Here is a 72,089-nt window from a genome sequence, read left to right on the forward strand (position 1 = left end):
TAGTGCAGAGGAATGAATTAGTAACATGGAAGATAGAATAATGGAAATAACCCAACCAGGATATCAGAAAGAAAATCAAAGGAAAAAAAAAACATGAAAGCAATATAAGACACCTATGGAATAGTATAAATCAGACCAATCTACTAATAATAGGAAATCCAGAAGGAAAAGTAAAAATAAGGTGAAAAAATGTAATTGTAATGTATACATGTAAGGATAACTTGATCCCCTTGCTGTACAGTGGGAAAATAATAAAAAATAAATAAAAAAAAATAAAAATCCCCTTAAATGTCAATGTGGTAAATGCTCCAATCAAAAGACACAGAGTGGCAGATTGGATTACAAAATCAAAAGCCTTCAATCTGCTGCCTGTAAAAGACTCACCATAGGCCAAAGGACACACATAGATTGAAAATGAGGGGATGGGAAAAGAGATTTCATGCCAATGGACAAGAGAGGAAAGCAAGAGTTGCAATACTCATATAGACAAAATAGACTTTAAAATGAAAGCCATAAAGAAAGATAAAGAAGGACACTATTTAATGGTGAAAGGATCCATTCAAGAAGAGGATATTATAATCATCAATACATATGCCCCTAACATATGAGCACCCAGATACCTACAACAAATACTAACAGACAAAAGGAGAAATTAATGGGAATACTATCATAGCAAGAGATTTTTAACACCCAACTCACATCAATGGACATATTCTATAGACAGAAAATCAATAAGGCAACAGAGATCCTAAATTACACAATGGAAAATTTAACATTTTCAGGGCATTATATCCAAAAACATCATAATATATATTCTTCTCAAGTGAACATGGAACATTCTCAAGAATTGATCACATCCTAGGACACAAAGCTAACTTCAACAAAGAGTATAGAAATAATTTCAAGTATCTTCTCTGACCACAATGGCTTGAAACTAGAAATCAACCAGAGGGAAAAACAATGAGAAAAACCTATTACATGGAGATGAAACAACATGCTACTAAAAAACCAATGGGTTAATGGGAAAATCAAGAAGTAAATTAGAAAAATACCTCGAGACAAATGATAATGAAGACACAACCACAAAATCTATGGGATGCAGCAAAAACAGGACACAGAGGGAAATTCATAGCAATAAAGGCCTTCCTTGAAAAAGAAGAAAAATCTCAAATCAGCAACTTAACCCACCACATAAATGAAATAAACAAAGAACAAACAAAACCTAAAGTCATCAGAAAGAAGGAAATCATAAAGATCAAAGAGGAAATCAATAAAATAGAGTTTAAAAAAAAACCAATAGAAAAAAATCTGTAAAACCAAGAGCTGGTTCTTTGAAAAGTTAAAAAAAAATGATAAATCTCTGGCAAGTCTCACCAAAAAGAGGAGAGAAAAAACCCAAATAAAATTAGAAATTAAAAAGGAGAAGTCAAAACGGATACTAAAGAAATACAAAAAAACATAAGAGAATACTATGAACAATTACATGCCAACAATATGAAAACCTAGGAGGAATGGACAACTTTCTAGAGACTAACAGCCTGCAAAATTGAATCAAGAAGAAATAGATCAACTGAACAGAACAATCACTAGAAATGAAATTGAATATGTCATAAAAACACTCACTATAAATAAAAGTCCAGGGCCAGATGGCTTCACATACCAATTCTACCAAACATTTGAAGAGGAAATGATGCCCATTATCCTTAAACTTTTTCAAAAGGTTGAAGTAGAAGGAACACTCCCAACGACATTCTATGATGCTGCCCTCACCTTAAATCCAAAACCAGACAAAGATACCACCAAAAGAGAAAACTATCGGCCAATATCTTTGATGAATATAGACACAAAAATTCTCAACAAAATTCTAGCCAACCGAATCCAACAACATATCAAAAAGATCATACACCATGACCAGGTTGGATGCAACCCAGGTGCACAAGGATGGTTCAGCATATGCAAATCATTCAACATCATACACCACATTAACAAAAGAAAAGTCAAAAAACACATGATCATCTCAACAGATGCAGAAAAGGCATTTGACAAGTCCAACATCCATTCATGACAAAAACTTATACCAAAGTGGGTATAGAAGGAACATACCTTAACATAATCAGAGGCATTTATGACAAACACACAGCATATATAATACTCAATAGATAAAAGCAGAAAGCCTTCCCACTAAAATCTGGAACAAGACAAGGATGCCCACTCTCCCCACTGTTATCCAACAGAGTATTGGGAGTCCTAGCCACAGCAATTAGAGAAACAAAAGAAATAAAAAGCATCCAAATAGGAAGAGAAGAGGTAAAACTGTCACTGTATGCAGATGACATGATTCTATATATAGAAAACCCTAAGGACTCAAAAACCACTTGAACTGATCAACAAATCATTAACATTCACAAATCAGTTGCATTTCTGTATGCTAAAAATGAAATATTAGAAAAGGAATACAAAAATACAATACCTTTTAAAATTGCATGCCAAAAAATCAAATACCTGGGAATCCACCTGACCAAGGAGGTAAAGGACTTATATGACAAGAACTATTGAACATTAATCAAGAAAATTAAAGAAGATGTAAAGAAATGGAAAGATAGTCCATGTTCCTGGACTGGAAAATTAATATTAAAAAATGTACAAACTACCCAAAGCAATCTACAGATTCAATGCAATCCCTATCGATTTACCCAGGACATTTTTCACAGAACCAGAACAAACAATCCAAACATTTACATGGAACCACAAAAGACCCAGAATTGGCAAAACAATCCTGACAAACAAAAACCAAGCAGGAGGCATAAACTCTTCCAGACTTCAGGCAGTATTACAAAGCCACAGTCATCAAGATGGTGTGGTGCTGGTATCAAAACAGACAGCCTGACCAATGGAACAGAATAGAGGACCCAGAAATAAACCCAGACACCTATGGTCAACTAATCTTTGACAAAGCAGGCAAGAGATTAAAATGGGAAAAAGACAGCCCTTTAAGAAAGTATTCCTGGGAAACTTGGACAGCTGCAAATAAATCAGTGTAACAAGAACACACCCTCACATCATGCATGAAAATAAACTAGAAATGTCTGAAAGACTTAAATAGAAGACAAGACACCATCAAACTCCTAGAAGAGAACACAGGCAAAACATTCTCTGACATCAACCTTACAAATATTTTCTCAGGTCAGTCTCCCAAAGCAACAGAAATAAAAGCAAAAATAAACCAATGGGACCTAATCAAACTGACATGCTTTTGCACAGAAAAGGAAACCAAAAAGAAAACAAAAAGATAACTTACAGAATGGGAGAAAATAGTTTCAAACAATACAACTGACAAAGGTTGAATCTCTATAATATACAAGCAACTTATACAACTCAACAGCAAAAAAAGCCAACCCCCCAATGGAAAAATGGGCAAAAGGCCTGAATAGACATTTCTCCAAGGAAGATGTGCAGATGGCCAACAAGCACATGAAAAAATGCTCAACATGTCTGGTTATTAGAGAAGGCAAATCAAAACAAGCATGAGATACCACCTCACACCAGTCAAAATGGCCATCATTAATGTGTCCACAAATAACAAGTGCTGGAAGGGGTGAGGGTAAAAGGGAACCCTCCTGCACTGTTGGTGGGAATGTAAGCTGGTACAACCACTATGGAGAACACTATGGAGGTACCTTAGAAATCTATACATAGAACTAGCATATGATCCAGCAATCCCACTCTTGGGCATATATCAGGACAAAACTTTCCTTAAAAAAGACACATGCACCCGCACGTTCATTGCAGCACTAGTCACAATAGACAAGGCATGGAAACAACCCAAATGTCCATCGACAGATGATTGGACGAGGCAGGTGTGGTATATATACACAATGGAATACTACTCAGCCATAAAAAAGAATGACATAATGCCATTTGCAGCAACATGCATGGAACGAGTGTCTCTCATCCTCAGTGACGTTAGTCAGAGAGAAAGAAAAACACCATATGATATAACTTGTATCTGGAATCTAATATACTACAAAATGAGCCTTTCCACAGGAAAGAGAATCATGGACTTGGAGAATAGACTGTGGTTGCCAACGGGGAGGGGAAGGGAGTAGAGTGGAAGGGGAGCTTGTGGTTATAGATGCAAACTATTGCCTTTGGAATGGATTAGCAATGAGATCCTGCTGTGTAGTGGTGGGAACTATGTCTAGTGACTTATGATGGAGCATGATGATGTGAGAAAATAGAATGTGTACATTTATGTGTAACTGGGTCACCATGCTGTACAATAGAAAAAAAATTGTATTGGGGAAATAACAATTAATAAAAAACTGAAAAAAAGAGAATTAGTCAATATTTATAATGTAATATTTTAATTTTTTCACTATATATTTTGAGTTATTGCTTTAATGGCTGCTCTAGTGATTACCACATATACATTAAAATATTAGAAACAAATATGTTTGTACTAACTTAATTCCAGTGGGATATAGAAATATTACTTCAATATAGGTCTATTTCCTCTTCTCTGCAATTCAAATAACCATTATATTTATTATATCTATGTGTGTTATAATAATAATATATAGCTATAATTAGTACTTTATAATTTTATTTCTTTTACAGAATCTAAAGCAGAAGAAGTATGTATTTAGATAATTTAATTTACTAACCTTTAATTACCTTTTCTGGTTCTTTTCCTTTGTTCTTGTGGTGTCAGTGTACTATCTGTTGTAATTATTTTTACACTAATACTGCTTATAGCCACTCACCTCAATTATGCTTTTATTGTCAAATATGTGATATTTTTATATGTTATAGGCTCACAATACAATTATATATATATATTACTTTATATAATTAGTTTTTAAAATTGGTGATGACAAGGAATATGCATTTATACTGCTTTTTATAATATTATTAATCTTACTTTTGATTTTTCTATTTGTCTGCAGATTTGTATTATTATCAGGAGTTACTCTCAGCCTAGAGAACTTTCTTTAATATTTCCTATTAGGCAGGTCTTTCAGCAGCAAATTCTCTGTTTTTATTTATCTAGAAATGCCTTTCTTTTGCATTCATTCTTGAAACATACTTTCACTGAGCTTCGAGGTTTTGGGCTGCCAGTTTTCTTCTTTCAGGACTTTACTATGATATCTAATGATCTGCTGACTGCCAAAGTTTCTTCGGAGAAGTCAACATTTGGTCTTTTGGGGATCCACTTTTATGTGATATCATCTTTCTCTTGCTGTTTTCAATATTTTCTCTTTTTCTTTGGCATTCAACACTTTTGTAATGGTGTGTTTGTAGAACTCTTTGTTTTTTTCTACCTGTTTTAGCTCCTTAGGTGTGTACAGTAATGCTTTTCATCAAATTATCAAGCATTCAGCCACTATTTCTTTTACTATTTTTTATATTTCTTTCTATCTCTTTGTTATTTCTAGTATTCTCATTTTACATAAGTTTTTATACTTAATGGTGTCCCAGATTTCTCTGGTGTCCTGTTGTTTTTTCTTTTTTTTTTTATTCTCTGCTCTTTATATTGCATAATCTCAATTTGGTCTAATTTCAAGTTCACCGATTCTTTCTTCTGCCAGTACAAATCTACCTTTTAGCTTCTCTAGTGAATTACTAATTTCACTTTAATGTTGTTTTAAATTCCATAATTTCCCTTATTTCCCTTTAAAGAAGTCCATATCTTTATACATGATTTCTATTTAATGTGGCATTATTATTATACCTATCTTCTTTAAACATGTTTTACTATAGTTCCTTGTACATATTTATGATAGCTACTTTGCAAACTTTTAAAGTCTGGACTATTTTCTTTCTCATGGGCAGTTTTGTTTTTGGTTTTATATTTTTGGGTTTTATTTAACCTTATGTGAAAATCTTTTGATTTTTATGAAAACCAGACATTTAGGTAATGTATTAAAACAAGCCTTTTGGTTGTCTCTTTCCCTGATCTCCCTATTAAACTATGTGCCTCATTTTATATCGCACCTAGCTAATAAGTGCCACAAATTTCAAGCTAGTTGTTCTATTGTTTTTGATAGTGCCCTGGGGCACAAATTTCACTACAAACTTATCATATTAAGTTCATGCCTCTTCCTGGGGCACAGTTTTAGGTCAGTCTTTAAAGTCTGTCCTAACTCTAGATGTGCTCTTCTTAAATATCTCTTTCCCTGGTCTTGCTGATATACTAATTAGTTCTCATTGAGCTACTCACCTCCTCTTAATTACTTACCACCAACTGCTTCATTATTTTCTAGAGCACCTTTAGGCTTGAAATTCCACATGTGAGTTCTAAGTCAGTTCCCCTTTGAGAGAGTTTTTGACTTCTTTGTTCTTATGAACTCTCTCTCTTCCCTGGGGAGTGTTTCTGTTCTACTGCTTCACAACTGGATGTAAATATCGTCATCAACTTATCTCTGATTGATATGCCTGCTTTACAAGCAAGGTACAGGTCTTGGGAAGCAAGCTGTCATGTTAGTTTGTTTCTCCCAATAAATAAACCTCTTCCTTATAAATATGCTAGGGCAAGGGGAAAAAAGGCCTCAGTATTTTGTGCCTGTTGTAACTATGGTAGATTTTATGCCTTTAGAGGAGGATTTGGGTGAAAGAAGGGAGCCCAAAATCATGAGGCTGAACTTCCTACCCCATTGTCTAATTGTGCTGAGAATATTAATCCATTTTTTTGTGTGCCATCCATTTGACATCACCAATCTCAATTCTCAATAGCCCCTCCTAGTTCCTATATTCCTCATCTTCCAAACTTGAGAACTTCCATCTTCAATCTCCCTTGTCCAACTCCTATCATTTATTGAATGTCATTTTTAAAACTCTTATGTACCCTTTAATATAATATTTTTGTGTCCTTTTAACTTTTTTTAGCCCTTTCCACACTTCCTTCAATTTACATTTCTCCCTCAACTAAAATTTTTTCTAAGGTGGATTATTATTATTATTTTTTGGCTTCACCTTCAGCATGTGGAAGTTTTCAGACCAGGGATTGAATCCAAACCACAGCAGCAACAATGCTGGATCCTTAACCTACTAAGCCACCAGGGAACTCCAAAAATGGCCTTTATCTTAGTCTACAGACCTATACCTGTTTAAGGCTCTCCATCTTTCAACCCTAATTCATACATCTTTTCCTTTGGGTTTCCCATTTTCCATAGCCCTAACATTTATTTCATTTTAGCCTCATCTATAGTGTAACTTCTCTCTATAATACACTTACAAGAATCTATCAGTTGATACTCTATTCCCTACTTCCTGTTTATTTCTGCATATTTCCTTGATCAAAAATTTTCCTCATTTTGAAGTCCCTTTTTTTCCTCTAAAGTGTGCATTATAAGTCCAGCTGAGCTTTAATGTTTTTCTCTTTTTCCTCCTCCCTGTTAGTCTTAGCCCCTGCAAACTTGGATCAGCAGAGCAAAACCTAGTTCTCTTCCCAACCCCAAAGTTGCTAGTCACTATTCTACAACTTTTGAGAGTAGCTTTTTCTTCAGAGGCCATTGCCCTATTCAACCTTCATATTCGTCTCTTTTTTTCTTACCCACTCATGTCCGTTGAGAATTAATTTAAACAAAACAACAAGTTGATTCACATAAAGTGTTATTTGGATATGGCAAACACCTAGGGGATTAATGAAATTAATTGAAATTTGGCAAAATGTTGTTCTTAATGTGCCTAACACAGTGTTATGTACAGAGCAGGGACTCAGTAAAGTTGATTCATTTTTCTTCTAGATATTATGCTTGATAATTAAGTACATTAAGATTACATGGCTATAATTAGGAATTTAAATCCTCACATTATAGTTGTCCTCTTCTCTATAAAGTTGAAGGATTTTCAGGGTGCTTCTTTATTGTATCTCTTTTCAGGAAAGAAGAGATGCAACATAAATAAGAAAAGAATATTAATGAGAAGAAAATGAACATGTATTACTTGTGAATTTAAATTGCTAGACAAACCTTTTCCCAGAAATTTGAAAACCAATATAGGTGAGAAATGCAGAGAATGGAAATTCGTGGAAAGGGAATTATGAAATGGAGATCCTTTTGTGCTTTTATCTTTAGAGTGAATAAAAGTGAATCTGATAAATGTTCCTTAATATTCAATTTGTTCTAATGTAGTACACTTAGAAAAGCTGTGCTCTTGTTTACATTTATTTAAATATGTAATCTATAATTTTCTAAATGTGTTTGAGGTATACAGAAAGTGATCTCAAAATACAAATAAGAACAAATCCTCTGTCATAGCCTTCAATGATAACTAAAACGGTCCGTTATAGCCTTCTTTTTTTTTTTACCTTGTATCTATGACTTTTAAAGTTAGTGATTATTCATTTTCCTCTCCTCCTTCATGCATCGAAGATTTCCCAGATGGTTTACCCTTATTAAAACACCTATCTATGCCTCTGAATTACATTCAAGTTAATGATTTTGACATTAGGTCATATTATCTCTTCCTGTCTCTGTTGATTTTTCTTGCCTTCTTTTCTAGTTTCAAACTGTCTTAAATCAGGTTCAGTCAAAAAAAAAAAACAGACTCTCAAGTGGAGGCTTATGTTTAGGAAGGGTTTTTTTTTGGTTGTTTTTTTTTTGTTTTGTTTTTTATTTTTTTTTCAGTGGTAGAGTGAGATACTGACAACGTGCAAGAAAGTGAAGGGAACAGGATTAGAGGCAGAGTACAAATGTGAAGTAGTTAAAAGAAAGAATTCAGACAATTTCAGGGAAGCTCTGGAACTGAGATAGCACCTCACAGATATCCTAAAATGAGGCACACACTTTTGTTCCTCCTATTGGCCAGTAATGAGACATGAACTGGCATTGGGGAGGGAGTGTAACTTTGGGATAGGCAGCTCCTTTGTAATTACTAGGGAGGGACACCACAGTGAGTATAAATACACACTTCTAGGGCTTTCATCTCCAAACTTTGATGCAAGAACAAACCAAAAAGCAGAGACTCCTATACTCTCAGCCCTTTTATTTCTATTGATTAAAATGAGTCTTTTCAGATTGTTTTTATGTATGTCAAATCACATTAGGCACTAAACAGTCCCATTGAAAGTGTGAATAAAATGAAATATTATTTAAGAATTCAATTTTGTTGTAATTTTAGAAGAGTCCCTGAAATATTTTAATGCCTTCAATTTAACTTTTAAAGAGTCTTGCATAAATTAGAATAAAGTTATTACCACACGTGATGCAGTTTGATTCTTTCAAAAACCTGGAATTTTTCTGATTAAATATGCCTAAGACATAACTTACAGATAACCAACACACTGATGACAGATAAATAATATGAGGAAAATAGAAAATTTTATCACAAGATACACTTTTGAATTAAGTATAAAAATATACTCTTAAACTCTAACTAGTCAAAATCTGAGAACATCAAAATAAGAAAAGGCTACCATCTTCAGGGTTCTATAAACTTAAAGGTTATTTATTTTAAAATGTATCTTTCATTATGTTCATTACATAATTTGCTGGTCTTGATGATGTTAATGCAATATATTATGGATGCTAGTTATCATGTGTGTGTATATATATAGATAGATAGATAGATGTGTGTGAAGTAATGACAGTATCTTGTATATAATATGTTCTGTATGGGAAATCTGAAAATTACTAATGCAAAATCATATAGGAAAACAATATATGCTTATTCCTATAAATTTGAAAATAAGTATAACTGTGAGATGTTGAATTGGTTTGTAAATTGTTGAATATTAAAAAATCTTAAACCTTAAAATGTACTACTCATCCATCTTTTTCTAGGTAAAAGCTTGCCTTCTTTCTCTACAGAAATTGAGATTCAAGTGGGCTGCTAGAGAAATAGGTGTCTAGAATTTTTTATTTTAGTTTTTTCTGATTTCCCAAATGTGAATAATATCTTGTTTAACTACTTTATCCTGTGTTTAAATTATACTTTCAAATTTTGTGATGGTTTGCCAGTTAAAGTGTGGATTCTGTGGATGGTAATATGATAGTGATAAAAACAACTTTTTAAAAATACAATTAATATTTTCTTATTTTATCCTCAGGAAAAATGAAGAACAAAATATTTTTTCTATTTTATTTTATTTTATTTTATTTTATTTATTTATTTATTTATTTTTTGTCTTTGCTATTTCTTTGGGCCGCTCCCGCGGCATATGGAGGTTCCCAGGCTAGGGGTCGAATTGGAGCTGTAGCCACTGGCCTACACCAGAGCCACAGCAACGTGGGATCCGAGCCGCGTCTGCAACCTACACCACAGCTCAGGCAACGCCGGACCCTTAACCCACTGAGCAAGGCCATGCACCGAACCCGTAACCTCATGGTTCCCGCCGTGACGGGAACTCCTATTTTATTTTTATTGATATCTACCTGATTGCTTATCTTTTTGTAAACTATATTTTATATCTCATTTGCCTTAATGATATTAAAATTAAAATGGCACATTATTTTTTAAAATAAACATTTGATTCGGTTGCTTAAATTTTTGTAATCGGTTTAATTTTTTTACTCTGATTGATGACACTAAATAATTGTATCTGGAAGGAGCAAATTTTCCTTCAGATAAACAAATTTGGCCTGTCTTAAATATCACATAAATATCCTCTGCTTAATGACAGTTTAGAATGTATGTATATCTATATATTGAATAAATTTAATGTTATATCATACATCATACTTATTTAGTAAGTCATAATATGCAAAAAGTCTCCCATTAAAGTAAATTCCAACTCTATTACATTTATTATATGACAACTACAGTATGCACTTATTAAATGTGTGACCTGGAAAAGTCACACAATTTCTTGGAAATCCTTTCTATGCATTTAAATAGGCCATCAAAATATATACATGCAAGACTATTGTTAAAACTAACTAAGGCATGGAATAATCCTTGCATAGTGCTTAACACATAATGGGTACCAATAAATAAGAGTTAATTTGGCAGTGTAATTATGGAGTCTATCTTTATTCATTATAAATACATAGGTCAAAGGTAATAAAGAGGTACAGATGTTTGAAATGCAAATACCAAGATAGAGAACTCCTTAAATATGTGTGGATATTAGTGCATATAAGTATACCTCATTTTGTTGTACTTCATTTTATTGCACTTCTCAGTTACTGCATTTTTTTATAAATTGAACATCTGTAGCAACTTTGTATTAAGCAAGTCTATCAGTGCAATTTTTCGAATAGCTTTTGTTTACTTCTTGTTTCTGTGTCACATTTTGGTACTTTTTAAAATATTTCAAAATTTATTATTATATTTGTTATAGTGATCTGTGATCAATGATCTTTGATGTTGCTATTGTAATTGTTTGGGGGGGGGTCTCACAAACTGTCCCCACATAAGCTGGCAAAACTAATCAACAAATGTGGGTGTTCTGACTACTCCACTGACTAGCTCATCCCCATCTCACTCCTTCTCCTCAGGCATCCCTCTTCCCTGAGACATAGCAATATTGAAATTAGGCCAGTTAATAGCCAATCTAAGGAAATGTAACATATCTCTCACTTTAAATCAAAATCTGGAAAGTATTAAACTTAGTGAAGAAGGTATATCAAAAGTCAAAATTAGCTGATAATTAGGCCTTTTACAGTGAACACTTAGTTATGAATGCAAAGAAAAAGTTCTTGAAGGAAATTAACAGCACTACTTCAGTTAACATGTGAAAAATAAGAAAGCATAACAGTCTTATTGTTGATGTGGAGAAATTTTTAATGGTCTGGATAAAGCCAGTCATAATATTTCCTTAAGTCAAAGTCTACTCCAATGAATTATCTCCAATTCTATGAAAGCTAAGAGAAGTGAGGAAACTGCAGGAAAAAAAATGTTTGAAGCTATAAAGTGTTGGTTCATGAGGTTTAAGCCATGAAACTGTCTCCATAACATCAAAGTACACAGAAAAGTAGCAAGAGCTGATGTAGAAGATGCAGCAAGGAATTCAGAGATCTAGCAAAGATAATTAATGAAGGTGGCTACACTAAACAAGTGATGTTCAATGTAGATGAAAAAGCCTTATATTGAAAGAACATATCATTTAGACTTTCATAGCTAGAGAGGAGAGAAGTCAATCCCTAGCTTAAAACTTCAAAGGACAGGCTTATTTTCTTGTTAGGGGCTAATGCAGCTAGTAACCAAGATAAAGCCAATGGTCATTTAACATTCTGAAAATCTAGGGCCCTTATATATTATGCTACATCTACTCTACCTGTGCTGTATATAAAAGGAGAAATAAAGACTGGATGATAGCACATCTCTTTATAACATGGTATACTGACATTTTAAGCCCATTGTTGAGACCAATTTCTCAAAAAAGATGTGTAATTGACAATGCAATTAGTCACCCTTGAACTCTGATGGAAATGGACAATGAGATTAAATGTGTTTTCTCACCAGCTAACACAATATCCACTCTTCAGCCCTTGGATCAAGAAGTAATTTCAGGAGTTCCTGTCGTGGCTTAGCCGAAATGAGTATGACTAGCATCCATAAGGACACAGGTTCAATCCATGGACTTGCTCAGTGGGTTAAGGTTCCGATGTTGCTGTGAGATGTGGTGTAGTTTGGAGAAGTTGCTTGGATCCTGTGTTGCTGTGGCTGTGGCATAGGCCAGCAGTTACAGCTCTGATTCCACCCCTAGCCTGGGAAACTTCATATGCCACAGGAGCGGCCTTAAAAAGAAAAAAAAAAAAAAAAGAATTTCAACTTTCAAGTTTTTTTAAGAAATACATTTTGTAAAGCTATGGCTGCCATAGATTGTAATTCCCCTGATAGATCTCGACAAAAAAAACATTCTAGATAACATGAAGAACTTGTGTGATTCATGGGAAGAGGTCAATATATCAATACTAAGAGGAGTTTGAAAGAAGTTGATTCCAAACCTCATGGATGACATTGAAGGATTCAAGACTTCAATGGATGAACTCACTGCAGATGTGGTGGAATTAGCAAGAGAATTATAATTAGAACTGGAATCTGAAGATATTATTGAATTGATGCAATATCGTAATAAAATTTAATTAACGAGGGGTTGTTTCTTATGGGTGATCAAAAAAGGTGGTTTCTTGGGAGTTCCTTTTGTGGCTCAGTGGGTTAAAAACCCAATTGTATCCATGAGGATGTGGGTTCAATCCCTGGCCTCGCTCAGTGGGTTGAGGATTTGGCATTGCCATGAGCTATGGTGTAGTTGAAGATGTGTCTCAGATCCTGCATTGCTGTGGCTGTGGCAGTGAGGCTGTGGCTAGCAGCTGCAGCTCTTGTTCTACCCCTAGTCTGGGGTATGCCACAAGTGCAGGTCTAAAACAAACAAAAAAACTGTGGTTTCTTGAAATGCAATATGCTCCTGGGGAAGATGTTGTGAAGATTGTTGAAAAAATAACAAAAGGATTTAGAACATTACAAAAACTTAGTTTACAAAGCAGCAGTGAATGACAAAGTTCTACAGGGTAAAATGCTGTCAAATGGCGGTATGTGCTACAGAGAAATCATTTATGGAAGGAAAAGTCTTTTAATGTGGCAAATTTCTCTGTTGTCTTATTTTAAGAAATTGCCACAGGCACTCCAACATTTAGCCTTCATGATCCTGATTAGTCAGCAACATTCAACATCAAGGAAAAACCCTCTACCATCAAAATTTTTCCTGATGTCAGTCTTTCAAAGAGAAGGACAGTAGTAGGACCCCTTCAAAAATCTTCCAAATGTTATGGTTCTCTCCCCATGAGTGAGGACATTTGGATGAGGAAGAAAAGCTATATATTTTTGTTTCACCAACATGGTATTTTGACAACCTGCAGCCTGAGAGAAATGTCTCCCACACAGCAGATGGATAATTATTCTTCTCGTCTCATGTTTGCTAATAAATGGGATTATACATGAAATTGAGAGTTGGAGAGAAATTTTGTAATATATACTATTATGAAAGAAATCACTTATTTCCCTCTCAACTTTTCCTGATTAGAAACTTGCTCTAATAGTTTGTATCCATTAAGGGATTGTTTTTTATTGATTTTTACTAGTGGGATACTCAGATAGGTAAATCTCCCAATCCTGACATGAAAAAAAATCCCATTTTCTAGGAATGGGAATCTGCACTAGAAGGGACTCTTCTTTTAAATCTTCTTTTTGAGAATCTTTTTGGGTCTCCTTTCCATCAAACTCATTGCTTTCTGCTGCTTGAGGAACAGCATGTTCCTGGGAGGATGGCAGTTCTAGTTCCCTGTTCATTGGGCTCTTTCCACATGAGAAACTGGAGTAACTTGAAAGTTAACAAATCAAATGAAGGCTCTATATCTGTAATAAAATTATTTTGAGTCTCATTTTTAAAATTTTGAGAGCATTGTTAGCTGGATTACTTCCTTCTTTAGCAGGAGAAGTCATCCTGTGACCTATTTATGAAAAAGAATACAACGATCTATTAAATTGAGGAATGTCTACTTCATATAAAACCAAAAAGAATGTGAATGTATTATTTCTGAGATTGTTCACATCTTTAACTTGAGTCACAGTTTCACTAAAATAAGGGAAAATAAAAATTGAGGGCAAATATGACTCCTATTAAATAGGTGGTCTTATTACTTAATTCTGGAACTTGCATAATTTGGAATAACATAAAATTTCATAATATAAACTTGGCTAAAGCAAATATTGTTCCCAGTAGAAATCCCAATTATTCTCTTTAGGATGGTATGTTAAATATAATTTTTATTTAACAAATAGATTCAAATTACTGACTTGATATATATAAATGAGAATAAAATTGAAGATAGTTTTTTTAATCATGAGTATACATGTTTAAGAGAGAATCAAGACCTATGTGAAAATTAAATAGTTGACTTTGTATGAAGAACAAGGTATTCTTCCATTGGAATTTTTCATTGTTTTGTTCTCTTATCTGTTATTTTAAAGCACTATGTATGCAGAGAGCAACAACTATGAATTACATAGGAAGGCAAGGCAGAGTAGGCAGGAAAGTAGAAAGCCAAATAGTGAACTCCAAACGTTGAGTCATTTATTAAAATACATTTCAAATTACCATTTCCTTTTCATTTTCACTGCCTCAGCACTAATCTGACAATTATAGCATGCTTCCTTTTTTTGCTAATTGTATCTGAATTCCCTGGTTCCAAATTCTCAGCTCACTTCTCATACCTATTTCTTTACACCACCTACCTGCTAAAACACCTTCAGTAGATACTAATTTTCTGAACCATATATTTCCCATTCCTCATTATGAGGGGACTTGAAACATTCTGAGTTGGAAGATTTCTTCAGAGCTAGAAGGATGGGCAGGAAAGTTTCTTACTGAAGACAATGATGGAAGGGCAGATGCAAGTGGGCAGAAAACAAAACTGGAGTAACTTGAAAGTTAACAAATATTACTTCTATTTTTATGGCTAGATTTTGTCTGTTTGTTTGTTTTTAATTGTTATTTACCCAATGCAATTTTTTTTCTATTGTACAGCATGGTGACCCAGTTACACATGCATGTATGCATTTTTCTCTCAAATTAACATGCTCCATCATAAGAGATTTGACAGAGTTCTCAGTACTACAGAGCAGGATCTCATTGCTAATCCATTCCAAAGGCAATAGTTTGCATTGATTAACTCAAAGCTCCCAATCCATAATACTCCCTCCCCCTCCCCGTTGGCAACCACAGTCTATTCTCCAAGTCCATGATTCTCTTTCCTGTGGAAAGGCTCATTTTGTAGTATATTAGATTCCAGATACAAGTTATATCATATGGTGTTTTTCTTTCTCTCTGACTAACGTCACTGAGGATGAGAGACACTCGTTCCATGCATGTTGCTGCAAATGGCATTATGTCATTCTTTTTTATGGCTGAGTAGTATTCCATTGTGTATATATACCACACCTGCCTCGTCCAATCATCTGTCGATGGACATTTGGGTTGTTTCCATGCCTTGTCTATTGTGACTAGTGCTGCAATGAACGTGCGGGTGCATGTGTCTTTTTTAAGGAAAGTTTTGTCCTGATATATGCCCAAGAGTGGGATTGCTGGATCATATGCTAGTTCTGTGTATAGATTTCTAAGGTACCTCCATAGTGTTCTCCATAGTGGTTGTACCAGCTTACATTCCCACCAACAGTGCAGGAGGGTTCCCTTTTACCCTCACCCCTTCCAGCACTTGTTATTTGTGGACATATTAATGATGCTTTACAGTCTAAGATGCAAATAGTTTGAAATAAAAATGATGAGAAAAGATGCATTTTTCAAACTGTAACTGTGAGGAAGTTGGAGTAGCTATATTATTATGAGACAACATTTTTAACCAAAAAATTTAATTTAAAGAAATAAGCACATTTTATAATAATCAAAATGTCACTCCATTCAGATGACATAAAAGTGGTAAACATACTCCTGTTACTGATTGATGGAATTATAAAATAGAAATGGACAATTCAGTAATAATAGATATGTCAATGCACTGCATTCAATAATGAATAGAAAAACTAGACAGAAAATAAACAAGAATCTAGGAAATTTGAGAAGCACTACAAACCAATTACACATAAGAAAAATCTATAGAATATTGCACATAGGAACAACATAGTGAACATTATCCTTAAGTGCACAGAATATTTTCTAGAATACACATATGATAGACAATAAAGCAAGCTTCTATAAATTGAAAAGTATAACAATTGTAAAACAAATTATCTCTTTCAAGAATGGAATAAAATAGAAACAACCTAAGAAAATTTTGGAAATGCACAAATATGTAGAAATAACACACCTCTAAATATATAACATATTGAAGAAGTTATGGCATAAAAGAATGAGACAGAAGGTAAGTAAAGAAATAAAAACTTGAACATTCTAGAATAATTGGACCTAACAGACATAAACAGATCATTCTACATGTCAAGAGCAGAATACATATTTTTCTCAAAAAGTACATGGAACGATCTCTAGTACGAATCATATATTATGTCACCAAAAAACTTAATACAATGGAATATATTAGAATCATATAAAGTTCCTTTTCTGATCAAAATGGAATTAAACTAGAATCAAAATCAAACAGAAAAGTTGAAATTTTACATATAAGTGGAAATTCACTTTTAAATAGTGAATGGTCAAAGAAGAAACCCCAAGGTAAAATAAAAAATATCTTAGATGATAAAAATAAAAATAAGACACACCAAAACTTAGGGAATGTACTGAAAGCAGTGTTGAGAGCTGCAGTTAAAGCTGTAAACACATTTAAAAAGAAGTAAAAATTCAAATCAACAACTTTCATTTTACATATTAAGGAAGTAGAAAATATAAGAATGGATTAAATCCAAAGATAGCAGAAGAAAGGAAATGATATAAATGAAACAAGTAAGTAAACTAAAGAAAAATATATGATAGAGAAAATCAATAAAACAAGTATTGATTCTTGGAAAAAGAACAACTAAATTGTCAAACATTTATCTAAACTTATTAAGAAATACAAATACCTAAAATCAGGAGTAAAAAGGGGGAGAGAGTTCCCACTGAGGCATAGTATGTTACAAAACCAACTAGTCTCCATGAGGATGCAAGATCGACCCCTGGCCTTGCTCAGTGGGTTAAGAATCTGGCAATGCCATGAGCTGTGGTGTAGGTTGCAGATTCTGCTCAGATCTCATGTTTCTGTGGCATAGGCCAGCAGCTGCAGCTCTAATTTGACACCTAGCCTGGGAACTTCCATATGCTGCAGGTGTAGCACTTAAAAAAAAAGCTAAAAAAAAAGATGTAAAAGTAGGGACATTACTACATTTCTGATTTTACAGAAAAAAAAGTAATAAGGGAGTACAATGAATAATTGTATGCTGACATATTGGATAATTTAGATAGGAAAATTCCAAGGAAAATCAGCCTTTGAGACTGAATCTTGAATAAATAGTAATGCTGAAAAATTATACAACCATTTAGGAAATTAAAATCAGTAATAAAAAACCTCCCCAAAAGAAAAGTCCTGGATTACATGGGTTCACTGCTAAATTCTACCAAAACTTTAAAGAAGAATTTACGCTAACCATTTAAATTTTTCTTTTTTTTTTTTTTGTCTTTTCTAGGACCGCATCCACAGCATATGGAGGTTCCCAGGCTAGGGGTCTAATCGGAGCTATAGCCACCGGCCTACACCACAGCCACAGCAACATGGGATCGGAACCACGTCTGTGACCTACCACCACAGCTCACAGCAATGCCAGATCCTTAACCTACTGAGCAAGGCTAGGGATAGAACCCGCAACCTCACAGTTCCTAGTAGGATTTGTTTCTGCTGCACCACGACAGGAACTCCACTAACCATTTTTAAATTCTTCCAAAAAATTGAAAAGGAAGAGACACTTTTGAATTCATATTATGAGGTCAGCATTTCTATTATATAAAGCTGGACAAAGACACTACAAGGAAAGAAAACTATATACTAATATCTCTGATTAATGTTGACATAAAAATCCTGAACAAAATACTAGTAAAACAAATTCCGGAGCAAACGCACCATGACCAAGTGTTATTTATTCTTGGAATGCAAGGATAATTCAACATATGTTAATCAATCAATGTAACACAAGACATTAACCAAAAGAGAGAAAAAAAACCCCTATACAATTCAATTGATGCCAAACAAGCACTTGACAAGATTCAACCCACTGCTATGATATAAACCAAAAAAAAAGGAGTAGGAGAAATTTCCTCAAAATAATAAAGTCTATACATATAAACAAAGCACAGCTAACATCACAGACATGTGGAAAGTTTGAAAGCTTTTTTCTAAGATCAGGACCAAGACATGGATGGATACCTTTCACCTTTTTTTTTGTATTTTTGCCTTTTCTTGAGCTGCTCCCATGGCATATGGAGATTCCCAGGCTAGGGGTCTAATCAGCTGTAGCCACTGGCCTTCACCAGAGCCACAGCAATGCTGGATCTGAGCCACGTTTGCAACCCACACCACAGCTCACCCCAAGGCCAGATCCTTAACCCACTGAGCAAGGCCAGGGATTGAACCTGTGACTTCATTGTTCCTAGTCGGATTTGTTAACCACTGCACCACGATGGGAACTCCCTGCTTTCGCCACTTCTATTCAGCATAGTATTAGAAGCCCTACCCAGTGTAATTAATCTAGAAAAATAAATAAAAGGCATCCAAGTAGGAAACAAAGAAATAAAATTATCTCTCTGCAGATGACATGATCTTATATGTAGAAAATCCAAAAGATTACACACACACACACACACACACACACACACACACACACCCACACACAAATCTGTTCTAAAACAGTTAGAGCTAATAAATAATTTAAGGATAGTTGCAAGATACAAAATCAATACACAAAAATCAGTTGTGTTTTAAGACACTAACAACTATCAATCCAAAAAGGAAATTAAGAAAGCAATTCTATTTATAATAACATCAAGATGAATAAAGTACTTTGGAATGAACTTAACTAAGAAGGCAATAGATTTATACATGGAAATTATGCTGCAAGAAATTAAAGAGGACATAAATAAGTAGATACCATGTTTAAGTATTAGAAGATGTAATTTTATTAAAATGTTAACACCATCCAGATAAATCTTCAGATTTAATGCAATATCTACCAAAATTGCAAAGTTTTCTGTAGAAATAGAAAAATCTATTATAAGAATAATAAAAATCCCAAAGGAGTATAGAGAGACAAAGACCTTGAAAAAAATAAAAAGGAACAAAGTTGAATGTCTTATAATTTCTAATTTCAAAGCTTACTACAAAACTATAGTAATCAAACCAGTGAGACACTGGTATAAATACAGACATAGAAATCAATGAAATAGAAGTGAGATCCAAGAAATAAACCTTCTCATTTATGATCAACTGATTTTCTATAAGGTTACCAGGACCATTCAAGAGGGACAGCATGGTGTCTTCAAAAAATGGTGCTGGAAAATCAAACATCAACTTGCAAAAGAATGAACATGAAACCTTACATTACACAGTGTGCTAAAAATAAGTAAAAATTGATTGAAGATATAAGATATATAATGATAAAACTTTTAGAGTAAGACATAAAACAAATGTTTAATGACCATTGGATTTGGAAATTATTTTTTGGATATAACAACAAAAGGACAGAATACAAACAAAAAAAAAGAAAAGAAAAGAAAAATAAATTGGACTTTAAACTAAAAACTTTTTGTGTATCGTAAAACACTATTAACAGATTAAAAATGTAGCCTGCATAATTGAAGAAATTTTTAAATATTTGTGTGTATATATGTGTATATATTCCAGAATATATAAAAATCTCCTATAACTCACCAACAAAATGCAACCTAGTTAAAAATGAGCAAATGACTTGAATAGATATATCTTCAAAGATATACACATGAACAATAAACAAATAAAAAAGATACTCAGCAATATTAATCATTATGGAAATAGAAATCAAAACCGCAATGAGAGATAATTTTATATTGATTAGGATGACCAATTAACCAAAAACAAAAACATAACTAATATTTGTAAAGATATGCAGAATTTGGAAACCCTGTGAATTGCTGGTGGGAATTCAAAATCATGAAGCCATTGTGAATAATAGTATGACATTTCCTCAAATAATTTAAAACAAAATTGCTATATGATCAGCAATTCTACCTCTGGATATATATATATATATATATATATATAATAATTAAAAACAGGGACTATAACAGATATCTGTTCACCAATGTTCATAGTATCCTTATTCACAGTATCCAAGTGTGAAAACAACCCAGACGTTCATCACTGAATTTTGAACAATAAAATGTGGTATATACATACAACAGAATATTATATAGCTTTAAAAATGAGAAAAATTCTGATACATGCTACAATATGAATGAAAGAACATCGTGATAAGTGAAATAAGCAAAACACAAAAGAACAAACATTATATCACTACAGTCATATGATATAGATACAATAGTCAAATTTACAGAGATGGATATTAAAATGGTGGTTGTTAGGGGCTAGCTAGGCTGGGTCGAGGGGTTAATAGAGAATTATCATTTAGTGTGTAAGGAGTTCCAGTTTGTCACGATGAAAATGTTCTGGAGATATGACTCTGATGGTCATTGATAGTTGCATAACAATGTGAATGTATGTGATTCCACTACAGCATACACTAAAAAAATGCATAAAATGCTAAATTGTTTATAATGCATTTCTACCTCATCAGAACAAAGGAGAAATTGCCATGAAAATTTGAAAATACACTTAGATGATTTATAATGTAAATACAGCATACTAAAAGATATGGAATATAGCTAAGGCAGTGCTTAGAAGAAAATGCATAGTTGTTAAAACCTACATTAAAAAATACTAAATATCCCAAATAAGCAACCTTAAGACACTGGGCAAAAGAAGAGCTAACCAAACCTGAAGTAATCAAAAGGAAGGTAATGACAGAGCTGAAATGAAAAAGAGAAGAGAAAAAATATGGAGGAAATCAATGAGGTTCATACTTTGTTCTCTCCAAAGATCAACAAAATTGACAAATCTTTAGACAAACCAAGAAAAAAGAAAAAAAATTCAAATTAAAAAAATTGGGAATTAAATAGAGGACATTACTACCATTCTTAGAGAAATAAAAAGTAATCTCAAGGGATTATTGTGAAAAATTGTCTGCCAACAAATTAGAAATCCTAGATGCAATAGACAAATTCCAACAAGGCACAAACCAATGAAGATAGAGAATCTGAATAGATCTATAACAAGTAAATAGATTGAGTAATGAAATATTTTCCCACAAAGAAAAGTCCAGGTTAGTTAATTCTATCAAAATCTGAAGAAGAATAAAAATCAATTTTGGTAGTTCCCACTTTGGTGCAACAGGATCAGTGATGTCTCTGCAGCCCCAGGACCACAGGTTCAATCCTGGGCCCTGCAGAGTTGGGTTAAAGGATCCAGCATTGCCACAGCTGCAGTGTAGGTTGCAACTGTGGTTCAGATCTGATCCCTGGCCTGGGAACTACATATGCCATGGGATAGTCAAAAATGAAAAAAAAAATCAATTTTGATAAAACCTTCAAAAAAATAAAAAAGGAGGGAACATATCACAATTTATTTTTTCTTTTTCTTTTCTTTTCTTTTTTTAAATGGTTGCCTCTGTGGCATATGGAAGTTTCCAGGGAGCCAGGGATTGAATCTAAGACAATAGAGCTGCAGCAACATCATATCTTTTAACTCACTGTGCTGGGACGGGGATCAAATCTGAACCTCTGCAGTAACCCAAGATGATGCAGTCAGATTCTAAACCCACTGTGCCACAGTAGTAACTCCTCACAATTCATTTTATAAAATCAGAGTCACCCTTATATCTAGACCAAAGAAATCACAAGAAAAATATATAAGGAAATCACCCTTATGAATATAGATACAGAAATCCTCAATAAAACACTATTAAACTATACCCATTAGTATATAAAAAATATTATATACCATGACCAAGTGATATTTATCTCCCAAACCCTTGGTTTGGTTTAACATATAAAAATTATTTTTTAACATACTGTCAATATAATAATGGATAAAATCTTCTCAATAGAGGGAAAAACATTTGAAAAACCCAACAGCCAAAACTATTGCACCAGCTTTTGAGAAAAAAAAAAAAATTATTGCAATGTAGATAGGCAAAGAGACTGAAAACAGGGCTCAAATCTGTCTCCACAATCTGGGGTTCTGTTAAACTTTTATGAATTATGGGAGGAGGGTTTGTATGATGAAGTGGGGCAAAATTCAGTTGGAACTTGGTCATTATGGTAAGGCTTAGTGAAGGGGGCTTCAGCATTGGATCTTCCGACAAAAGACTCTTTTCTTCTGAAAGTGCTCCAGTATTCAGGTTCTCATCATATCTCCATATTTTGGTTACAAGAGAGAAAGAAACTTTGGTTCTGGGTGTTTAAGGTCAAAATTTTCTCTTTTACACATGCTTCACCTGTATGACTTGCAGTTTCGTTCTGTTGTCTGAAAAACAACTCAGTATCTTGTTAGTAACAGTACAGGGCCAATTTTAAGCTCATTGTGCAATTACACTACTAATCAGCATTTATTACAATGTTCTTTTGGTTTTGACAGAACTTTATTCCTGTGGTTTTCTTATTTTCTCTTTGGTTGTTTCTTCTGAATCTCTCTTTGAACTATCACATCCTCCTCTTGGCCATTCTTAAGGTTTGGAATTGCTCAGAGCTTGATCATGGGCCCTTTATATTTATGACGTATTTATGTATTCATTTATATTTATTCATTTTAATGAGATATAATTGACATACAGTATTAGTTTGGGGTGTATAACATAACAATTTGATTATATCTATATGCATATATAGTAAAATGGTTATCTTTTTTTAATTTTGTTTTGTTTTGTTTTGTTTGTTTTACTTTTTATGGCTGCACTGGCAGCATATGGAAGTACCCAGGCTAGGGGTCAAATCAGAGTCACGGATTCTAGCCTGCACCACAGCCATAGCAATACTAGATCTGAGCCGCATTTGCAACCTATGCTAGGTTGCAGTAATGTCGGATCCTTAACCCACTGAGCAAGGCCAGGTATTGAACCTGCATCCTCAAGGATACTAGTCAGATTCTTAACCTACCAAGCCACAATGGGAACTTTGTGAAATGATCTTCTTAACATCCATCACCACATATAATTACAAATGTTTATTCTTGTAATGAGAACTTTTAAGACCTACTTAAAAGCAACTTTCGAATATTCAATATAGTATTGTTAACTATAGTTAATATTTAAAAAAATTTTTGGCCATGCCCACAGAATGTGGACATTCCTGGGCCAGGGGCTGAAAGCATGCCACAGCAGCAACCTGAGCCACTGCAGTGACAATGCTGGATCCTTAACCAATGCACCACAAGAGAACTCCAGTTTATATATATATATATATATATTATCTTTTTGCCTTTTCTGGGGCCGCTCCCATGGCATATGGAGGTTCCCAGGCTAGGGGTCGAATCGGAGCTGTAGCTGCCGGCCTACGCCAGAGCCACAGCAACGCGGGATCCAAGCCGCGTCTGCAACCTACACCACAGCTCATGGCAATGCTGGAACCTTAACCTGCTGAGCAAGGCCAGGGATCAAACCCACAACCTCATGGTTCCTAGTTGGATTTGTTAACCACTGAGCCATGATGGGATCTACCAGTTAATATTTTAAATATTTTAATGACCAATTTTTCTATCACTGCATTTTTTTTTTGTAGTGTGATTGAGCTATTGATGTATGTTGATTATTTTTTTTCTTGAAGTAATAGATTTTTTTCTTATATATTTCTACAACTTTTAATTTTTGGAAACAAGTATTGCAAATATTTCCCATGTTTGTTCATTTGGTTTTCACTTTGGTCAAAGTGTTGTTCTGTATTCAGAAATACTGATATAGATACATTAATAATTGTTATTCTTCTCATTTCTTTAAATGAGAAAAATTACTTTATTTTCCAATATTTCTAGTTTTATCATTTTATTTTTCCTCTTTTTCATCCATTTAAGATTACTTTGGTGTGTAGTGCAATACAAGTGTATACTTGTAATTTTTCTTTGTCAACTTTTCTAATATGTATTTAAAATAAAATTTTCTTTCCCACAGATTATCTTTTCTTAACATGCATTAAGTTCATATTATCCTGTTATTCTCTTTTTTCTTTTATTTAATATATAAGTATTCCCTTAAATTATAGTAAATTCAAAATCTACTTTAATATTTTGAGTCAATTTTGACACACTTTGTTCAAATCTATTTCATATGCAGCACTTGACTCCAGTGGGTACCCTAGAAGTTGTCTCCATTCTGAACAGCCAGAAGTGGAAAAGAACAGGCTTGGAAGTACCTGCATATTCCATATACATTTCATTCACCAGAACTCTGTCACATGGCACCACCTTAAGAGGATACAGTGGTAAATATACCCTTGCTATCTGCGACGAAGGATAATTGAATTTGGTGTTCAGCTAGCCAAATATCTACCAAAAAGTATATGAGTCTGATTAAGGATTCTGCATTATCACTGCTGTGGTATAGGTTTGATCCCTGGCCAGGAAAGTTTCATGTGCTGTGGGTACAGCCAAAAAAAAAAAAACAAAAAACGAAAGAAATAAAGTGGAAAATGTGTCAGTTTTATGTCAGCTGATATATAAATGTGATAGGACATGTTATGTCATGTGTGTATCTTATGCATATGAACCTATATGCAAAACAATTAGTAGAAGAATCTCAAAATAATTTGAGTTCCATGAGAGAATGGACCTTGTTTCTTCTGTTTATGGAATAAGAACAATTCTTTGAAAACAGTAGATTCTCAGTAATTATTTTATTGAATAAACAGTTGAAATGCTTAAGTGAAGAAAGTGGTAAATCTAGTTGAACAAGATTCTTTGTGACATAAAGAGTTTTGTTAGACTGATTAGGTCATATTCATTCATTCATTCATTTATTTGGTTTTTATTAAAGGCTAACATGGAGAGAGAAGGTAAAAATTCACCAAAAAAAGACTTTTTTTAGACTTACATTGGGAATTCAGAAATACTTCGGTTCTCTCATTAAGTGATACTACTATTTATTGAGGGATAATTTGAAAGGAGTCAAAACCTATCCTATGAAGACAATTTGAAAAACTGGAAAATTAAGTCTGGCACTTTAAGGAGGATGGCAAATCTATGTTAAGTAGTCATGAGAGGCTAGAAAGTAGTATTCTGATGTGGCATCTGTTCATGGATACATAGCTCAAAAATTATGCTTTATATGTTCACCTATTTTGTGATATATTCCATAAAAACTTCTCAAGTATCTTCTATAGGGCAAGCATGTGGCTTGATGCTAAAGATTGATACAAAGTTAAGGCACGGCTTCTGTCAATAAGCTGCTAGGAAGATTAAAGATGATTTTTTGAATATCTTATATCACTAATATTAAGAAAAAAAATGCCTGGAATAAATAGGCTATAGAAAAATAACATTTACATATATGAATAAATCTTATAATTTAGAAGTAGAGAAGGATAAATATGCAAAATATTATACTATGTGATGTATGTGATGAGCACAGAAAAGTAGACATAAGATGGAATGACAGAAGAGGTGCCTCAAAATTAAGCCTGGCTAAAAGGAGTAGATAGGCAAAAGTTTCAGGGAACCATTATGAGGAAACACTTGAGCTGAGTTATAAAGGATGAGCATAAGCCATATAGATACAATAGTAGAAAAAGAGTTCCAGGCAGTAAAAATAAAATATTCAGAGGCACAGAGACATTGCAAGATGTAGAGTTCTACAACTACAAATGCAACAACATGGCTTGAAAATAGGTGGTCTGTTAATTAAGTAGGAGGAGTTAGAAAGGGTCAAGATTCTGCATTGAGTATTTATGCTAAGATACTATGAAATTATAATTTAAATAATTAAAAGTCATCAAATAACTTTGAGCAGAGGAGAGATATTACCAGTTTGGAATTTTTGCTTTGGCAACAATGTGGAGGATGGCCTTGATATGGAGAAAACTAGAAAAGGTCAGTCCCATTGGAAGATTATAAAATAACATAAGGGGGATTTCCCATCATGGCTCAGCAGTAGCAAACCTGACTAGTATCCATAAGGATGTGGGTTTGATCCCTGGCCTTGCTCCGTGGGTTAAGCATCCAGCATTGCCATGAGCTGTGGTGTTGGTCACAGACATGGCCCAGATCCCATGTTACTGTGGCTGTGGTGTAGCCCAACACTTACAGCTCTGATTCAACCCCCAGCCTGGGAACTTCCATATTCCATTGGTGCGGACCTAAAAAAATATATATATATATATATATATATATATATATATATATATATATATATATATATATATAAGGTCTCGAGTAAGATGTTGACAATGGAAATCAAGAGTAGACAGATTTAAGACACACATTTTGGGGACAAAATCAATTTGGATTGGTAATGAATTTTATGTTATAAGTTAAAAAATCAGGACCCTTAAAAGTTGATTTCAAGATTTTTGGATTGAGCAAATGGGTGACACTGTCATTCATCAATACAGGTAGATGATTCAGAAATAGAGATTTGAGTGGAAAGACAAAAACTTCCATTTTGAATATGCTCATTCTAAAGCCCCATGGATCATCAAAATGTAAAAAGCCAGTAGGAACTTAAATTCTTCCCCTTGAAATTCAGAAAATTGATAAGAGTCTGGAGATAAATCCATCTTTATCAGAGTGGAGTTACCTGAAATTTTATGCAGATAAAACAAACCCAGTTATGTGTACTGAGTGAGAAGAAAGCCAGCCAATACTATTATTTAAGGGTCAGATAAGAAAGTGGAGTTCTTAAAAGAAATTGAGAAAAACTAATCATATAAGTAGGAGAATAATCAGGCATGTCCAAAACCATACAATGCAAAAATTTGAGAAAGTAAACAATTACAAATGTGCAGAAATGTCAACATAGGGCTGAAAATCATATATTATTTTTAACAATTAGGGATTCTGTAAGGAGTAAATGTGTGTTGGAGAATTAGACACCAGCTCTTTAAAGAAAGTTTTTTGCCAAAGGAAGAAGATATAGAACAGTAGCTTAAGTAGACTTTAGAGTTAAGGGAAGATTCTTTTGATAGGAGTGAGTTTATTATTAGTTACTAAGAAAAACTAATCTGTGGAGACGATGAGATTGAAAATATAAGGAAATAGGTTAAATTTGAGGATATAAAACACTGGCTTAAAGATCAACTCTACAGAGAGTAAGAAGAAAATTCTTTGGCTAAATCTGAAGAAAAGCTAGTAAATTTAGATGCAGATAAAAATAATATTATAGATATGAAGAAAGGAAACTCAAGGGGTTTCATATGATAGCTCCATTTTCTCTATAAAGTCAAAATTGAGGCGTATCTTAATTATCTTAAAATAGTTGTCTTATGATATTGAGGAAAAGTAATATAATGGTCACTTTGGTAGATAGAGTGGGAATTGGCTACGTTTGGAGAAAATTATAGTGGTACCAACACATATAAGTATGGGTTGTTCCCCAGGACTTCTTGGCATTTTGGTTAAGAAGTGGAAAAGCCAGAGTCAATCACATTTCATGCAAATTAACACTGCAAATTGATTACAGGGAATAGGGTGATTCTGCAGGACATGCTTTGCATTTAGAATGTAACCATTCTTATCTACTAGCAGAAAAATAAGTAAAGACTTACTAAAGGAGGAAGCCATAATGAAAATTTTAACTATATGGTATATTCTTAAATATATATAATTTTACAAAAATATGTATATTTATTAAAAACTAGGTTAAATAAATGCTCCTCAGGAGAACTGGATTTTATTGCAAATAAATAAAAAATAAAAATCAGTGTATCAAATATATGTAATAAATTATTGCTTCTAAAATACTGAAAAAGGCTTTAAGAGGATTTATTTTTCAAAAATGCTTAATAATTTATGCTGAATAATAACAACGTACGTTTATATTTCTCTCCAGTTTACTAGTGCTTTCCCATACATTGTCTCATTTAATTCATGTAACAATGTGTAGAATCTGAATGAGGAGAACCTAAATTAGTGTCATTTGCTTATTTTTGTTTTGCTTTTATGTATATTAGTGTCCTTTATATTTGGCAATCATCTTTCAGTTTTTAAAATATATGTAATTTGTTTCCTTTAAGTTTTAATTAGTCTTTCTAAAATAGTGTGGTTTGAATCCATTGTTTTAATTTTTCTCATTACATGAATAATTTAAATCAGAATCTGATATTAGTTTTTTTCCTACTTTAAAAACATATTTACAAATAACCCCCACTGTTTCTAATATCTATAAGAAACTTTTCCTACAAATATTTAGTATGTTTATCTTATATGTATGTGTTATATTTGAGAGGTTCCAATTTTGCAGTTTAATAGCTGCATGGTCCTAAATGAGTTTGTTAATCTCTCTCTGCCTCCATTTTCTCAGGTGTAAAAGCTGAAATTGTAATAACATTTTCAACACAAATTTGCTGTGTGATTAAATGAGTAAATAATTATAAAAACTCTAGAATAGTGAAAGTATATATAATAAATGGTTAATCAGATGACTACAACTTTTATCATTGTTGTTAGATTGCTTGTGCTGGCTGAGTTGCCTAAAGGAATGGATGAACAATTTATTCCTTATTTGTAGTTGTAGGACAAAAACAATGAAAATCTAGTACCTGGAAAAGATTTTTATTCACTAGATGTTTACACATTTAAATACTGAAAGATCTTTCACACTTATGAAATATTAATATACGCATACATTTTTAAAGATTTTAAATTTAATTTAAACTTTTAAATATTAATAAATATTATTATATTTATTGCAGACTTTCATATAAACAAACAGAATCTTGAGTATCCTTGTTTTTCAGTATTTTATATGGAACTCTTGATTCTATTATTTTCTTTTTTGTATTTTTAGGGCCACACCTGCATCATATTGAGGTTCCCAGGCTAGGGTTGAATGAGAACTGCAGCTGGCAGCCTACTCCGTAGCCACAGAAACACGGGATCTGAGCCACATCTGTGACTTGTACCATAGCTCATGGCTATGCCAGATCCTTAACCCACTGAGCAAGGCCAGGGATCAAACCTGCATCCTCATGGATACTAGTCAGGTTCATTAACCACTGAGCCACAATGGGAACTCCTGATTCTATTTTTGATTGCAGAAACTATATTCTCTCAACATCCTGACTTGTGGTGAAATGGAAGGAAAGATGAATGAATGGATTAAGAAGACAATATATGGAGAAATAGAAGTAGTGCCAATGCTAGCTTTCTCAGTAAAATAGATAAAATATATTTTCATAAAATATAAATATCTAAAGTGTAGTAAAAAATTGACTTCGTGCAAGAATTAAATACATGTACAGTTCAATCTGCATTTAATACATATATATTTAATGATTTGAACATGGTATTCACAAATTTTTTGGTCATAATCTGGGTAGTTCCTAATTATGACAGTCATATTTAATTTTAATGGAAGAACATTTTTAAATGAAAGACATTTGGAACTACCTATTACTCAATCCTAGTTTTATCTTTCTTTGGATCATAATTCATAATTTTAAAAGAAGAAAAGAATAGCTTAACATAAGGATAGCATTTCTTCAGAGTCCATAAATAGTTAATATTAGCACTTAAGAATGTAAAAGTATAAAGTTGTTTATTGGCTATGCCAAAGATAAAGGAATCTCAATTATTACTAAGCCACAGTTGGAAATTTATTACATTTATGTAAAGTAATATAAATAATTTTATTTTATGAAGATTCTAGAGTGACATAAAGATCTTAATCTTTATCTCAGAGGATTATACAAAGATTATATTGCTAATAAAATTATAATTTTTCAAAATTATCACAATAGGTTATTCATTCTCTTTAGTGAAAAAGATTGGAGGAGGAAAAAAATCACCTCTTTTTCATTATAAATCACAACTGAAGTGAATTGGCTTTTCCCAGAGCACTAGGTACTGTGTTTTTTTTTTAAGCAGTATATAAATGGATTTCACTTATTAAATGAAAATAATGCTGAGGATTATAGAACATAATATTAACCAACACTTACTATTAGAGTGCAATTTTCTATCTCTCACTAAAACAGCAGGGAATTTCTAAAGTTTCATTGCTAACAAGCAGGTCACTGCATCCAATAAACTGGTATACAGATGCTAATATTTCCAAGACCTCATCAACTGGGGACACTGCAAAATGACAAAATACAGAGGCGTAAGCTAAAATGAAAGAAATCAGAGTAGTCAAACTACTACTCTCTAGCATTATACATTTTTCCAAATAAATTTAAACTCCTGTCCATATGTTTCCTTTACTTTGAGAGTTAAACTTGATGAAAAATATCATAACAATAACAAGAAAAGCCTGAAAACTGTTAGATATACTCTAGGCACAGCTAAACTTATTCTTCTTACCTCTCTATTGCAAATCTACCTTCCACTAGCCTTCATTTGGGGCATTCCCAGAATATCCAAAAATACACAAAAAAATGTTAAATTAATGAATAAAGTACTATAGCATCTTCTCAATCTAGGAAAGACTTCATGATATATGTGTCTCTATAATAACATATTTTCTACTTGAAAGCTAGTGTAAAATTGTTGTTTTAAATTAATTGAGTGGTTCAATTTTAATTTAATGATAGTTTAATTTTCATGGTTGACTAATAAGATAGAGCATCTTTTCATAGATTTATCTTTAAATTAAACATTGTCTTCTGTGGACTATCTGTGCATTGAAAAGAAAATTTACTGTATTTCTATTTGTGTGTGTGTGTGTGTGTAGATTCCAGAGGCTAATATGTTTTGTCAATAAATATTGCAAATGTATTCTCTGAATAGTGATATTTTTCTGATGGTTTTATTTAGTATTTTTTTTTCTGAATGTGTAAACTGCTTCCAGTTTTATTCTTTTAAGATATTGAGAAAGCCTTCATTATCTCAAGTCATAAGAATGTAATATTTTATTTTCTTCTAAAAGTTTTGCAGTTCCCATTGTGGCTCAGTGGTAATGAACCCAACTACTATCCATGAGGGGTTAAGTATCTAGCAAGTCACAAGTTGTGGTGTAAATCACAGACATGGATCAGATCCTGTATTGCTGTAGTTGTGGTATAGGCTGGCAGCTACATCTCTGATTCAACCCCTAGCCTTGGAACTTCCATATGCCATGGGAGTGGCCCTTAAAAAAATAAATAAAAAGGAAAGATTTGCAGTATTTTGTACTTCTTTTAGACATTTAGTTCATTTGTAGTTGATTTTTGTATTTTGGGTCTGAGTGGGAAGATTTTTATTTTCATGGGAAAACTGATTTATTCAAAGCTATTTCCTGAAAATCATCCTTTCTTCATTGATCTAAATGCTAAATCTTTCACTAATAATTTTCTATATATGCTAAAACTATTTTTGGACTTCTCCTTCAAATTTCATTGAGATCTACTTCCTAACTCTTGACACACATTTTCTTAACAATGATGACTTTATATAAATGTTTATAACTGTGAAAATAAGCAGTTCAACCACGTTTTTTTTCCTGAAAGTCTTGACTGTATTCTGTATTTTTTACTTGAATATATGTTTTAAACTGGAAACAACCCAAATGTCCATCGACAGAGGATTGGATTCAGAAGATGTGGTATATATACACAATGGAATACTACTCAGCCATAAAAAAGAATGACATAGTGCCATTTGCAGCAACATGGATAGAGCTAGACAATCTCATACTGAGTGAAATGAGCCAGAAAGACAAAGACAAATACCATATGATATCACTTATAACTGGAATCTAATATCCAGCACAAATGAACATCTCCTCAGAAAAGAAAATCATGGACTTGGAGAAGAGACTTGTGGCTGCCTGATGGGAGGGGGAGGGAGTGGGAGGGATCAGGAGCTTGGGCTTATCAGACACAACTTAGAATAGATTTCCAAGGAGATCCCGCTGAATAGCATTGAGAACTTTGTCTAGATACTCATGTTGCAACAGAAGAAAGGCTGGGGGAAAAATGTAATTGTAATGTATACATGTAAGGATAACCTGACCCCCTTGCTATACAGTGGGAAAATAAAAAAAAAAAAAAAGAAAAAAAAGAAAAATAAAATCAGTTTCTCCTTTAGAAATTAAATGATTTTTTGTTTAAATTTCATTTCTTTTTTTAAATTTATTTTTTCTTGTTATTTCCCCCAACACACTTTGTTTCCCCCACTGTACAGCATGGAGACCCAGTTACACATACACATACACATAATTTTTTCTCCCATTGTCGTGCTGCATTGTAAGTATCTAGACATATTTCTTAGTGCTACACAGCAGTATCTCATTGTAAATCCATTCCAAGAGCAATAATTTGCATCCATTAGCCCCAGGCTCCCAAATCCCTCCCACTCCCTCCCTCTCCCCATGGGCAACCACAAGTCTATTCTCCAAGTCCATGAATTTCTTTTCTGTGGAAAGGCTCATTTGTGCTGTATATTAGATACCAGATATGAGTGATATCATATGGTATTTGTCTTTCTTTTTCTGACTTATTTCACCCGGTGCGAGAGTCTCTAGTTCCATCCATGTTGCTGCAAAGGGCATTATGTCATTCTTTTTTATGGCTGAGTAGTATTCCATTGTGTATATATACCACATCTTCCTAACCCAGTCATCTGTTAATGGACATTTGGGTTGTTTACAGGTCTTGGCTATTGTGAATAGAGCTACAACGAACATGTGGGTGCATGTGTTTTTTCAAGGAAAGTTTTGTCCAGATATATGCACAATAGTGGGATTGTTGGATCATATGGTAGTTTGATGTGTAGTTTTCTAAGGTACCTCCATACTGTTCTCCATAGTGGCTGGACCAGCTTATGTTCCCACCAACAGTGCAGGAGGGCTCCCTTTTATCCTCACCCCTTCCAGCACTTGTTATTTGTGGACTTATTAATGATGGCCATTCTGACTGGTGTGAGGTGGTGTCTCATGGTAGTTTTGATTTGCATTTCTCTAAAAATCAGGGATGTTAAGCATTTTTTCATGTGCTTTTTGGCCATCCGTATATAATTCTTGGAGAAATGTCTATTCAGGTCTTTTGCCCATTTTTCTTTTAAAGATAATTTTACATTAATAAAATATCTTACAAAAATAAGATATATTTACAATATAGAATCATCAATCTATGAAACTGTGGTAGGCAGAATAACACCCTGACAAAGATGTCCACATTCTATTCCCTGGAACTTGTGAATATGTTAGGTTATATGATAAAGGGAAATTAAGTTTATATATTGAATTCAGATTTATAATCAACTGTCCTTAAAACCATGAGATTATTCATATTATTCTGATAGGCCCAGAAAACAATTAAAATATATACTATTTACAATAGCGATCAAAATAAATCTTCTATAGGAATTGACATAACATGTTAGGCATAGGCTTATCATATTTAGCATTTGTTATGTTGGGGTGTATTCCCTCTATACTGGCTTTCTTGAGAGTTTTTATAATATAAGGATGTTGAATTTTGTCAAAAGCTTTTTTTCTGCATCTATTGAGATAATCATCATATGATTTGTATTCTTTAATTAGTTAATGTGGTTGATCACATTGATTGAACTGTAGATGTTGAACCATCCTGGTATCCCTTGGATAAATACTACATAATCAAGTCATAAAATTCCTTTAATGTGTTGCTGAATTTGGTTTGTTAAATTGTTGAGTACTTTTACATCTATGTTCATCAATGATATTGGCCTGTAATTTTCTTTTTCTGATATCTTTGCTTTTGGTATAAGGGTGATGTTGGCCTTGTAGAATGAATTTGAAGCATCCCTTCCTCTGAAATTTTTTGGACCAGGTTGGAGACAAGTGTTAACCCTTTTCTAAATGTTTAGTAGAATTTACCTGTAAGGCTATCTAATTTAGGAATTTTGGTTTTTGGGAGTTGTTTTATTACAATTTTAATTTCATTACAGGTAATCATTTTGTTCTTATTTTCAATTTATTCCTGACCCAATCTTGGAGATTGTATATTTCTAGTAATTTGTCCATTTCTTCTGGGTTTTATATTTTATCGATATATGCTTGCTTGTAGTAGTCTCTTATGATCTTTGTATCTTTGTGGTGTTGGTTTTAACCTTTTTTTCATTTCTAATTTTATTAATTTGGGCCCTTTCACTTATTTTCTTGAAGAGTCTGTCTAAATGTTTATGAATTTTGTTTATCTTTTCAAACCACTAGCCCTTAGTTCTATTATTTCTGTTGTAGTATTAGTCTCTATTTCATTTATCTATGCTCTGATATCTGTGATTTATTTCCTTCTAATAACTTTGGGTTATTCATTCTTTTTTCTTGTTCTTTTAGGTTTAAGGTTAGGTTGTTGGGTTTTTTTGAGATTTTTCTTATCTGAAGTAGGCTTATATTGCTATAAACTTCCCTCTTAGAACTTCTCTTGTTGCATCCAATAGAGTTTCAATCACTGAGTTTTCATTTGATTTGTCTCCAGGTATCTTTTTATTTCTTCTTTGATTTCTTCAGTGATCCATTGTTTGTTTAGTAGCATGTCGTTTAGCATCAACATGGGTTTTTTTTTTTTTTTGTAGTTTTTTTTTTTCCCTTGTAGTTGGGTTCCAGTCTTATGACATTGTGGTTGAAACAGATGCTGATACAACTTTAATTTCTTTAACTTACTTAGGCTTGTTTTGCAGACTAGCATGTCATCTATCCTGGAGAATGTTCCATGTGCACTTGAAAAGAATGTGCATTCTGCTGCTGCTTTCAGGAGAAATATCATATATATATATACCTATGTATATAGGTATATGTGTGTGTGTGTGTGTGTGTGTGTGTGTGTGTGTGTGTGTATAAAATATCCATTAATTCCATCTTGTCTAGTTTGTCATTTAAAGCCAGTGTTCACTTACTGAGTTTCAGTCTGGATGAAATATTCATTTATGTACATAGGGTATTAAAATCCCCTACTATTACTGTATTTTTGTCAGTTTTCCCTTTATATATGTTATATTATTTGCTTTATGTATTTAGATTCTATCCAATAGATGCATATATATTTACACTTATTACATATTCTTCTTGGATTTATCCCTTGATCATTAAATAATGTCCTTCTTTGTCTCTTGTTACAGTATTTGTCTGACACAAGCATTGCTACCCTAGCTTTCTTTTTGTTTCCATTTACAGGGAATATATTTTTCCATTCACTCACTTTGAATCTGTGTGTCTTTAGATCTGAAGTAAATTTCTTACAAGCAGCATATATATGAGTCATTATTATATCTATTCTGTTACTTTATGTTTTTCATTGGAGCATTTAGTCCACTTACATTTAAAATAATTATTAGGAGTTCCCGTCATGGCGCAGTGGTTAACGAATCCGACTAGGAACCATGAGGTTGCGGGTTCGGTCCCTGCCCTTGCTCAGTGGGTTAACGATCCGGCATTGCCCTGAGCTGTGGTGTAGGTTGCAGACGTGGCTCGGATCCCGCATTGCTGTGGCTCTGGCGTAGGCTGGTGGCTGCAGCTCCGATTCGACCCCTAGCCTGGGAACCTCCATATGCCGCAAGAGTGGCCAAAGAAATGGCAAAAAGACAAAAAATAAATAAATACATAAATTAAAAAAATAAAATAATTATTGATATATATGTACTTTTAGCCAATTTATTATTTACTTTTTGATTGTTTCTGTAGCTCTTTTTCATTCCTTTCTTTTTCTTTTGTTCACTTCCCTTGTGATTCAATACTCTTTTTAGTGCTAACTTTGTATTTCTTTGTCTTGTGTATGTATCTATTATAGATTTTTGTCTTGTGGTTACCATAAGGTTTATCTATAGCAATATATAATCTTGCATAAGATGTTATATATATGATTATCTTAAGTTGTTGATCTCTTAAGTTCAAACTTGTTTCAACAACCCTGTATTTTTATTCCCACTCCACATTTACTGTTTTTGACTGCATAGCTTACATCTTTTTGTTTTGTGTGTGCTTTAACTTCTTTTTGTGAATGTAGATTATTTTAGTATTTTTGTCTCTTAACCTTCTACTAGTTGTGGAAGATTTGTTACTTTTACTGTATATTTGTCCTTACCAAAGATCTTTTTCCTTTTATAATTTTTGTGTGACTAGTTGTAGCCTATTCTTTTTTTACTAGTGCACTACCTTTGACATATTTTGTAAAGCTCGTTTGGTATTACTGAACTCTTATCTTTTGTTTGTCTGTAAAACTTTTTTTTTTTTGGTCTTTTCTAGGGCTACACCCACAGCATAAGGAGATTCCCAGGCTAGGGGTCTAATCAGAGCTGTAGCCGCCAGCCTATGCCATTGCAACAGTAATGCCAGATCAAAACCGTATCTGTGACCTACACCACAGCTCACAACAATGGCAGATCCTTAACCCACTGAGCGAGGCCAGGGATTGAACCTGCAACCTCATATTTCCTAGTCAGATTCATTAACCACTGAGCCATGATGGGAACTCCGTCTGTAAAACTTTTGATCTCTCCATAAAATCTGCAGAAAAGCCTTTCCAAGTAGATTATTCTTGGTTGTTGATATTTTTTCCTTTAATCAGTTTTAAATATATCTTGCCTCTCTTCTGGCCTGCAGAGTTTCTGGTAAAAAGTCAGTAGACAGCCTTATTGTAGTTCCCTTATATGTAACTTGTTGCTTTTCCCTTGATGCTTTTGAGATTATCTCTTTTTCTTTACTTTTTGCCATTTTAATTACTGTTTGTCTTGGTGCAGTCTTCTTTGGGTTGATCCTATTTGAGACTCTGTACTTTTCAGAACTGGATGTTTGTTTCCTTTCCAGGTTAGGGGGATTTTCAGCTATTATGTGTTCAGATATGTTCTCTGTCCCCATTCCTTTCTCTTATTCTTAAATCCCTATAATGCAAAAGTTACTATGATCAATGTTGTCCCAGAAATCTCTTAAACTGCACAATTTTTGTAATTATTTTTCCTTTTTTCTTTCAGCTTCATTTATTTGCACCATTCTGTTTTCCACCTCACTATTCCATTCCCCTATATCATCTAATCTGTTGATTTATTCTAGTCTATGTTAATTTAAATTATTGTATTCTTCAATTCTTTTTTATTTTTGTATTTTAACTCTTTGTTAAACTTTTCTGTATTCATCCATTCTTTTCCCATGTTCTTTGGGCAATTTTATGATCATTACCTTGAACTCTTTATCAGGTAGGTTTTCTATCTCCACTTCTTTTAGTTCTTCTGTGATTTTATCTTGTTTCTTCATTTGGAGTCTACTTCTCTATTATCTTGTCTAATTTTGTCTAATTTTCTACTTTTATTTGTATGTGTTTGGTAGATTGGTTATATTTCCCAACCTTGGAGTAGTAGCTTTTGTGGAAGGTTTCCTATACATCCCAGTAGTGCACTCACCTCTAGTCACGAGAGCTATATACTCTAGTGGTCTTCCCTATTTTGACTCCGTGGGTCCTTCTGTTATGGCAAGCTGACTAGGATCGTCTGTTGGTCATGGCTGGCCCCTAGATTATCTTTGTTGCCAGTACCTGTCTTGCATGGAGGATGCTGCCCATGGAGGACAAGGGCTGAGTAACAAACCTGCTGGCCGTGTGTCCCTGAAGGGGATTCCAGGGTTACTGCCAGTGCATTAGTAGTCATATCCAGGTTCTGGAGTGAGTACTTATGGGGTTGTGATTCTATATCTACTGTCATTCTGCTGGTAAGTAAGGCCAGTGCCTGACACAATGGACTTTGGAATCTGAAGTCTCACAAAACTTGTGTTAGACCAAGTTGGGGACTGGATCTTAGGGTAAGGAGATCCTCAGGAATTCCTGGCTAAGGGATTCAAAGTGTCTTGGAGCTCATGTAGACTTGTCGGTAAGCAGGCCCAAGGCCCAAGGGGGTTCCAGGGCCAGTGCTGGTTCACTGATACGTGGAGTCAGTTCCCATGATAGCTGACTGAGGGTTGCAATTGTCCTGGTGGTGGTGCTAACCCATCTTTGGGCAAGGTTAGGGCCCAAGTTGTCCCGAAGTTGGTTCTCACCCATTGGTGAATGAGACTGCATCCTGGGGTTATTGTCAGTACCCTAGTAGGTGCAGCCCATCTTGGGATATCTGGATGCAAAGCCTTGGGATTCTGGAGTTGGTATTTTGGTCCATATGACCCTGAGGCATGTGTCTATCCACAGATGGATGAGGATGTTCCAAGGTAGTGCTGACCCATTGATCGGCAAATCTAGGACTCAGTGTCCTTGGATGCTGGGCACCCTGGTTCTCTAGCTAGTTCTGGTGTAGTGGTATATGAGGCCATGTCCTAGACCTTCCAGTAGACAGCACTGATTCCCAGGCACTGTGTGGCTATGGGCTCAGGATGTCTTATAAGAGTAGGCCTGCTGATAGATAGGGGTACATATCCAAATGTGTAGTTGTTTGGCCTGAAATGTCCTAGTACTGATGCCAACAGGCCAGGTGGTAGGGCTAGGTCCTCATGCTAATGAACTAAAGGGAATATCTATCAGTGTTCATGTGTTAGAATAAGATCCCCAAAATGGCTGTTTCCAGTGTTGACATTCCCATGGCAAGTCTTTACTGCCTTCTGCCTTTCTGATAGAATCTTCAAGATCAGCAAGTGGTTCTGATCCAGGCTCCTTTCAAATTATTGCTTCTGCCCTGGGTCCTGTGTAATGTGAGATTTTGTGTGCAGCTTTCAAAATGGAGTCTCTATATTCTCATAGCTCTCTGGGTCTCCTGAAAGTAAGACCCACTGATTTTCAAAACCAAATATGCTGGGACTCATATTCCTGGTGCAGGTCCTCTGGGTTAGGGAAACCAATGTGTGGCTCAGGCAACTCACTCCTTTAAGAGAACCTCTGCTGTAGTAATTATCCTCCCATTTGTGGGTCATGAACCTGGGATTATGGGTCTTGATTCTACCACATCTTTGCTTTTTCTACCTATTTCATTTTGGTTTCTTATTTATATCTTTAGTTATGGGATATCTTTTCAGATTATCATATTTTTTCTCATCAGTAGTTTATCTGTAAATAATTATAATTTTGGTGTGCCGATGGGATTAAGTAGCTCAGTTTCTTCCTATTCTACCATCTTGGCCACTTCCTTAGTAGCCATATATTTTTACTTCATTTCAAATATGGAATTGTAGTCATAGAGCCACAGAGTTTAAATTGTGCTCAAATCTGTTAATAGTTCATTCATCTTGAGAATATTTTACATTTTTGACTAAAGCAGTTTGCATTTTTTTATTTCCCCTATACATTATTTTTTTTCTACTGTACAGCTTGATGACCCAGTTACACATACATGTATACATCCTTTTTTCTCACATTATCATGCTCCATCATAAGTGACTAGACATAGTTCCCAGTGCTACACAGCAGGATCTCATTGCTAACCCATTCCAAGAGCAATAGTCTGCATCTATTAACCCCAAGCTTCCAGTCTATCCCACTCCTTCCCCTCTCCCTCCCCCTTGGCAACCACAAGTATATTCTCCAAGTCCATGATTTTCTTTTCTGTGGAAAGTTTCATTTGTGCCATATATTACCATTTTTATCTTTAGAAGATTTTGCAATTGGTAGTAGTAGATTTATTTTTTAAATCTAACTTGAGAAAGTGAAGGGGGAATACAAGTGTATATACTAGCATTCAGTCAAATAAACTGCAGAAAAATGTCAGAAAATTGATGAAATATTATGAACATTTTCAATGCTAGGAGGTCAGCCAGAGTGATATTCTATATGTTAATCCTATGAACCCTTTATTTAAGAGTAGATTCCTGACCTATAAAAATGTATTTTGAGATACATTGTTGATGGATAGTGACTACAAACATAGCTCTTTATAATAACTGAATAAATTTAGAATAGTAATTATCAAACAAAAGTACATTTTATTTCCACTTTTTTATATCATATCCCTTTTTTTCTACAGATATTTTATACTCATTTAACTTGCTTCCTTCAGTAAATGACTATTGAATGCTACTATGCTCAAAGAATGCTTATTTTGTCTTTATTTCTTACCTCAATTTAGAGCATCATTACCAATAAAATCAAGAAATCTTCCTCTTCTCATGTACGCCATATTCAACTCATTATAATGTCTTATAGATATTAATATTCTAAATATCTCTTGAATCTATTCCATTTTTACCATCTGTCTGTTCTATTCCATATATTGGCTTAGTTCAAGCCCTCATTAGTTCTCATATGAACTCTAGGAGACTATAACTTGACTTCCTACCTTCATCTCTCTCATACCAATCTGTGCTCCATACTATACCAATTCATTGATATAGTGTGATGGAGAGATATTCTGAGGAATATCAAAATTGTTTGGGATCAATGTTGTTACAGTAGTATAGTAGTATAGTAAACACTGATCTAAAGTAAGGCGATACGTAAGTACTGTTGCCCTTCCCACATATTAGTAAGTAGTATTTTTAATACGTTTAATAATAAAAACTAAGAAATCATGATACCTGAGTAGTTGCCAACATATGCCAGAGATTATACTAATCTGCACCATGAAAGATTCTACATCCAGCACAGAGGATACTATTAAGGCTATGACTTCATCAAGTGTACAGTAGTCCATTATCAACTGTCACTGTCCATCTGTTTTTTATATGTGCCATATAAGTGAATTAAGTGATTATATAGGTGCTATAATGGGTCTACTATCTTTTCGTCATTTAACCTTGGAGGATGACACTTATCTCTTGGATTTCACTCCAGATTGGTCATGCTTTACTTTCTTGGACAAGGGAGACAGTTTCTGTTGCTCAAGTAGACAATGCAAACTGAGTATATTCATCTCAATTTGGCATTCAGAAATTGAACAAATGACTAGTAATGTCACTGTGGAACCACTGGATTCAACATAAGAAGGAGTTCCCATCGTGGCACAGTGGAAACAAATCCAACTAGGAAACATGAGGTTGTGGGTTTGATCCCTGGCCTTGCTCAGTGTGTTAAAGATCTGGTGTTGCCGTGAGCTGTGGTGTAGGTCGCAGATGCAGCTCAGATCCCGTGTTGCTGTGGCTCTGGCATAGGCTGGTGGCTAAAGCTCTGATTCGACCCCTAGCCTGGGAACATCCATATGCCACCGGTGCAGCCCTAAAATACCAAAAAAAAATGCACAAATAATTTGAACAGACACTCCACACACATAAATATATATAAATATGTATGTGTGTGTGTGTGTGTGTGTGTGTGTGTGTGTGTGTGTGTGTGTGTATGGTAGGTAAGCACAAGAAAGAAATTCAATATTATTAGTCTATCAGTCATCAGGAAAATTTTAAAGTATTATGAGAAGGCAGATCCAGAACTGCTAATTTCTACCACTGCTTAAAGCCTATCTCCTAAATTGAGGGTTTTTTTTCATAACTCATTTCCCTTTTATATGATGTAAAATTTATACACAGTTAAATTCACACATCTTAAGTGTACATTTAGATAGGTTTTGACAAATGCATATACCTATGTAACATATACTCATTTCAAGATATAGAACATTTGCACCATTTGTAAAGTTCCCTTGTACTCTTTATCTGTAAATTCCTATCAATTAAATTATATACTGTGGACATAATACAATTTATTTTTCCATCTATTATTACAGGAATTAACTTTTTTTCTCAAGTTTTTCTACCACTAAGAGTGGAAGAAACTAACATAACCATTCTTGTAAATACATATTCATGTGCTGGTGCTTTAATTTCTAAACAGATTTCTAGAAGTGAATGTTGGCACATCAAATTCCCAAAAAGATCTAATAGCTCACATTTCCATCAGCGTTGTTCTCCTTTCTGCTCATTACTGCCAGCAATAAATATTCTTTTTACTATTTGCCAGACTAATGCATGTAAAGCAGTAGCTAACCATTAATTTATCCTATATTTTCTTGATTACTAATGAGCATTATTATTATTTAATATTTTATCTACTCTTGCATTTTATTACTTAATATCTACTTTTACAGCTTACATAGGGTATTTGTTTCTTTTATCTCATTTGGCTCTCACAATACCACAAAATAGACTTGGCAGACCTTGTTAGCCCCATTTACAAATAATAACAGAAAGACTTAAGGGTTAAATGACCTGACTAATGTGCCCTGGGTATTATGCAGAAGTCCCAAGAAAGAACAAGTTCAAAATTCTTTCCACTATAACATTTTGTATCTTTGATGATATGATAGCATATTGAGAATTAATATGTCTGTGCTTTACTGAGATCAAATTCAAACAAAGTAACAAATAGGCAAATTGATAATATATTCCAGTCCTTTTATGTTCCCTAGATCAGTTTTCCAGGTATTCTCAAAATTACTTTCTTCTTCCTAAAAAAGTCTTCAGTTTCTTTGAAGAATTACTCCTTCTCCATTATGTGTCTCATGAAATTGTAATCAGAAGCCTCACTCTCTTTTAGCCAAGGGAAGTAACACAAATTTAGACAACTAGTTGCTCTCTGCTCTAATTATAATCCTGAACAGAGGACAAAAAGACTGGAAATGAATGTAGTTTAATCCCATCTCACTGGCAGGGTCCTAACCAGATTGTTCCTGTTAAGAAACTCCAACATGTTAGAGGTTTTGTTTCCTAGACTTTCAAGTTACTTTTGTCTCTGCTGTTTTTCCTAGATGTTTATTGATCCTGTGTTGTCTTATTTATTTGATAGTCCATCAAAAGTGGAATCCTATGATGCTTTTACATATGTCTGTGTGCATTTTTGTCTATCCAAATTATTAGGGAGCCTTAACAGCAGTTAGTGAGTAGGGCATGATGGGGCTAGGGTTGGGCAGGGAAAGCACTTACTTTGGGTACAGAATTTAAGGGATCCTAGGTAAGAACTCAGTAATTGAGATAAATACTATTTAAGGCACTATTTTTAAAACAAAATTAATGCCAAAAAATTTGTGGAGAACAATAAAACATCAAAAAAAGAGCTGACTTTGCACATGTTAAGTGTGACTCACCTTAGAGGTTGAATCACCTCACTCTAACTCTAGTCCTGAGAAATCAATGCGTGCACCCAATATGAGTGTCTCACACTCCTCACCCAAGTCTTCATCCTGGTGTGGATGTTGATGAGTCTTCTACCTGTCCTGCACTGACTGAGAAAATTGTACAGTATGAAGTGTCCATCAAAAAAAAAAAAGTGTATTTTCCCAACTGCCAATACTTCCCTCATTGAAAAACACTGGCTTAAAGCCATATTCTGTTCCATGCAAACAAAAAGTCATAACATATAAAATCCCCACTTACTATAAAATTAAATCCTATGGAGGCTATTTATTTAACTGCATATATTTGTTAAATAAAAAAGGTAAATCCTTATAGTGAAATTAAAATTCCACTTCAAATATTTTTAAGTGTCCATTGGATAATTCCAATTTTCTCATTCTATAAGAATAGCTAATCATTTCAATAGTTATGATTTATAAAGAATCAACAGCAATGAAATTATTTTAAAAACAGTCTCTCCTCAATTTCATTGTCTCTATTACCTCATGCTCAAAGCTAGCAGATACTCAGAGTATCTGTTGAGTTTATGTACTACACTGTCCATTTATAGTTGATACAATTATGTTTTTTCTTACATTTGATTGAATCACATAAATTCTTCAAAATATACGACTTATTTAAAGAATACCAATATGGCATTTCATATGCATTTTGCAGGTTCATATTTTCTAAAATTTCTGTGTATACATGACATACACACTGAGCAACAATTTTAACTCACATTCTATTACTACCTCATGTTATTCTAAGTGGTTTGTCTTGTATTGTACTGACTTTCATTTTTAGAAGTATTATCAAGAATATAAATTACATAAAAACATCAGGCTAAACACAGAGACCTAAAATAGTACTTTGTTACAATGATTCAAATTAAATTTCTACATTTAACTTTCTGGAGTATATATCAATTTGTATATAAGTTTCCAAAATTTCATGAGCTGAGACTTTCCATGCATTTTTAAGGCCAAAACAGTTATAGCAATTAACATCTTAATATTAGAAGTACCACCTGACTTCTTCAGCTTCTTTTTGAGGAAAAAAGGAGTAGGAAGTGTTTTTGTCCCTGCCATATATATATATAAATATATTTCTCAAGAGTGTTTCTTTCAAAAATAGTGTAGACCTGGTAATACTGATATATGGTTTGTAACCTTTTTATTGACATTATCAGAATTTCATGATTGAAAAGATGACATAGGGTGAATATAAAGGTATCATTATATGTTGGCTTTTCAGCCATTATATTCCATTCAGAATATATTAATTCTCTGTTAGTAGCTCAAATGTGACATGTCTTCCTTCTTCTTACTAGGATCCACATGGAGAAATAAAAACACAAGAATTATTTCAACAGAGGAAATTTAATAAAATAACATAGGTTGTAGATTAAGCATATTTTTAAAGACTTAACAGGAAAAATAGGAACACCTAGGTCACACAGATAGTAAGTGCAGGAAGCAGCCATCACCTACAGAACAAAAGGAAGAGATTGGGGTTATGCAAACAGAAGATTGGAGGAGAACTCTGAGAAACAAAAACCTAAACCCTTGATGAGTAAGTACTGTTCCAGCTGGTGCTAGTATATTAAGAATTCAAATGAAGAGCTCCATAGAGGTGGGCTCAGGCTCTTGAAGAGCCTTCCACTCTTAGTAACACTAGTATATATCCAAAACACTACAGGTTCACTAAATTACTAAATTTATTTATTTATTTTGGTCTTTTTAGGGCTGCATCTGCAGAGTATGGAAGTTCCCAGGCTAGGGGTTGAATTAGAGTTATAGCTGCTGACCTACAACACAGCTCACAGCAACGCTGGATCACCAACCCACTGAGTGAGGCCAGAGATCAAACCTGAGTCCTCATAGATACCAGTCAGGTTCTTAACTGAGCCACAATGGGAATTCACTCACTAAATGACTCACTCCCAATGAGCCACAATGGGAACTCACTCACTAAATCTAATAATTCAATGTCAAACACAGACAATATACAGGTCCTGATCTAACATTTTCTTATGACTAGCATGAATAATATTTTTAAAGGAAAAATGCCTCTCTAGTTCTTTCATCTCTGATTACCTAAACAACACATAGAAACCCCTGCTGCAGGATCTATAGTCCTTGTATCTGTACTACTTAAAATTGGAGAATGGTATGTTACAGATTAAAACAATTTTAAGCCATAAAAGCTTTCAAATCATACCCCTTTATCATAGTCTTTTTGAGAAATTGTTATTCCTAGCTCAATTTGTTTACACCAAATTTAAAATCACTCATTGTATACTCTTCAGTTAGTCACATAGCGCTAATCATTGTGGCCGTGCTTATCCAAACACCTTGGAGCCATATAGGAGCCACTGCTCTAATAACTGCCTATATCTCACATCATCCAGATTATTCTGCCTAGCAAACTCAAGCTATAAATGAATTCATAGCTGAACAATAATTCTATTGATAGCAACATGATGATTACTAGCAAGCCTTACAAATTTAGCCTTACCCTCAACTATTAACCTAACTGGAGAATTATTTGTACTAATATCATCCTTATCATGATCATATATTACCTTTATCCTAATAGGAATTGATATAGTAATTACTGCTTTATACTCTATATACATGCTAATTATAACACAAAGAGGTAAATATACATACCATGTTAACAATTTTAAACCATCATTCACATGAGAAAATGTCCTTATAACTCTCCACCTATTATCCCTTCAATTCGAATGACTGAATCCTCAAGTAGTTTTGGGATCCCTATACAGTAAATATAGATTATGAAAAACACCAGCTTATGTATCTAGTAATATAAGCCTTCTTATTTTCCAAAAAAAGTATGCAAGAACTGCTTATTCATTTCTCAATATTTAACAATATGGCTTTTTAAAACCTTTAAAAGACAGTAGTAGTCCATTGGTCTTAGGAACAAAAAAATCAATGTAACTCCAAATAAAATTAATAAATTCATTCACTACTTTTACAATAGTTACACTGTTTATATTAACATTACCAGTTGTAATAACAAACTCCAATATCTACAAAAGTAATTTATATCCATCCTACATAAAAACTACTATCTCATATGATTGCATTACCAGTTTAATTCCAAAATAATATTTATCCACTCAAGACAAGAAATAATTATTTTAAAATGACATTGAATCACTATCCAAACCATAAAATCATCACTTAGCTTCAAAACATATTATTTCTCAATAATATTTGTACCAGTATCACTATTTTTTGCATGCTCTATCATAGAGTTTCAATAGGATGTATACACTCAGATCCCAACACAACCAATTTTTTGAATATTTACTCCTTTCTATCACAATGCTAATCCTTGTTACTACCAACAACATTTTACATTTTTTTTGACAGTGCCTGCAGCATGCAGAAGTTCTCAGGCCAGGGATGGAACCCAAGCCACAACAGTAAAAACGAGCCACCGTATTGACTATGCCAAATCCTTAGCTACTAGGCCATCAGGGAACTCCCTTTTCCAACATTTTATTGGATGAGAAGGAGTTTCAGTTATATCTTTCCTACTTATTGGATGATGACAGATGCACATATAGCTGCTCCTCAAGCAATCTTATATAATCACATCAGAAATATTGGATTCATTATATCAATAGCATAGGTTGATTTCTATTCAACTTAAATGCATGAGACTTACAACAAATTTTAATAATTAATCTACAGATTAACCCAACTTGGCCATAATGGGACTCCTATTAGATGCAATGGAAAATCCACCCAATTAGGCTTTCATCCATGACTTCCCTCAACAATAGAAGGATCCACCTCTGTCTCAGCTCTATTCCATTCAAGTACAATAGTTGTAACAGGCATTTTCCTACTTATTCACTTTTACCCTCTAATAGAAAACAATAAATTTATTCAAATAATAACATCTTGTCTAGGGGCAATTACCACTGTATATATAGTAATATGTGCTCTCACCTAAAATGATATTTTAAAAATTGTTGCTTTCTCCACTTCAAGCCAATTAAGCCTCATAAAAGAGACAGCTGATATTAACCAGCTTAACTTAACATTCTTCTATATCTGTATACACACTTTTTCAAAGCCATATTATTTATGTGCTGTGGATCTATCATTCAAAGGTTAAATGATGAAAAGAATATTTGAAAAATAAGAGGTTTATTTAAAGCAATACCTTTTATCATAACATCCCTCATTGTTGGAAGTCTCACATTAACAGAATACCATTTCCCACAGGCTTCTATTCCAAAGATCTAATTATCCAAACTGCCAATGCATCATATACCAATACCTGGGCCCTACTAATCACCTACTAATAAGAGTTTTTTTTGATAATAAAGTTGGTTATATATAATTCTATTATATGAGGATTGTAGAATTGCCTAGAAATAAAATTACTTTGAGAATATTTATTATGATGATTGCATATTCTACTAGGAAAAACATGGCAAGTGAGTTTGCTGCACATTCTACACTGACGATTGACATGAATTCTGATTCTCTTTCTGTTAGGTCAAAGGGAACTCTATTGGTTTTTGCTAAGGTAGAAATAAATCATATTATAGCTAGAGGTCAGAATGGGAAGATTATTGATATTCTTGTGTTGAGAGTTGAAAATGTAAATGATCCATGTATCAGAAGGATTGAGGAGTTCCCGTCGTGGCGCAGTGGTTAACGAATCCGACTAGGAACCATGAGGTTGCGGGTTCGGTCCCTGCCCTTGCTCAGTGGGTTAACAATCCGGCGTTGCGGTGAGCTGTGGTGTAAGTTGCAGACGCGGCTCAGATCCCGCCTTGCTGTGGCTCTGGCGTAGGCCGGTGGGTACAGCTCCGATTAGACCCCTAGCCTGGGAACCTCCATATGCCGCGGAAGCAGCCCAAAGAAATAGCAAAAAGACAAAAAAAAAAAAAAAAAGAAGGATTGATAAGAGGAAAAATTCTAGTGTTACTTCATATGCAATTATTTGTTCTACTGCTTATAGGGCCCCAATTAGTGCATATTTTTACTCGGAAGCTCATCCAGAACATAGAATGGAGTAGATGACTAGGCTTGATATAAGTAATGTGAATAATACTCTTAAGTTTATATTAACTAAGGGATACAGTATAGGCAGGGGAATTCATATGGTTAAGGCTAAGGTTAGAGCTAGAATAGGTGAAATAATAAATATGGAGATAGGAGATATGGCTGGTCTTAGTGGTTCTTTAATAAATACTTTAACTGTGTTGGTAATATGTTGTAATGGGCCATATTGTCCAACGATTGGTCCTTCTCACAATTGTATATAACCCAATACTTTTTGTTCAATTAGTTTTATTTCATTCATCTAGAATAATGGAGATGATGAGTATTAGAATGTTCATTATAAACATTTTGTTAGGGAACCTCTGGTAATAAATCTTTAAGTTTTATGAACCTCTGTTTCGTTTGCTCAACAATGAAAGTCCTGTATGATGTAAGTTCAGACCAGAGTGTGGTATTAGTTACTGATATAAGTTTATACTAGGGGAAGTATTTCTTATTACTCATATTGACGCTATTGCTCCTATTAGTAGATTAGTCCAGTATTAAACTAGGAATTGATTTAACTATTATTGATATTAAGGTAAATAAGTTGAGTTTGAACACTATCTTTTTTTGTTTTACCTTTTATTTTTTTCTACTGTACAGCATGGTGACCCAGTTACACAAACATGTATACATTCTTTTTTCTCATGCTTTGTCATAAGTGACTAGACAGAGTTCCCAGTGCTACACAGCAGGATCGCATTGCTAATCTATTCCAAAGACAATAGTCTTCATCTGTTAACCACAAGCTCCCAGTCCATCCCACTCCCTTCCCCTTCTCCCTTGGCAACCACAAGTTTATTCTCCAAGTCCATGATTTTCTTTTCTGTGGAAAGGTTCCTTTGTGCCATGTATTGCATTGCAGATATAAGTGATATCATATGGTATTTGTCTTTCTCTTTCTGACTTACTTCACTCAGGATGAGAATCTCTAGTTCCATCCATGTTGCTATAAATGGCATTATGTCATTCTTTTTATGGCAGAGTATTATTCCATTGGGTATATATACCACATCTTCCTCATCCAATCATCTGTTGATGGACATTTGGGATGTTTCCATGTCTTGGCTATTGTGTATTCATGTGCTGCAATGAATATGAGGGTGCATGTGTCTTTTTTAAGGAAAGATATGTTGGGATATATGCCAAAGACTGGGATTCCTGGGTCTTATGCTAGTTCTGTGTATAGTTTTCTAAGGTACCTCTATAGTGTTCTCCATAGTGGTTGTACCAGCTTACATTCCCACCAACAGGCAGGAGGGTTCCCTTTTCTCCTCACCCCCTCCAGCATTTGTTATTTGTGGAATTATTAATGATGGCCATTCTGACTGGTGTGAGGTGGTATCTCATGGGAGTTTTGATTTTCATTTCTCTAATACTCAGGGATGTTGAGCATTGTTTCAAGTGCTTGTTGGCCATCTGTATATCTTCCTTGGAGAAATGTCTTTTCAGGTCTTTTGCCCATTTTTCAACTGGGTTTTTGTCTTTTTTGCTGTTGAGTTGTATATGTCACTTGTATATTTTAGAGACTATGCCCTTTTCCTTTGCATCATTTGAAATTATTTTCTCCCATTCTGTAAGATGTCTTTTTGTTTTCTTTTCGGTTTCCTTTGCTGTGCAAAAGCTTTTAAGTTTGATTAGGTCCTATTGGCTTATTTTTGCTCTTATTTCTGTTGCTTTGGGAGACTGACCTGAGAAAACATTTGTAAGGTTGATGTCAGAGGATGTTTCGCCTAAGTTCTCTTCCAGAAGTTTGATGGTGTCTTGTCTTATATTTAAGTGTCTCAGCCATTTTGAGTTTATTTTTGTGCATGGTGTGAGGTGTTGAACACTTTCTTAATTGGTGGCTGCTTTTAAGCCAACTGTAATGTTGTCTATTTTTACTTTCTATGTATGATTGTATCCTATTTCTAAAACCCTTTACATTTTTAGATTAACATTTTAAAATACATTGCAATATATGAATTTGGGGTAATTTCTAAAGTTGAACTAAGATTCTTTTCTGGATAAACAGCTATCACCAGGCTTGCTAGATTTGTTTTCTCTACATATAAATCTTCTATTTTGCCACATAGGTGAATTTGTTCTAATAATCTGTTCATAAGTAATTCACCTGAATTTGGGGTATTTAAGTTACCTTTGTTAAATGTCTACCAGTTAAATCATTATACAAAAGGTAAAATAGGTAAGCTTAGTTTTTTTTTGTTTGTTTGTTTTTGTTTTTGTTTTTTGTTTTTGTTTTTACTTTTAATGCTTCTTTCATCATTCCCTTATGGTACTTTCTTTGTAGCATCAGATATTTTTTAAAAATTCTATCTCCTATACTTTAGATATTGGGAGAATGATTTATTTATTATGCTTATAATTGTTGAATCTGTGAGAGGATTAGGTTAGATTTGGTTCAAAGTTTCCCTAAATTCTGAAATCTCCTGGGTATAAACTAGGTGCTTTGGTTTAAGCTATACTTTGGTAATCCAAGCACACTTTCCAGTATGCTTACCTTGTTATGATTATCATATATTTAATACTTTTTAATATATTGCAAGTGGCTATATAGTACTTAAGGAGGGTGACTGGTGATGTGCTTATGCTTCATGATCTGATTCAATTCAGTACTCTATTCTTAATTTGTTACTAAATTTTCCTTTGGTTTTTAGTTTTATAAAAAACTTCTGCGTAGTAAATGTGTTCGTTAAATAGAAAATGCAGCCCATTTATTCTCATCCCATAAGTTCCACTTTGACCTAATGCTTGCATGTATAATAGTTATGCTTACTATTGTTCCTTTTTAGGATTTGCTAAAGATGGTGGTATGTAGACTCAACTAGTAAGGGTTGATGAGGTTTATTCAGGTTAATTGACTGTAGAACAGGTTCCTCCAGAGGGGTATAAAGCACCACAAATCCTTCGAATTTTAAGCTGTTGCTAGTAGTACTCTGGCAAATAATTTTTCTATAATAAATTTTTGAGATTAGGTATGCATAGTGGGGTATTTAATCCCAGTTTGGGTTTTAGCTGTTGTGTGATTAGGAACACTTTTATGCCAGTTTTCTATTAATTTGAGTTAATTGTTATGACTTTGGTAGCCAGAATGAAATTAACCAACTTTAAACAATAAAATTAGTTGAACTTTCATTTATGGCTTAATTTTTATTTCACATGGGGTCGTGGTTAAGCAAAGTGTTATGGAAAAGTTGATGCTCCAATTCTTCTAGAATTGAAAGAGGCCCAGATCACCAAAAAAATTTTTTTAAAACATTCGAAGGAATTAAGTTTGACAATTTCAAATCCCACTCCTAAGCAGTGTGGTGGTAGTATAAGGATAGACATATAGAGTAATAGAATAGAATCAAGAGTGCAGGAATTTTCAGTTACGGTTAATTGGTTTTCCAGAAAGAATAATCTCTTTAACAAATGGTGCTATAACAGTCGGAAAGATAGTGACATGCAAAAGGTCAAAGTTGGACCTATAACTCACATCCTGTATAAAAATTAACTTGGAGTTCCAGTGTGGCTCAATGGACCCAACTAATATCCATGAGGATATAGGTTCAATCCCAGACCTTGCTCAGTTTGGTTAAGGATCTGACATTTCTGCATGTTGCAGTGTAAGTCACAGATGTGCCTTGGATCTGGTGTTACTATGTACTATGGCTATTGTGTAGGCTGGTAGTTATAGCTCTGATTGGACCCCTGACCCTTAAGATTCCATATGACACAGGTAGGCCAAAAAAAAAAAAAAAGATATTTCAAAAATTAACTTAAGGTGGATGGAAATATAACCTAAATATAAGAGGAAACTATAAAACATTTAGAAGGAAATAAAGGGATAAATCTTCATGACCTTGGATGTAGCAATAGATTCTTAGATATGACACCAAAGGCATAAGCAACAAAAGAAAAAAATTAAAATAAATTAATTGTATTTCATAAAAAATGGAAAAAAATGTATCAAAGGAAAATTACCAAAAAAGTGAAAAGACAAGTTAAAGAATGAGAGAAAATATTCGCAAATCATATATCTGATAAGGGTCTGGTATCCAGAATATATACAATTCAACGACAAAAAGATGAACAACTCAATTTTAAAAATGAGCAGAGGACTTGGACATTTTTTCTAAGAAGATATACAAATGGCCAATAAGCACATGACAAGACATTCAACATCAGTTGTCATTAGAAAGGTGAAAACCAAAACCACAATGGCCTTTGGAATGGATAAGCAATGAAATCCTGCTGCATAGCACTGGGAACCATATCTAGTCACTTATGATGGAACATGATAATGTGAGAAAAAAATGCATACATGTATGTATGACTGGGTCACCTTGCTGTATAGTAGAAAATTGACAGAACACTGTAAACCAGCTAAAATGGAAAAAATAAAAATCATTATTAAAAAAACCACACAATGATATACCACCACATACTAAGTAGGATGGCTACATCAAAAAACAAAACAAAACAAAACAAAATAAAACAAAATGATGTTGTGTTGGGAAGGATATTGTTAGGAATGTAAGCTGTTGTAATCATTGTGGAAAATATTTTGGTGGTTCCTCAAAAATTTAAATAGAATATCACATTACCCAATGATTCCACTACTAGGCATATATTCAAACAGATTGAAAACAAGTATTTAGATATTTGTGCACAAATAATCATAGCAGTGCTATTTATATTGTCAAAAGGAGGAAACAACCCAGAAGTCCCTTAATAGGTGAATGTATAAATAAAATGTGACATACACATACAGGGAATATAATTAAGCCATAAAAAAGTATAATACATATAGATGCTATTTTGTAAAAAAAAAAAAAAAAAAAACCTCAAAGGCATTATGTTACATGAAAGAAGCCAGACACAAAAGGTAACATATGATTGATTTCATTTATATCAAATATCAGAACATTTAAAGGCATACCTTAAGAGAGCAGGTGTTTGTCAGGGACCAAGGGGAAGAGTAAATGGGAAATGACTGAATAACGGATGTAGATTTTTTTTTTGGCTTTTTAGGGCCGCACCTGCAGCATATGGAGGTTCACAGGCTAGGGGTCTAATCAGAGCTACAGCTGCTGGCCTGTGCCACAGCCACAGCCATGCCAGATCCAAGCTGCATCTGCAACCTACACTACAGCTTACAGCAACACCAGATCCTTAACCCACTGAGCAAGGCCAGGGATCAAACCTCCAAACTCATGTTTCCTACTCGGATTGTTACTGCTGTGCCACCACGGGAACTCCTGGGTGTAGATTTTTACTTTAGATAATAAAAATCTTTGGGGTCTATATAGAGTTGATAGTTCATGACACTATGAATTTTTTTTTTCCCTTTTAGGGCTGCACCTGCAGTATATGGAAGTTCCCAGGCTAGAGGTCAAGTCGGAGCTGCGGTTGTTGGCCTACACCACAGCCATGGCAACACTGGATCCAAGCCATGTCTGTGACAGCTTGCAGCAACGCTGGATCCTTAAACCCACTGAGCAAGGCCAGGTATCGAACCCGTATCCTCATGGATACTGGTCGGGTTCTTAACTCTCTGAGCCACAATGGGAACTCCAGTTAATGTTTTACATCTCTCTTATTTGTACACTTTAAAATGGTTAAAATGTACACAATTTTTAAAAAATGACAAATAATAAGAAAAAGAAACTATTATCTTAGTAACTTATAAGCCTGAGTGCAAAAATTAGAAATGATATATTAATAAGTCAAAGCAATATATTAAAAATACATCATAACCAAATGAGATTTATCTCAGGAATCCAAAAAAGGATTTAAACTTATGTAATGCTCTATGCATTTGACTACAAAAAATATTGAATAAAAATCATTAAATTATATCAATACATGTCTTCCATTAAAGTCTACTTGATTAAATTTAACACAAATTAATGCAAGCACAAACTTCGTTAAAAAAAAGCTAAGAAAACTTGAGAGTTTCCATTGTGGTTTAGCGGTTTAAGAACCCACCTAATATCCATGAAGATCCAGGTTCAATCCCTGGCCTCACTCAGTGGGTTAAGAATCTGGATCCCGCATTGAGAGAAGCTGTGGTGTAGGTCACAGATGCTGCTCAGATCTGGAGTTTTTTCTTTGGCTGTGGTGCAGGCCCCACAGCTACAGCTCTGATTCAAACCCTTGCCTAGGAACTTCCATATCCCTTAGGTGTGGGCACAAAAAAAAGGAGGGGGGAGATAAGATAACTTGGAAGAGGACATTTTCTTAGCTGATAAAGGAGATCTAACAAAATTTTACTCAGTAATAATATGTTAGAAAACTCCCATTAAAGAGAGAAATATGACCAACTATGTCTATTATTACCACTAATATTTAATCTTTTACCTACAGCTCTAACCAACTCTATAAGACAAGTGCAAGAATGATGGATTTGGAAAACATGAGATATCTTTGTAAATGAAGAATCAATTGACAAATTTTAAGAAGAAAACATAAATCACAGTAATAAAATTTTATTCAAAGCCACATAAAAATCCAGTGGCATTCTTACATAAAATCTAATAAAATAATTTTATTAAATAACTAAAACATTTTAAGTGATTTTAAAGCAAGCTAACAAGAGATATGCAAGAATTTTAGGTATGAAATCATAAAAATTTACTGATGGATAAAGATAAATTTCCCTGAAGAAATAAACACCATGATATTTGAATGAAAAATTCAGTAAATATTTCAAGTCTACCTAAATTGCTTTAGAAGAAAAAGAGTGCTTATCTCTGTTAAAAAAAAGATATTTTTTTTCTTGCTTGCCCTATCTATTTTATTTTTATTTTTATTTTTTTGGTTTTATTTATTATTTTAAATTATTCAAATGAGTTTATCACATCTGTGGTTGTATAATGATCATAACAATCTGATTTCACATGATTTCCATCCCACAGCCCAAGCACATCCCCCACTCCCCAAACTGTCTCCTCTGGAGACCATAAGTTTTTCAATGTCTATGCATCAGCATCTGTTCTGCAAAGAAGTTCAGTCTGTCATTTTTTCAGATTCCTCATGTCAGTGAAAGCATTTGATGTTGGTGTCTCATTGTATGCCTGGCTTCACTTAGCGTGATAGTTTCTAGGTCCATCCATGTTGTAAAAAATGCTGGTGTTTCGTTCTTTTTAAGGGCTGAGTTATATTCCATTGTGTATATGTAGCACATCTTCTTGATCCACTCCTCCATCGATGAGCATTTAGGTTGTTTCCATGTTTTGGCTATTGTAAATAGTGCTGCAATGAACATTGGAGTACATGTGTCTTTGTGAGTCGTGGTTTTCTCTGGATAGATGCCTAGGACTGGGATTGCTGGATCAAATGGATTAAAGACCTAGATATAAGATCAGACGCTATAAAACTCTTAGACGAAAACATAGGCCAAACACTCTCTGACATAAACGACAGCAACATCTTCTCAGAGTATAACAATAAAAAGAAAAATAAACAAATGGGACCTAATCAAACTTCAAAGTTTCTGCACAGCAAAGGAAACCCTAAACAACACAAAAAGACAACCCACAGAATGAGAGAAAATATTTTCAAATGAATCAACCGACAAGGGATTAACCTAGAAAATACATAAACACCTTGTGCATCTCAATACCAAAAAAACAAACAACCCCATCCAAAAATGGGCAGAAGATCTAAACAGACAGTTCTCCAAAGAAGACATACAGAGGGCCGAGAAACACATGAAAAGATGTTCAACATCACTCATGATTAGAGACATGCAAATCAAAACCACTCTGAGGTACCACCTTGCACCAGCCAGAATGGCCATCATCCAAAAGTCTACAAACAATAAGTGCTGGAGAGGGGGTGGAGAAAAAGGAACCCTAGTACACTGTTGGTGGGATTGTAAATTCATGCAACCACTGTGGAAAGCAGTATGGAGATTCCTCAGAAAACTAAAAAAAAAGATATTGTTTGAGAGTGTTTTAAAGACATTCATGACTAAGATGTTTTCATTATTCAAATATAACGTATACATTATACTAAAATTTAATAGAAATAGTTTCCTTTGTACTTTCTTTTTTTCTCTGAGGTTGCAATTATTTTGACTTACAAAGTCACTTAAGGATACTGATAATAACAAATCAATTGGATGTATATTTTTCTTATTAAGGTAAATTAAGGTCTAGATTAATGTCATGGATGGTCGATCTTCACAGACTGCTATGGGATAGGAAATATTGAGCCAATAAAATTATGCCCACACTTGCTCAAATGCCTTTCTACATTGTGCTATTTCTTTTTCAAATAAAACTGAGGTGCAGTTAAGAGTGATATATATATATATATATTTTTTTTTTAACAAAGCATAACATTGGAGATTATATGGTGGATATTTTGAGTTTGGGATGTTTAGGATTCATTTTTTTTTAAATCAGTTTTTATTTCCACTGGAATTTTTGAAACACATGGTATATTAAGCATTTCATAACTCACGAATCTTACTTATTCTATTAGCTCAACTAATATAGAATGGAGAAAACTTTGGTATGGTACTTTTGTAATGTGATTATGGATTACCAAAGATTAGGACAGCCAACTTCAATTGCATTCCCTTCGCCCTGTTGAGGACAATGACAATGAAAGTTCATCCTTGCACAGAGGGAAAAAGATGGGACATAAACATGATTTATTGACACTATCTTTCACTAATTAAGGGTAAGTTTCATACAATTTGTCTTGTCATGTGACTTGTTTTTGTAGTATTTGCCATATGTATCACATGTAGCAGCTTAAATCATTTAAGATGTACCAAGACTTATTTTTATTGTATCTTATCTGGGCTCTCACATTTTTCTTCAGACTTCATCACTCAGTGTGTACTTTCCCAATAACTTCAAAATTTTCTTCTTCACTAGCTCCTTCCACTGATCTCTTCCTCCTATCCTTACTGTTATAAAAGAAACCTATCTTAACCACACACTTCTCACCAATACTTTTTTCCATTTTGCCCTTCCCATTTCACTTCTTGAAAGCATAAACTAACCCTATATACACTTCCTTTCTCTCACTCACTCCTCTGCCCACTTTCTCCATTATAACATCTCTAGCTAAAGTCACCAAGACTTTTATAAAATATTCTTTACATTAAAATGCTTAGCCTGAAGAGTTGGAAAAATTTGACCACCACTTCTTTTTAAAACTTAATGATTTTTTTCTTTTTTTTGGCCATACTCACAGCATGCAGAAATTCTCGGGCCTGGGATTGAACCTGCACCCTAGCAGGGACAATACTTCATCCTAACCCATTGAGCCACCGGGGAACACCTAAAACTTAAGATTTCTTAACTTTTGTATACAACCCCATTTTTTCCCTTTCTCTGTCATTTATATTCCACAGTTCTCCTATTGTTTCATTGTAGAGATTCTATATAGGTAATATTGTTCTTTCTTATTTTTTAACTAATACCTATATGGTGAAAATGAAAATCTATATTTCCGTCTAACCTACTATTTAACTTCAAATATGTATATATATAACTTACTGATAGATTGTTGGGAGACATATTTCTACAATATTTTCTTAGCCTCTCTGCTTCTGTTTTCTATGCTGAAAATGCCATCATGTCATGCTTTACCTTTACCCTATATTTCTGTTTGAAAAACAGTTGCAGTGCTGGAAAATAACTTAAGCTTAAGAACAAAGACCTAAAGGCATAAGTTATTCATGCGGTCACCTGAATAAGGACATAATGCGTTCGTCTAGGCATGCTGGACCTGTGCAAATAGGCACACAATTTGCATAGCATGATATGTCCTGCTAAGAATAAGAGGAAAATGAGCCTCATGACCCTAAGGGGTTTATGAGGGGTTGTTAGCAGGATGTGCATCATCAAGGAGAAGAGGCATTCCAGGTTGCCACAGATAGGCAGGCTGGCATCTGCAGAAGAACAATGGTGATTCTCTAGATGCTATGCATAGATAGCTGACACAAATCTTCCTCAATGCTAATGATTGTTAAATGCCTAAAGGTCAAAGTAAAAGCTTAACCATCTACCAGCTATGTGACTTTAAAGAAAAAAAAAAAAAAACTATATCCTACACCTACAGCCCCCTCCTCACTTGATGTAATCTTAAAGAGCACAATAAAAGCAGTGTGGTTTCTTGAGGTGGGGCTTTTGGTCCTTGAGACATTGAGTCCCCTGGTTCCCACTTTGATTAAGGTAAATGTCTCTGTGTCTTGTTTTATGTTAACTTTTTCTTAAGTTTCACAGAGCCCGTTTTTCAGCCCTCACCTGCTGAGCTGGTCTTGGCAATAGATATCTAACCCTGGATATCATACAAGTAGGTGTAACATAAAATGTTAAAAATAGATGCTTTAAATTCATTGTGATAGATGCTGTTCCCTTTATGTCAGTTTTGATACTACTATACACTAAGTTGCTCAAAAAAGTTGCTTGGGTACAGTTTTTAAGAAGCCAATCTTTTGTGGGCATTTTTAAGAAAACACTGAGAAGCTGACTGAAGCATTTGGATGCTTCTTGTGTTCTTCCAAGCAAATCTGCAGCAAGAATGCATATGGTTGCTTTTTGCCTCTCAGCTTATTAGAATCATCATTTACTCTGTTTATTTACTTTTACTTAGCAAGACACAGAATCATTTATCTGCAATTCTTTCTTTGAACAGACTTTCTCAATTTTTATGCCATTTTTTCCTTAGAGAGTGAAAAGCTAAAAAAAAAAAAAGATTCTAAGCCCTCCATGAAAATAGGTCTGTTTATTATGAATTTTATTATATTTTTTTCATTATTAGATGCACTCTCATGAGATTTGGAAGGAAAATAAGGCATTGGACATTTTTATGTGACCCTGAGGTGTTCGTGTACACAAATACAATTTGGAAATCTGATACCTTCTTGTTCTAGAGTACTTTCTCTAGTGGAATGGGTACAAAAAATGATGGTTAAAGACAGCATTATTGACATTGTTTCCCAATTCCTGAACAACAACTTTTGGTTGTCTATAATCTAGTTCTGGAGAGAGATGATTGAAGCAATGACCACTTCCTGCATACAGATCCAGTTTGTTCTAGTTTTCTCTTAAAGGTAGAATCTTCTTTAATGGATGAGTTCTCTGTTGTTCTTTGAGTCACTTCAGGAGGCCCAGTCTAGAATATGTTCATTTAATCTTCTCCTGTTTGTAGTAAATCTTTTTTTTTCCTTCTTAAAATATCTGGTTATTCTTTATTTTCTGCACTGGATCCTGACTGATATGTTTGACATTGCAATCATCAAGTTCCATTGCTATTACCCTCTAAGTATTTCTCTTATCCTTATCCATTACTAACATTTATGCCATAATTCACATACTCACATGTAACCTAGATTATTAAAATAGTCTCTTTACTGTTCTATCTGCTTGTTGCCTTGCACAGTTCCTGCAACCCAACAGTACGGCATTTTTTAAAAACTAAATTTTATCATAAAATATTTCCTCCTTGGGAAGAATGAAAAATACATTAATATAAGAATAATAAAACACATAGACAGTTGTTTGTCAGTTTAAGAAATAGAATACTACAATTGCCTTTGAAGTTTCTCTTCTATATAAATCTTTCCTTTATACCAAAATATAAATACCTTTGATTTTTTTTACTTGTCATTGCTTCTTTGAAAAATAAAATTTCTTTTTCTTTTAGTTTGATATATATGTATATTTCTAAAATACATTATTAAAATTTATATATTTTAGAGCTTTACCTAAATATCACATATTCATTCCATAATTTTCCTGAGACTGTTTTATATTTTATGACTAAGGTCATAGATTGTTCATTTTCACAGCTCTATGTACATAAATCTTTCTAAAGAAAGTACCACAAATTATTTAACCTTTCACTTATCACTGGATATTTTTATACATGTTTTCTAGTAGACATGTCAAAGAACACAGAGATATATTAATGTCCCTGTTATTAGGTTCTACGTATAATACATTGGCAAACTTTTGTTTTTCCTACATGTATAACCAATTGACCTATTGTCATTTAGTAAATATTTAATTTATTTTTTCTCTGAGCTGCTGCCACATAGCAAGATTTTATATATTCACGGGTCTGTGTCTGAGCTTCTTATTAAATTCTATTGGGTTATCTGTCAGTCCATGGAACAACATACCACATTTGCTTAATCATTGTAAATATATAATAGAATTGATGGCTAATAAGTAGTTATCCTCAACATTGTTATTCTTATTCAGCAGTGTTTTATTTTTAGAAATTCTTGGCCTTTGCTTACCATATACATTTTCATACTTTATAAAACCAGCATCCATGAAGTACCTTTATATAATTTAGAGTTAATTTATGCCAAATCTTCAGATTAATTTCAGAAAAATTTAAGTCTTTTGACATTAACCCTTCTTATTCCTATATATGGCTTTTTTCTCTTTTTGTTTAAAGGTATATTTTAGTATTTTTTAAGAAATTATTTTATGATTTTCCATAGAGAGGTCTAAACATATTTTAATGGATGTGTTCCCATACAACTTTTCTTGATATGAGAAATTATACCTATTTTTGAATTATTTATTATTTAATGCTTTGTTGCTTGTAGTAATATGATTTTATTTTATTATCTTTTTATCCACCTATTTAGTTAAATTATATTATTACATATTCCTCCTTCATCAGACTTTCACCTAAGGCTTTTTTACTTCTTCATGAAAAACAGCCTCTTTAGTAATTTGTTTAGTGAGAGGCTTGATAGTAAATAATTTGTTTTTCTCATATGATAAAATATTTACCCTCATTTTTAATTATAATTTTGGGGGAGATGGGATTCAAATTAAAAAATTATTTCCCCCAAGGACTTTGTACATATTTCAACATCACCTCGGATTCCAGATTTCTGATGAGAATACTTCTTTAGGCCAATTTATAATTATTTTATTTGTGGCTTCTCCTTTCATTCTGGCTTTCATTAGGAGAGAAATGAAATCTGCTATCAAACAATATAATTTTCTTCCCTACATAGATGGTTTTGACACTTATCTTGAATGCTTTAAAAATCTTTTGTTTGTACAGAATTCTGCAATTTGTTATCATATGTCTAGATATGAATTTATTTTAAAGTTATATATGATATATATCCCCCCAAAATACATGTGTTGAAATTTAACTCTCTTTGTGATGGTATTTAGAGGTAGGGCACTTTTTTTTTTCTTATTGGAGTGCACTCCTGGCATATGGAGGTTCCCTGGCTAGGGGTCGAATTGGAGCTGTAGCTGCTGTCCTAAGCCACAGCCATAGCAATACCAGATCTGAGCCTTGTCTTCAACCTATACCACAGCTCACAGCAATGCTGGGTCCTTAACCCACTGAGGAAGGCCAGGGATCTAACCTGCATCCTGAAGGATACTCGTCAGATTCATTCCCACTGAGCCACAATGTAAACTCCCAAGGTGGGGCTTTTAGTAGTTGATTAGATGGCCTCACAAATGAGATTAATGCATTTATTAAAGAGAACCTACCAAGTTCCCTTGTCCCTTCCAGTAAAGGGGAGAAGAATATGCTGCCCCAAAATACACCTGTTTGGCATAAGGATTATTTTGGGCTAAAGGCAATTAAGACATAGCAGTCTCACAAAAACCTTTTACTTCCCTCTAAACTGCTTAAAGAACTTAGAAAGGGGATCTGTACTAGGAAAAGAGTTGTTATTAAAGATAGCATTTCTCATGGAAGATTTATCTGCAGTGCAGAAAAAAATATTTGTTCACCAATCATTTTCTTGTAAACTGTCTTCCTCCTCTTTGAACCAACTCCCCATCCCCTTTCTTAGTTTAGGAGAATATATAAGTTTCAATTGCCTGACTGCCTTTGAGTATCATCTTTGTGGAGATACACAAAGGAATACAAACTATATTCACTTTAATCCAGTTATTCTGATTTTGTTGCTGTTTAATACAGGAAAGTTTCAGCCAAGAACCTAGAAGTGTAGAGGAAAAATTATTTTTCTTCCTCTACATCACTGTGTGAGGTCACAATGAGAAAATGATGCCTATTGATCGAGAAGTGTGGTCTCATCAGACATGAAATTTGCCAGCACATTTCAGTTTTGGATTCCCCAGCCTCTAGAACTGTAAGAAATAAATTTGAGTTGTTTATAAACTACCTAGTCTATGGTAGTCTGTTATAAAATCCCAGATTGATTAAGAAATTGGTATCAAAATAAGGATGTGATGCTGTTGTAACAAATACCTAAAGATGTGAAATTGGCTTTGGAACTGATGATTAGAAGCTTGAAGTGTTTTGAGGTGCATGCCAGAAAAAGCCTACATTGCCGTGGAGAGAAAATTCTGGTGAGAGCTCAGGAAGAAATAAAAGGAGCTATAGAGACAGCTTTAATCATCTTAGAACATACCTAATAATCCTGAACAGAATATTTGTAGAAATGTAGATGGTAAAGTCCATTCTGATGAGGCCTCAGTTTAAAATGAGAAACATATTATTAGAAAAAGAAGAAAAGGCAATTCTCATTATGAAATGACAAACATTTTGGTTGAATGGTTTTGTGTTCTAATGTTTTGTGGAAGGTAAAACTTGTGAGGAATAAACTTAGATAATTAGCTGAAACTCTTCCTAATCAAAGTGGTTAAAAAGTGGCCTTGTTCCTTCTGACTGTTGATAGTAAAATTCAAGAAGAGATAAATGACTGAAAGTTGGAATAATTAAGCAAAAAAGAAAGCAGAACTTAAAGATGTAGAGAACTCTTAGACCATCCATATTGCAAAAAAAAAAAAATAGCATTAAAGTTTAGCCAAGGGACCTTTTGATAAGGAAATTAGCATGGATTAGCCATCTCAACAGGGGCTAGGAGCTATTCTCCAAGATCATGGCATAAGGACCCTCTTCCCTACCAAGGTGATTCCGAGATCATGAGGGCTGCCACTCCTATCACAAACCCAGAGTACACGTTGTGGGAGGAAGAGCAATTTCAAAGGAGGGACTACTGATATCTGTAAGACCTTGGTGTATTCTGCTCCATATTTTTTCACTTAAGAGGGCTATGTTTTTCACAATTCACTGACATACTCCTTGGTTGCACCCTAGGTGTGTCTCCAGCAGGCCCAGGTATGGTATAGGCCATAGTGGTCACCTCTCCAGGGAGTGCAGACAGCACACTTTGATGGCACTTGCACGAAGTGATTTCTGTTGGTTTGAAAAATGCATAAATCCTGGAGGCAAGGCTTCTGTGTCCTAGATCTTAGAGGACCATGGTAATGTTTCACAGAGTTGTGGGAGTATGGGCCCAGGCACAAAACTACCTTGAGGCTATGTCCATCACGAGCATAGAGGGCAGGGCTACCCAGAGCCTTGGGACTACAATTTCTGCCTGAAAAAGCTGTGCTCAGGATCCTATCCCAGGGGTTGAGAAGGCAGGATCATCACCCTGGTAGGTCCAGGAGGGCCTTTGTCCCATTGTGTCTTGTCCAGTGGACCTAGAGAGCAGAGTATCAAGCCAAAGAGGATTATTCTTGAGTCTTAAGGACTAATGCAATTTTGATCTAATGAAATTTTTACTTCTTATATGAAAAGATGCTCTACATCATGTGTTATCAGGGAAAAGCAAATTTTTTAAAAAAACTGAGAGACTTACTACATACCTATTAGAATGGCCAAAATACTGCAGGTAAGGATGTGGACATGTGTTGCTGATGGGAATGCAAAATGGTACAGTGGCTTTGAAAGATAATTTGGTAGTTTCTTACAAAACTAAACATACATTTACCATATAATCCAGCAATTACACAACTTGGTATTTATTCAAAGGAGTAGAAAATTTGTCTATACAAAAATCTGCACACAAATGATTATGGAAGCTTTATTCAAAATTGCAAAACATGAAAGCATCCAAAATGTTCTTCATTAAGTAAATAGGTAAGTTAACTGTGGCAATCCAGACAATGGAATATCATTCAGTACTGAAAAGGAATGAACTATCAAGCCATGAAGACAGAGGAAACAAATGCAAATGACCAAATGAAAGAAAGCAATCTGAAAAGGGTATATATAGTATATGACTCCCATTCCATGACAATATCAAAAATCAAAACTATGTAGACAGTAAAAAGATCAGTTGTTGCCAAGGGTTGTGAGTGGGAGGAGGAATAGGCAAAGCACAGATGATAATTAGGGCAGTTAAAAAAATATGCTATATAAAACACATAAATCACAGTGTAAGTTTAAGATATTCAGCATGATAGTTTGATTTACATATATTGTAAAATGATTATTACAGTAGGTTTAGTAAATATTCATCATCTCATACAGATACAATAAAAAGAAAATTTTTAAAAATCATATTTGTAATGAAAATTCTTAGGATCTACTCTTTTAACAACTTTCCTATATATCATAAGGCAGTGTTAACTATAATCATCATGTATATTACAGAGGATTTTTAGGGCAGTGAAAATATATATGATACAATAACAATGGATACATGTTATTTTGCATTTGCCCAAACATGTAGAATGAACAGAAATGTAAACTACAGATTTTGGATGAAGGTAATGTATTACTATAGGTCCATAAATTGTGATAAATATACTACACTGGTGGAGGATTTTGATCATGGTGGAAACTATACATATGTGAGGACGGGGTGTATCTGGAAATTTCTGTACCTTTTTTCAATTTTACTTAAATCTAAAACTGCTCTAAAAATCATCTTTAAAAATGTCATTTTTATGTTTTGGAGTTGCTTGAAACCTGATCAGTAATCCCTTTTTTTCTTCTAAATTGTCCATTTTAAAATAGAAAGATCCATCAAACATCTGTACTGCTACTATATTTTGGATGCAGACAACTTATTTTTTGGTTTTATAGAATACAGTTGCAGATGAATTTTGCCTGCTGATGAATTATGCCTGAGACAATTCCTTCATACCTGATGTAGATGACATTTTGATGAAATCTTGGATTTAGAATTGATGCTGGAATGGGTTACATATTTTGGAGATTTGAGATGGATGAATATATTTTACATGTCAGAAGGATCTGAATTTTGCAGGGTAAGCATGCACCTTATTACGGGTTGAATTTTGTACTCCTAAATTTACAAATTAAAGTCCTAACCATCAGTACTTCATGATATGACTTTATTTTGGAGATAAGATCTTTGCAGAAGTAATCAAGTTAAAGCAAGGTCATTTTAAAATTAGCCATTAATCAAATACAACTGCAGTTTTTACAAAAAGGAGAAAATTGAACACAGAAGCACATACAGAAGAAAGATGATGTGAATGCATAGGAAGGAGATAGCTCTCTACAGTCTAAGGAGAAAGACCTGGAACAGATCCTACCCCAACAGCCATAGGAACAAATACTATTGCCATATTTTTAAAAATTATTTATTTAAGTATAGTTGATTTACCATGTCATACTAATTTCTGCTGAACAGCAAAGTAACTCAGTCATGCATATACATTATTTTTCTCATGTTATCTTCCATCATGTTCTATCCCAAGGGACTGGATATAGTTCCCTGTGCTATAGAGCAGGACCTCATAACTTATCCATTCTAAATGTAATGGTTTACATCTACTAACCCCAAACTCCCAGTCCATTCCACTCCCTCCCCCTTCTCCTTGACAACCACAAGTCCATTCTACATGTCTATGAGTCTGTTTCTGTTTTGTATATAGGTTCATTCATGCAATATTTTAGATTACATATATAAGTGATATCATGTGGTATGTGTCTTTCTCTTTTTTATTCATTTTTTATTTCTTTATTTTTTTGTGTGTGTTTCTTTTGTCTTTTCAGGCCTGCATCCATGGCATATGGAGGTTCCCAGGCTAGGGGTTGAATTGGAGCTACAGATGCTGGCCTACACCATGGCCACAGCAAAGCCAGATCTGAGCCATGCCTGTGACCTATACCACAGCTCAAGGCAATGCCGCATCCTTAACCCACTGAGCAATGCCAGGGATCAAACCCACAACCTCGTGGTTCCTAGTTGGGTTCATTTCCGCTGTGCCACAATGGGAATTCCTGTCTTTCTCTTTTTGACTTACCTCATTTAGTATGAGAATCTCTAATTCCATCCATGTTGCTGAAAATGCCATCATTTCATTCTTTTTAATGTCTGAGTAATATTCCATTGTGTATATGTGCCAAATCTCTATCCAATCCTCTGTTGATGGCCGTTTACGTTATTTCCCTGTCTTGACTATTATGAATTGTGCTGCAATTAACATTGGTACAACCACTATAGAAAACAACATGGAGGTTCCTCAGAAAAATAAATAAAGTACTACTATATGGTCTGGCAATTCCATCACTGGGCATATATCCAGACAAAATTAGACTTCAAAAAGATACATATAGCCCTATGTTCATTGCAGCACTATTCACAATAACTATTGACATCTTGATTTTAGACTTCTTGCCTCCAAAACTATTAGACAATGATTTTTTTGTTTTTTTTTTAAGCCACAGAGTTTGTGACTCTTTGTTGTGGCAGCCCTAGCAAACTGATGTACCATGCAAAACTAATGTATTCAGCAATAAAAACTGATGTACTCAGCAATAAAAATAATAAATATTGTTACATCCAACAACTTGGATGACTCTCCAGTAAATTACACTAAGTGAAAAAAGTGTCAATCCCAAAGATTACATGTTGCCTGATCCCACGTATAAAATGATTTTAAAATGCCAGATTTTTAGAAATGTAGGACAAATTAGTATTTGCCTAAGCTTTGCAATTGGGGTTAGACAAGTAGGAAGTGTATGTGTTTATAAAAGGGATTGTCGGAGAAAATTATGTTGATGGAGCTCTTTTGACTACTGTGGGGGATATATAAACCTACTTAAGTGATGATTTGTGGAATTAAATTCACACACACACACACAAATACAAGTAAAAAAAAAAACACCTAAATAAAATAGGTATATTGTATCAATGTGAATTCCCTACTTGTGATATGGTGCTATAGTTTTGCAAGATGTTACTGACAGGGATGGAGCAGGCACAGGTAGTTGAAGAAATCCCAATAAAGGATCATAGATAGCAAGGGAAACCTAGGGGGCACTGTAAATTAACAATTGATCAAGAAAACCATCAGAACAAGGCAGGCTTGCTTGACTAGTGTAGGCACTGAGAGAATTGCCTCAGGTCTTTGGGTGGAGAATGGGATGAGTCCTGCATTAAGATTCAGACCTAGGGCAGGAATTTGAGGATCAACCTGCTGTTGATTTGAATACACACCTTACTAGATATTAAGGAGGAGCTACTTTTCCAACCCCCATTCCCCTTGTATGATAAAACTGTAGTCCACCAGATCCTCAGGGTAGAGCCTCCTTGCCTGCCCACTTGCATCTCTCACAAGCATCCTATCTTAATAAATCAATTTGTTGCCTATCACTTTGTCTCTCAATGAATTCCTTATGCATGGAGGGATGAATAATCTGAGCCTCAGTAAGCCCAGACCCTGGGTGAGTGATTCTAATTTAAAACTGTGGGTCCAAGTCCCAATCTGGGTCTAGGCTGGGTTTGAGTCCTGGCCCATGGGTTCAAGTCCCAATCTGGATTTAGGCTAGTTTTAGGCCATTAATGCCGTCATTTTCATTACCACTGTGGGTAACTGAATAAACCCTATAGGACCTCTCCATGTTTTTTTTTTTTGCAACTGCATGCAAATCCATAATTATCTCAAAATGTTCAATTAAAAAAAAAGGTTACCAATTATACAACTATATAGAATTATATAAAAGAATTATATAAAAGCATTCTAAGTGCAAAAATCTTTAAAAAGACTAAAATCTATATTATTATATAATATGAATTTCTAGTAAAGGCAAAACAATAACCACAGAAATATTAGTCATTGCCTTGTAGCAGAGATGTGGAGGACTGAAAAGTTCTTTATCTTGATTTTAGTAGTTTTGAACTCATGTTTCAAAGCTCATTGAACTATATGTTTAAAATAATGTTTATTGCATATAAATTATACCTCTTTTTACCTGATTAAAATAATTAATTTAGGATATCTAAATACCAATTAAAAATAAACTGCTTATTGAAATCATATAATTTTCAGTTTGGAAAGGATTATTTTATATTTAAAAATATATACCATTGCCCTAAAAACTATAACTCACTCAATTTAAAATCCTTTTATTTTATACCATATTAATGAACATAATTACTGAAGAGTTTGTTTTTCACTTTATATAACTGAACATTTATAACAGCATGTGTGTAAGCTGTTTCCTTTTAAGAATGTTCTATTTGTAAAAATTTACCTCCAACTAGGATGATCTTCTGCATTTGCTTTGTGAAAGTGTGGTTTTGAGAGTGCATGCATTATTATCTAAATTTTCTTAATCACCAGGATATTTTCTTGATTCCAAAATCTTACTCCTTTGCATTTTCAAGGATACAGTTTTCTATCATGTATTTGAAAGGTTTTATATTGGCTGAGGTAAGTTCTGTTGCATTAAGAAACCATAATATGACTTTTTGAAGAGTTATAAAGCAGTCACTCTATATTTAGCAAATTCCTTTTGGCTCAGGTTAGTGTTGAAAAATGCATACAAAAACATGTTGTTTCCTGTTGTGCTTCACTGTAGCTATTCAGCAGGGTGCCAACAGTTCAGAGAAGATCACAAAGTTAGAAATTCATATAGTTCCTAAAAGAAAGACATGGTTTGGATTAATATACATACTATTGATTAAAGAGAGGATTTTCTAATTTCAGGGAATAGATCTAAAGGTTGAATTTGTTTGGCAAAAAAAAAAGAAAGAAAGAAAAAGCCTTGTTGGACATTCCAGTACGTGTGTCTACTTTTTTTTTTTTTTCCGTCTTTTTGTCTTTTCTAGGGCCTCACGCATGGCATATGGAGGTTCCCAGGCTAGGGGTAGAATCAGAGCTGTATCCACCAGCCTACACCAGAGCCACAGCAATGCCTAAACTGAGCGTCTGAAATCTACACCATAGCTCACAGCAAAGTCAGATCCTTAACCCACTGATTAACCCACTGAGCAAGGCCAGGGGTTGAACCCACAACTTCCTGGTTCCTAGTCGGATTCGTTAACCACTGAGCCATGATGGGAACATCTCTATGTTTTTAAAATTGTGTGAAAAGGTAATAGTATTTTCTGAATTTGCTTCTTACAGCAATAAAATGATTTAGGTATATTTGCCTTTAATAATCATGTTTTAATCCTTGGTCTGTCATGTATTTTTTTTCCAATATATAGCTTCTAAGATTAACAATATATAAAACTGAATTAAAAGATGTTAACCACACTAAAATGGGTTTTTCCAATCATGAATATATGTGGACAGGATTAAATTTCCAATTATATGGATATTTTAGCCAGTACTTTTTGAACTTTTTCCTCTCAAGTTGTCTAGGCCAAATTTTTTTCAAAAAAATTAGCAATTGTTTTAGGGATCTAGAGATTCACTAGTGACAAAATATCCACTATATTTTGTTTATGTGTAATGCTTGCCTTTGCTTTGTATTATACTATATGAGAAAAGAAAAAATATGTTCTTGAAAATGTACATATATAAATGCAACAGCATTTCAGGCAATTATGATCTTGTAGCTCTATTATCTAAACATGAGTTTTTCTATGATTATTATAGCATGCATAAATCACTCAAACCATTTCTTTTATGCTTCAATCTGAAGCTGACTGTTTTATTTATATTTATGTTCCTTTGGCCAGAACTCATTATTAGGTTCTGCTTGCTCCAAAGGGGCTGTGAATAGAATTAAGCAAATAGATTATTTGCCAAACATTACCATCTGCTTTTGGGGAGAGTTTTATATCATCTTCCACTGAATGTTTTACAAACTTTTTATTAAAAAACCATATTTTTTGTTCCTGAGAGCCACTTTTAATTCTCTGCTTCCTTTTTAAAGCAAGTTGTTTTTGTCTCATATGGAGACTTGGATAGATGGATTAGGAACTTAAACATTTATAAATATCAGAAAATAGTAAGTTTCTGTTTTTTTTTTTTTTTTTTTTTTTTTTTAGTATTCACGGAAGGCCAATTACCACAATACCTGTCCTAGGTTTCCTAACAGGACAATTCTATTTGCTTATAAATAATAATGATAAAATATGTACAAAATATTTATAAGGTGAACTATCAGAGTTTTTTGAAATATATAAACTATTTGAACTATTTCATGATTTGTCAAAACATTAATTCTGATGATGACTAGGTATTTTTTCTTGTATTTATTTTGTGTGGAACTCCTTGGGTTTCATGAATCTGTGGTTTGATGACTTATGCCACTTTTCAATATTATGTCTTCAAATATTCCTTTTGCTTATTCTGCCTTTATTGGACTTTTTTTTTTCTTTCTAATTTCCAATAGCACTTATGTTAGCTCTTTCCACCATAGTATGCATATACTTTTCTCTATTTTTTGTCCTTTCTACCTTTGCTTTAGTCTGTATATTTTCTACTGATATGTCCTCATTTCAGTAATCCTCACTTCAACTCTGCCCAATCTACTCTTGAATCCATACATCAAGTTATTAAATACCAGATCCTTAACCCACTGTGCCACAAGAGAACTTCCTGCTTCGAGTCTATTGCTCTGTGCCACTCACCAGTTAAAGAGATGGAAAAATCTCAGGGAGTTTCTGTTGTCCCAGCCCTTCAAATTCTAAAGGTCTTTGTACCACTCTGGTGAGTTAGGCAGTTTTTTCCTACATTCTTACTATTTTTATTCCTTAAATTATTGAAAAAAATATGTCAAATTCTTCTATTATATTTTTCAGTTAACCTATGTTCATGTAAATTGGTTATTTTTTTGCTATGTATTTTGATATTATCAACATGCACTGGAAGAATCTGGGAGAGTTTATGAGGTATTGCATTCTGAGGATACTGGATCAATATGTTGGAAAAATGAGAATTTATTTGTATAGCAGCATCATCTATAACATATTATTTAATAACCTAGCAATGGCCCTTGGAGATAGTGCTAACATGCTGGTAGAATGGTTATTGGGAGTTTGAAAAAAGTAATGACTCATCTTACATGAAGTGGGAATAACATGAATTGTTATACTAGTTCAAAAAATTCAAAGGCTCAGAAAATTGGTCAAGCTATTTAGAAAACATTCCAGCCAATTATGTATCTAAATTCCCTGACGAAGGATCCATTGGCATCATTAAGAAGCTCATTGGTGGTCATCATTTGTAATGTAGGAATGTCAGAAGAGATATTAAAGAACTGCACTCACTGACATCAATAAGGATAATATAATTCTAAAATAATAGAAATTATGTGGTAGGACTTAACCATCACAAGCAAGGGGCCCCATTTTCATAATGAGAGACAAATCCAGAATGACATCCAAAGTGTCTGACCACAGAGAGCTACAGATATGGTTAATATAAAAAAATATTTTAAGGA

At 33.9% G+C, this 72,089-nt stretch overlaps 1 protein-coding gene and 1 pseudogene across 1 annotated transcript; one reads left to right on the forward strand and one right to left on the reverse strand.

Moving 5' to 3' along the window:
- Positions 1 to 13,595: 13,595 nt before the first annotated feature.
- CPXCR1 (CPX chromosome region candidate 1) lies at positions 13,596 to 14,385 on the reverse strand. The gene is given in 4 exon segments (XM_053743476.1): positions 13,596 to 13,670; positions 13,672 to 14,236; positions 14,277 to 14,340; positions 14,343 to 14,385. Coding segments are annotated over 4 exon segments (747 nt in total).
- A 32,377-nt stretch (positions 14,386 to 46,762) lies between these two features.
- On the forward strand, positions 46,763 to 49,496 carry LOC125118067 (NADH-ubiquinone oxidoreductase chain 5-like; annotated as a pseudogene).
- Positions 49,497 to 72,089: the final 22,593 nt, after the last annotated feature.

Source organism: Phacochoerus africanus, chromosome X (assembly GCF_016906955.1).
Source record: "Phacochoerus africanus isolate WHEZ1 chromosome X, ROS_Pafr_v1, whole genome shotgun sequence".
In the NCBI taxonomy this organism is placed as follows: Eukaryota; Metazoa; Chordata; class Mammalia; order Artiodactyla; family Suidae; genus Phacochoerus; species Phacochoerus africanus.